Source organism: Chenopodium album, chromosome 1 (genome assembly GCF_948465745.1).
Source record: "Chenopodium album chromosome 1, dcCheAlbu1.1, whole genome shotgun sequence".
NCBI classification, from domain to species: Eukaryota; Viridiplantae; Streptophyta; class Magnoliopsida; order Caryophyllales; family Amaranthaceae; genus Chenopodium; species Chenopodium album.
This window is the reverse complement of record NC_137834.1, coordinates 79,774,230-79,846,318: the sequence shown is the minus strand read 5'-3', so window position 1 is coordinate 79,846,318 and position 72,089 is coordinate 79,774,230. Positions and strand designations below refer to the sequence as shown.

The following is a 72,089-nucleotide window of genomic DNA, read 5'->3' as shown; positions in this document are numbered from 1 at the left end:
TCTTAAAGACCGATAAAATGTGATTAAAGGAAGCCACCAACACCGAGTTTATAATGACCAGTTTAGCAGCAGCCGACAATTGTAGGGAAGCAAAAGTGGACAGACGGTTAGCAACCTTATCAATCAAGAACCTGAACTCCGAGACCTTACTTCTGTAATCCCCCGTATTTTTAAATATTTTATAAATGAAATTTTATTTTATTTATAATATTTATTTGTACTTTTCCGGAATTTAATTACAAAAGTTTCAAATTATTAATATTGGTCAAAAATTATTTTAGCACAAACTATTTTATGAACCTATGTTCTACAATTCATGATCATACAAACAAAGCCTAGTCCATTTCATTTACCTAATTGGCCCAATAATTTTATGAGGCCCAATCTTCTTACTTACCCTACAACATTCTCTCCTATAAATACCCCATTAATCCCCAAAATTTTCCCACACCAAAAGGTTAGTCTTATTTTCTCTCTCCTTTGTTTTATTAATTTGTATAATTATAATTATTGATTTATGGATTTTGATTTTATTGTTTGAAAGTAATTTAATTAGTATCAAGTTGTATTTTGATGACTAAACTTTATAATTTCAGATTTTATAAGTATAATAATTTTCAGATTTTGTAAATTTTATAACCTAGGGTTTTTAATTATTGAAAATCATGATTTTAGGGTTTTTATGAACAATTGATTTAGGGCTTTTATAGTAATGATGTTTTGAAATTTTGGTGATTATAACTAATGATTATTTTAACTTAATTCCAGATTATTTTGAACATGTAAATTCGTGTTTTAGTTTTTAGATTTTCGTTCGTTAATATTAATCCCGTTTTAATCCCGATCAGATTCTGAACTCATCCGATTTTGATGAAAAAATAGTGTTTTCCATGTGGAAACAACGTTTTAAGAAAGACTCACTACCTTTAGTAGTGAGAACCACCCTTTCGTGGCCAAATTCAGCCTCTAAATATGATTTTCGGGCAGTTTTTGATTTTAACGAAGTTTTTTTTTACTTAAAATATTATCCTTGAGTTTGATTAATAAAATTAATTATGTTTAAAGTTAATTAAACATAAATATATGTTTTTATTGAAGTTTTAAGTGTTGGAAATAGTTTCTAAGTACTACTTTTAATGTTTTATAAAGAGGGTTTAATCACCCATTAAAAAGGGAGATTTTTATGGGTTTTTATATAATTTTCAGATTTTTATTAGACTTTGAACTTGCTGTAATTTCATGTATAAGAGTGTATTTTAAGGTTTTTATGAAGAAAATTTAAAGAACTATATATAAGCCTTTAATTTTAACTAAAGGGAAGGTTTTAAAGTGTTGTTTGATTTGGATTTTGAAGGTTTTAAAGTAAGTTAGTATTGCTGTAAATTTGATTGATTGGGTATTGATTGAGATGTTATTATTTGGCTTAGGAGAGGAGTTTATTGAAGGTGATTTCTAGTTAGTAAAGTGGCATACCAATTCGTTTGCTCAAGGTACATACAAGTTATGAAACCTTTCTTTTAGGTGCATGTTTAAGGACGACGGATCGAGAACTTAGTATCATGTATAGGGATGACTGAGTTAAATGGTTTGGTTATACATTGTGAATTTCGTATAACGTGCACTATTTTATATTGCAAGTATTATTTGTGCTCTAATTATGCAAGGTGCGCTTAGAGGCAAAGGTATATTATTGGTGTAATGATTAATTTATTACTCATTCATGATTATGCAAGCAGGATGAGTAAAGGAAGAATTTAAGTCTTCTAAGACGAGGTTAAGGTTTTGGGGTGCCTTATGCACTCAAGGTGTTTATACACCGAGGTAGTAAAGGAATAAATAATAAATGTTGCTTGCCACTAATAAATCAAGAATTGAAATTGAAAAGTTGTTTTACTTGATTGAATTGATATTGGATTGATTGTATTGTTATGCATATGAGTCATCACCAAGTCTAAACCTGTAAATCACGTAAAGTGCAAGATGGATGAGCAATAAAACTCTGGATTGGTGCACTTCTGGAGTAATGACAATCAGGGGTTGGGGTACATGGGGTATTAGCCGTGTACTTTTCTCGAGGTCGTCTGATCTACGAGTCTCTTATTTAAAATATTTTTCAAAACTAGGAGTTAGGTGAGATCTCATACTAACTACGGTCACGGAGTCGCGCCCGTGGTCGTTGGATGTTTATTGATGTTTCCGAAAGGAGGCATGGGGTTTTTCTTTTATTGATGTTCCAAATGGAGCATGGGTTGGACAACCTTGTCTATTGCGTAATCCAATGAATAAAAATAATGATTTACCTATTATTAATTAATGGAGTCTTAGTAATATAAATAGTTGAGTCGTGTGTTGAGTCTATAATCTAATGATGCATGATGATTGATTATTAGTAGCATGTTATGGATTCCTTAATTTATTTTGCAGCTTGTATGTACTCAGCTTTGCTGATTGCGTGCTTTGTGTGTCTTTCTTTGGTCATGGCCTTCGCCTTTCAATGACCCTGTGACGATCCAATTTTTACACTTGTAATATTGGGGAGCAGAATTACCACAGGTTCTTACACATGCAGCATTCATCAGGGTTGTGGGATCTTGAGTAGAGAGTTGATTGTTTGCATTTTATTTCTTTTGCAAGTTTGAATTTATTTTAATTCGATTTTATTTGACACTAATTCTTTTGGGTTTGAATTTATTCGAACACTGGAATTAATCACTTACTACTTTTATTGGGTTTTGAATAAGGGCCTTAATGGTTCCAAGTTGTATGACTTAATTTGGTTTCATTCGTTGGTTTTGAAACTTATTTATAACTGATTTAGTTTTTCCGCTGCTATTTTCTGATAAAGCCTTAACGTTTGAACACGTGGCGGTAGCACGCCAATAATTCTCTTGAATGTTGTTCAGGGTCCTCACAAGTTTAAAGAGAGAATTATTGGGGTGTTACAACTTCGCCCTATATCAACCGGCAAGCCAAGATAAGTCCCAAGGGAATCCTTTGATTGAAGTCGAAGACTGCGGGACAAGAAATCCCGAAAGTCAGGGGGAGTATTCGGGCTGAACTTGACAAAGGATTTTGAAGATTAATCATCTGGCCTGAAGCAGAACAAAAATCAGAAAGGATAGCCAGTACATTATCACAAGCCTGCGGCGAAACCTGGAAAAACAACAGCGAGCCATCTGCAAAAAAGAGGTGGGAAACCGAAGGGCCACCTCTAGAAACACGGAGACCAGAAAACAATGACTGTTGTTCCGCCCGATGAAGAGAGGCTGATAGCACTTCCATACACAGAACAAACAGATATGGCGACAGTGGATCTCCTTGCCGAAGACCACACTGTGGACGAAAGGAAGGCGTAAGACTCCCATTCACCAGAACCTGATAAGAAACGGTTGTAACACATTGCTCAATAATATGAACCCAATACGGGGGAAAACCAAAGGCCCGTAAAACCTGACTCAAGAAGTCCCACCGCACTCTGTTATACGCCTTATTCATGTCTAATTTTAGGGCCGCATAAAACCGCTTCCGAGCCTTTGAATTATTCATAAAGGTGAGCAGCTCATGAGCTACCAGAGCGTTATCAGAGATCAGGCGGCCTGGAACAAAAGCATTTTGAAATCTGGAAACAAGAGAAGGGAGGACCACCCGCAGTCGTCCCGTGATACATTTGGCAATACATTTATACAAAACATTGCATAATCTAATCGGCCGAAACTGAGACACCAACTCCGGTTGAGAAATCTTAGGAAGAAGAACCAAGAAAGTTCTATTCCAATCCTTTAACATATAACCATGAGCAAAAAAGTACTGCACCGCCGAGATCACAAAATGTCTTGTATCCTCCCAGTGTGTCTTGAAAAAAGCCGAGGTAAAACCATCTGGCCCAGGGGATTTATCATTTGCGATGTGAAACAGTGCTGATTTAATTTCAGAAGCCGAGAAAGGAGCCATTAACAAATTCTTTTGAGACAAAGATAATATCGGAAGGTCAAGATTTTCCCACTGTAAAGGAAGACCGTTCCCAGATTGAGACACAGGAGTATACAGATCAGCGTAAAAAGTCTGAATAAGAGCACGAAGACCATCAGAATCAGATACCCAATGTCCAGCATCATCCTTCAAGCTAACTATCAAATTTCGGCGACGTCTAGCCTGTACAACCGAGAACAGTAGCCGGGAGTGAGATTCTCCAACTGCATCCCATTTAACCTTAGCCCGTTGTTTCCAGTAAAGAAAAGCTGTTGTGGCTTCCGCAACCCGTTCTTCCCTTGTGTTAAGGAAAAGGACTCGCGCCACCTGGGATTGCAACTGAGTAGAACAAGATGATAATACAGAACTTAAGGCCTTCCAGTTGATACCCCAAGATTTCCTGTGTTCAAGGCACCAGTCTTTTAGTTTCCCGCGAATAATACCAAGTCTACGGGATAAGGAAAACAACAGAGAGCCCGCAAATTGTTGAAGACATCCATCTTTAACAATCCCTAAAACATCCTGAGAAGATAAACACCAATTCTCAATCCTATAAGGTCTTCGAATTGTATCTCGACATACCGAGTCCGAGAAAATAATAGCAGCATGATCTGAAAATAAAATGGGTTGATGATGCACTCGTGAATCCGGAAAATCAACAAACCAATCATGAGATGCATATGCCCTGTCCAGGCGTTCAAAAGTGGGGTCCACTTCTATCCTATTATTTGTCCAAGTGTAAGTAGGACCTGAAAAAGGAACCTCCACTAATCCCAAACCCAAACGCCACTGAATAAAATCCAATCTACCCGGTATAAACGAAGACCCACCTAGTTTGTCTGAGAGATACTCAACTTGGTTAAAATCACCAATCAACAAAATATTCGGAAAGGTTTGGACAAAAGTAGTTATAGACGCCCACACCCCCATTCTATCAACCATATGAGGCGCACCATACACAAATATCACATATTTTATTGCTTCACCAACTGATATCTTACAAACTACAAAGTTTGGGGATATAAACAACGGGACTACACTAAAAGGAGCTAGCCAAAAGATAAACAAACCACCACTTAAGCCCATAGCATTCACACCACAACAACCCGAAAAAGGAATAGAAGCTAAACTATGAACAACATTATCTACAGAAACCATTGTTTCCATCAAAAACACAACATCCAAGTTCTGAGAGCGGACTAAAGAGCTAAGATACGGAACTTTAGGGGAGTCCGCTTGTCCAAGACCCCTACAGTTCCAAGCTGCAATCCTCATCTCGACCGTGGTGGCTCTAAGGGTGCCACCAAACCCGCAACAGAAATAGTCGAAGTAGAGACCGAACCTTCCTGACCCTTCCTCTTCTTGAAGGGTAAAAGGCATTGCAGATAACCAGACGAACCAGAACTAATAGTGGTAGAGAAAGTTTTACAAGTAACAACCACTCCTCTCAATCCCTTCCTCTTCTTTGAAGGAGTAAAGCAAGAGAAACACCTAGTTGAATTAATTGCAGGAGGCGCTGTCGTATCAGAAACTGATGCTCGACAATTTGAAGGGAATATTTCCTTAGCCCAATTCCAACCTATATCTTTATTACAAGCCAACTTGAGAAAAGGAGGTTTTGGTCGCTTAAGAGGATGAAATCGTTTATGTAACCTTGAGGATCGGGAAGATAGAGTAGATGGACTAGGCTTGGAGGGTGGTAATGGAAAGGAGCCATGACAATGCTGCTTCTTTTTTGGAACGCATAGAGGTATTTTGTGGAATGAGAAAGTGGGCTGGGTTTGTGTTTGGCTCGGATTATTTGGAACAAGGTTAATTGGTGTTCTAGGTTCTGATTGGAATTTTCTCTTTTTCAAAGGTGAGAGGGATGGAGTAACAAACTCTGGGGGTCTTTTGTTGGATTTAATGTTCTGGGGTTGGTATGGGTTGATACCTTTGAAAAGACTTCTGAGATTTACTGTAGTTGTTCTAAATTTTTCAGTTCTCTTTAAACCAATATTCATATTTGAGAGATTATGGGCAGGCAAAGAAGCAGACCTACTCAACCCACTCCTATCAACAAGACAAGGAGCAGTCATACAAGAATTCAAAGAGCAAGAATTCTGCTTATGGCCAATTTTATTACACTTAGAGCACAAAATAAAAAAATTCTCATATATGAAATTAATCCACTTAAACTTCGAATGTCCAAGGTTCAAGTAAAAACCAGAAAATAACGGCTCCAAAACATGAACTTGAATTTTTACTCTAACCAAACATCTTATTGAACCTGGAAGGGGTTCATCAATACTCAGAAAGTTTCCAACCAGATTAAGCATAGGATTAACGATGTTAATATCACATAAGTCCAGGGGAACCTCATCTAGATGAACCCAAATAGCAGCCTTGTCAAATTTTATATCTCTGATTGACTCACCCTGATTCCAAGGTTTAAAGATTAGAAGAGCACCTTGATATGCCGCAGAGCTCTGTTGTAGCAGAGCGTCTCTATCACGGACATCCTCACAAAGAAACAGGAAGAAGCAATCGAACTTCTGGACTTTAATTTCCCCAAATTTAATCCACTGGTTTACTACCCACTTTTGAATTCGGGCCTCTGAGAAATTTCTATAGTCTATAAACTTACCAAGAACAAGATGATGGTGAAAACAAGGGTTATCGCTAGAGGTTGTGCGTCTCCGGCCCGGATGAGCAAAATAATTAAATCCAGCCATCGCAATTGAAACAGGGGAAATAAATTAGGGATTTTTTTTTATTATTTTTTTTTAAAGTAGGATCACTAACTCACGAAGAGAACTAGAAATTTGAAGTTTAAAGTAGTATTAATGAACAAGAATTTTTTCATGAAGTAGTATTTGAGGTAGATGGATGACGGTGGAGGAAGGATGACGAAGAGGCTCTAGTTTTCCTAGAGAGATAAGCTCTCTGTTAAGAGAGAGAAAAAGATTGGCATATTTACACGAAATATGATTGTATCTCCCAATTTGTAAACAAATTTAACATTGTGATGGTTACCTTATAAAACTTACATAATCAAGATAATCAAGTAACTAACCAAATGTGGCATTAATTTGGGTTGGGTCACACTGTACCAACTTTTCAATGCTATACAGCCTAGTAAGGGCATTTTAGAGACAATGCGTTAAGCGGAACCATATTATAATTTATTAACCTTTATTTGCATTTATTAAAGTGAACAAAATAGGATCATAAGTTTCATAACCATTTACTTCCTCCCGAATATAAGTGATATTGGGATCAAATTTCATCACTCGCCCGTTTAGAACACTAGGTTAGTTTTTCAACCTTTATCAATTTTTTTTTTATTTTTTTTTTTAAATTTTATCTCAAATCAAGTTACTTAATTTATTTATTTATTTATTTATTTATTTTTTATCTTTTGAATACATAATATATTGCTTTCTTCTATTTTGAACCTTGATAGCATTTTCTTTTTTCCAAATAGGAAATTAATTACTACCTCAAAAAAGGGGTCTTTGTGAATTACTACCCCTAAAAAAAAAGTTGTGAATTACTACCTAAAAAAAAGTTGTGAATTACTACAAAAAAAAAAGTTGTTAATTATTACCCCTAAAAGTTTAAAACTGATTAATTCTAGTGATTGTTACCCTTTTCCCTAACCAGCCCCTAATTAGATGATTTAATATTTTAATGATATCATTATACGGCTAATTTGTAATTAGTTTCTTAGGTTAAGTTGAAATTACTACCCTAATTAGATGATTTAATCCAAATATGATAATTTTTCATTCACCAACTATGTTAAGTTGAAAAATATATATTCACGATTTTTTTTAACTATATATAAATAATCATTATACATTAAAAGTAATCACTAATTCTTATCAAAAAAATAAAATTAAAAAAATGATATGGTTAGATTTTTAAGTTAATAAATATACTATTATACGAATTTTTCCTAAATTTTGGAAGTAAATATTTTGCGTATATATTTTTTTATCAATTTTTTAAAAATATATATACTAAGTACACACCAGAAGATGACACGTGTCATTACTAGTGTGTCTTTTAGTATATTGTTATTGATATCAGTTATAATATGTAAAATCTTTGTATCACATGCGATATTATTAATATAAATAAAACTACAAAAGTTAAAATAATATAAACAAAAGAAAATTCTCGTCTACAATTAAATTTAGCGAACTTTGTAATTAGATGGAATAATTACACATATAAAAGGCTGGTATTTGTTTTCCTTAAGATTTTTAAAAGGTTGTTAAAAGAAAAGGTTTTGAAAACTAAAAAGTTTATTGTATTGTATTAAACTACTTTGCAATCAATATTTAGATTTTATTTTTTAAAAAAATATGAAAGGAAAAAAAAAAGTTTAGGCGGGAAAAAAAATGAAAGAAAGTTGACACGTGTACAATTTGAAAAAAAATGATGATGTCAGTGGTTGTTACTTTAGTAATATTTATAGAATAGATATAGATATATAGACGATAAAAGCCTCCTAACTATTTAAGTTTGCATCACTATATCCACAATTATCCAAAAAAATAAAAGTCGTGGTGATCGAGTAGGGATGTTGATCGGGATTAAGTAGGTCGTTGGTTCTACTAACCCTAATCAAATTAACAATTTATAATGCCTAAACTTACACTAAACTAGTTAGTGGCAAGTAAAGGGTCGAACCACTAAGGAAGCTCACTCGTCCAACATCAATATCTCTAATGCAAGAGTCAACAGGGGAAATGTTTTTGTTGATATATTGGATAAAAAGCACTAAAACTATGAATAAGCAAAGATAAAGACGAATAAAATCAAGAAAGAACAACGCTAGGGATACGGGGGTGTCAAACATGATTAGAAAAAAGGGGAATAATCGTAGTTATCATGAAGAACATGCCAAAGAACACAAGATCCTACCTAAACAATTCATTTTCATGCAATAGTCTAGGCAAATCAATGAAAGAGGTCTATGCTAATTAGGATCATTCTCATGCATCCCATTAGGCACAAGCTAACCAAGGAATAAAGGGGCACAATACATGGAACTCCATTTTTAACAACTCATTCTCATGCAATCATTAAAATAGAGGTGATCTAAATCTAGTTCAAATCATTTTCATGCATTTAAACTAGAAGGCAATCAAATAAAGTGCTACAATAGTCTCAAGTCAATAAAAATCATATCTTTCATCAATTTAAGGCATGTAATCAATCCACTATCATCATTCATCCAACATTCAACACATATTTTCCACCCCCTTCCCCTAGCTAAAAGGTTAGCCTAGAGAAAGGAGATTAAACATAATAGCAAAACCAAAAATATATTCAAGAAACACAAAACAAAACATGATTAAAAACAATGAAAACAATAATAACTAGATGAACTAAAAAGACTAACAAAAATAAGCAACAATAAAGCAAATAAATAAAGCTAAAGGAAAGGATTAGAGATTACTAGAGAGAGGATTAATGAAAGATGAAAACTTGAAGGAATTGCTTGATTGGAAATTAAACTTGACCAAAATTGATTACTTGGAAGAAAATTGAGCAATAATCTACTTTTTTCTCTCTAAAAACTATCTAATCTAACCCTAAGAGGGAGAAGCTCTCCTAAACTAACTAAGAAAATAGCATAATGGCCTCCCCTCTAATTACCCCCAAAAATGGGTATTTATACAAAGCTCATAAAACTAAGAAAAATAAAAGAAATAAAAGAATGAGAAAATTAAGGAAAAACAAAAGAAAAAATAAAATAGAAAGGAAATAAGAAAAGGAAAAGGAAAATATAAAAAGAATTAAGAAAATAAAATAAAATAAAAGAAAAAGAAATTAAAATAAACCCACAAATCCCCCAAATTCCCTCAGCCACGATTTCCCCTTCTCTTTCATTTGGCTGCTCTGATTTGCATCACCTTCATCACCATCACCACGCATCCCCTCATCTTCACCGTTCATCATCATCATCTTCATCAAGCATCATTAAAACACGGCCGTTGGATTTCATTAAAATCACGTGCAAAGCTCGTGATGTGGTTCAAATTGAACCCCGATCTACGCGCCCGCGAAGACACCGCGCAGAGGTCGCACAAATGCTACTGTATCATTCTGATTTTGGACTCCATTTGCGCGCCTTCTGACAGTGCTGCGCGGCCGCGAGTAGCTCCTCTCGAATTGGGGCTAAATTTGGGTAATTAATTACCAATTGCGAGGCTGCAAATTCCGATTGATGGGCGATTGATGCGAGGTGAGAACAGGGTGTGTGCGCGGCGGTGGCTGGTGCTGCTGGTTGTTGTTGTTGGGTTGCGCGTTGGTGGAGAAGAATTGGAGGTGGTTTGGTTGGAGTTGCGGGGTGGCTGTTGCTGTTGGTGTGTGTGTGTGGGATTGCGTGGGTATCGACTGGTGGCAGAGGTGTTTAGGCTGGGTGGCTGGCGCGGCTGTGGTCGCAGGTGGAAGCTGGTCTGGTTGGAGGTGCTGCATGGCTGGGATTGGTGGAGTTGCGTGGTGGTTTCGATGCGATTGGAGGTGGTTTGGTGGTGGCTGGTGCTGCGAATTATTGCGGTTTGGTGATGTTGGGTGGTTAGTGGTGAGCTGCGAATTGTTGTTGTTGGGGTTGTGAGGTTGTGTTGAGAAGGCAGGGAGCAGGGGAAGTGATGTTGTGTGTGTTGTTTGGGGTGGTGTAGGATAGGAGATGGGTGTGGTGTAGGTTAAGAGGGCAGCAGCAGGTTGGCTTGTGCATTATGCCTCGAACCTTGGACTTTGAACTCAAACATGACCTTGAAACCCGGAACACCTACAACCAAAAACACGAGGGTGAATTGGAAAATAAAATAAAATAAATAAAATAAAGTAAAATAAAATAAGATAAATAAAGTAAAATAAAATAAAATGCTAAAACTAAAAAAATAATAAAATAAAATTAAATAAAATAAAATACGAAACTAAAATAAATAAGAAAATGAGATAAAAAGAGAAATTATTAAAAATAAAAACTAACGACTTAAACTACAAACATTAAAAGAAAGAAAAATAAAATAAAACACGAAAATAAACTAAAAACTATAGAAAATTACAAAAATACTCAAAATAAAGATAAAAGACGAGAATAATAAAATAATAGAAATAAAGGATATAAAAGGTGAAATTATTGGAAAATAAGCCGGAATACGACTCAATAAACACCCTAAAAGTGACATAAAAGTCACTTATCAAACTCCCCCAAGCTTACCTTTTGCTCGTCCTCGAGCAAATTAACATGAAACACGAAAGAAGGAGAATGATTTATTCAAGCAAAGCTAACACACTAAAGGAGACAAGAATGTACACTAACTCACTTTCGTAGGAATCACGGTCACTTTTAGCAACTAATGACAAGCCCTTTAAACCCCTAGATCGCCCTAGAGGACGAGTGTGCTCTCGTGAGGGTGTCCTAAGAGTTTAACCCACAACTCTAAACAAAACCAAGGCAAAACAAAAAGAAAAAGAAAAGCAAAAACAAAAAGCAAGCACAACCACGACCAACATGACATGACAAGGCTTAAGAAAACCAAACAAGCTTTTAGATAGAAAATGCTCTATTCGGACTCAAAACATAGAGACATGCACCAAAGAATGCTCACCTTTCTTAATTAAATGAGGGAATACACGTTCCGAGATGCTCATGGTTGAAAGAGACAAACCTAAGCTAAGCATAGAGAACTAATGATTTCACTCTCCGCCCTAGCCCCATCCAAGACGGTCCACGTTCTCTCCACTAGCTTCAAATCATCCCTTAGTTAGCTCCTCATGATTCCTCGAGGTTCCGGAAAAAGAAATTTTTATGTGGAATCATAAGGTCATCCCGACATCTCAACTATGCATACTCTCTCCATAGGGTTGAAATCTATCTCCCTCCACCGGTCATTGACCTCACCCCTCTAAAGTCAAAGGGTCTTTACTAGGGTTGTAACGTAAGGCTAAGGGTCAAGGCGGGGCAAAAATTTGAAAATTTTGGTGATATTTCCTAAGTGAAGCAAAAGGGTGATCAAACCTCAAAAACAAACTCAAGAAATCACCAAACATCAAACAAAAATACCAATAATGCCACCTCCCCCAAGCTTATTCGACACCGACACTCAATAAAAACAAAAACGAAGTAACGCTCCCCCCCAAGCTTGAACAAAGCATTGTCCTCAATGCTTAAACTAGGGAAGAAAACGAAACCAAACTAATTTTAAATTTTTTTTTTTTATTTTATTTGTTGTCCTTGCCTTTTTTTACTTTAGACGGCTTTTTCTTAACATTTGCTTTATTTCACACAATATATACAATTTACTTTTCTTGCTTGGTACAAAAAACATAATACTTTCTCAATTTATTACAACACAAAACAAACTCTTAAACCGAAATGCTTCACAAACTAAGGGTTAGGGAAACGAAAGGTCATAAGGTTTGTAATGTGGCTCATAATCAAGAAAGGGAATAGGCTCAAAGGGTTGGCAAGAGGAGCAAATGCAAAATAAGAACAAAATAAGTAACAAAACAAAAAGAAGATAAAGAAAAAAAAAGAAAAATGGTGCCCTTTTCCTCCCCTAGAGTTGCTTGGTCACGATCTTGGGAGCTAGAGAACAACACAAGGATTAAGTTATGCATAGTTAAGGATCCTAAATGCCGCTCACAAGAATGATGAAGGCTAGAACAAATGACGCTCACACAGGATAAGAAATAAGCAAATACCAACCAAGGGAATCCTATTCACCATAGAGAGCAACACCATTTTACCACTTTCCCGTGAACTAGGGGTTCAAACGTCCTCAAGAGTTCTAAATCGGGCTACCTTAGCTTACAATGTGTCTAATTCAACCTGAAGCACTCTCAAACCGTGTAAACCCTCATCAACTAGGAAGATAAGCATTCAAAGACACATCATCATGAAAGGCACACAAATCCAAATGAATGAGCAATTCCAAATCAAAATAATTTCAACTCGTCATAGCCATGTTTGTCAGATAAAAAGGGAAAAACAACACAAAAACAAGAGGAAGAAATAAAAAGGTTCACAAATGAGGCATGTAATTCAAGTAAATCCCAATCGTCATACAAATGACCGTTGATAACAACATCAACGATCCCAGGTTCCTTAGAACCAATGCAAACACCCTCGAACCATTCAACTTCTTCCTAAACTAACCTTAAACTAAGCACTCAAAGAAAAATTAAAAGAGTGAAAACAAGAAAGGTCTCACCGAGAGGTTGGCTTAAAAGAATAATGGAGCATAAAATCGAGTTCACCAAATGTCACTCCGCTCCAAGCTTCCAAAATGCAACCTACAAGGCAAGACAAGACATAAAAGAAAACATTAAAAGAAAACAAAGAAAGAAAACAAAAAAGAAAAAGAAAGGAGGGGGAGAGAAAGGGGTAGAAATCCTCCGGGTTGCCTCCCGGGAAGCGCTTGTTTATGGTCTCTAGCTTGACCCTTCACCTCCTTCAAGGTGGAATAAAGAACATCACCCTCATCAACTTGAGGATTGAATCATAAATGCCCCCAAGCTTGAGGACTAGCATTCCTTGAGGTCTCAAATCACCACAAGGGAAAGGAGGGAATAAATCAAGAGCCAATGGTGGCTCATCTTTTCTTTTTCTCTTCTTCTTGTCGTTTCTTCTAAAAGGGCGATGAAGCTTGGAATCCTCGATATTAGGAAGGGAAACCTCACCTTCCTCAAGAGAGCCTTCAAACCAAGTAGGAACTTCAAGAAAGTCATCATACCTCATTGTCACCTTACCGTCACATGGAGGTAAGCTCTCATTATCCATCACACCATCGACCACATCAACTCTACATACGCTCACCGCCATAGGGCTCTTCAAAACAACATTCTCAACTAGCCTACAAGGGAAGGGAACCGGGCCTTCAAACTTGTTTGGTTCACTAAAATCTAATGGCTCCTCATTTTGTTCTTGAACCTTCTTCTCAACCACATCCTCCACAACCTTGTCTTCCTTACTTTCATCCTCCTTGCAAGTTTCGAGATGATAAGCATATGAAGGGTTAGTAGATGATTGTAAGGGGAGTTTTGCGGTTAAATGGAGAGAAGAAATGTTGGCTAGTTGGGAGTCAACAACTTCATTGTGAGATTTGATCTCTTGGAATTGTTGAGTGAGAATTTGGCGTTGTTGAAGAATTTGGGTTTGTGTGTGGTCGAGTGGGGATTGTTCTTCATACGCTTGAGGATTTTGGTCATGATGTTGACCTTGAAAGTTCCCCATTTGGATGGAAGGGTAAGAAAAATTTTCGGTTAGAGGATTGAAAAGAGGTTCATCTTGGAGGTAGGAGTTTTCTTGTTTTGGAGGTTGTTGAAGTTGTTGAGAATGAGCTTGGGTTACAAACTCTCCTTCCCTCAAAGTCAAAGCCTCACCTTGCTTGGGATTGAACTCTCTACAATACGATGCATCATGATCCGTCCCACCACAACAAGCACATGAGAAATCAATGATTTGTGACAGTTTTGAACCCAAACCAACACTTGAGTTCAACTTGGAAAGACCTTCATTCAAGAGTTCAACTATGTGCTTAAGTTGACCGACTTTCTCCAACTCATAAAGATCACCTTGCTTTCCTTGGGACCTTCTTTGACCTCCCCAAGAATAGCTAGTAGCCACCTCTTCAATTATAGCTTCAACTTGGCTTTGAGGGATCTTAATCAATTGGCCACCGGCACCCGCATCTAGATTGGTTCTTGAAATTGGCTCTAAGCCATCATAAAAGAATCTCATGAGAAAATTATGGTTGAATCCATGGTTAGGACATGCTCTAATCATATCCTTAAACCTTTCCCATGCTTCCCCAAGAGTTTCATCCGGTTCTTGCTCAAAAGAAGCTATCTTCCTCCTCATTTTTGCGGTTTGCTCATCGGAAATGAACCTCTTGAGAAAGGCCTTCGCAACATCTTTCCATGTGGTGAGAGAGTTGGGCTTCAAAAGCTTGAGCCATTTCTTTGCTCTTCCGGTGAGAGATTGCCGAAAGAGATGCATACGAATGTAATCTTGGCTCACTTCATTTGTTTGCATCATTGCACACAACTCAAGGAATCGGTCCAAATGCTCAATGGGGTCTTCACTTGCACTTCCGGAAAATTGCTCGACTTGTACCATCCTAGCATATTGTGGATGGATTGTGAAATTAGACTCTGTGGTTGGGAGAAGTATACCACTCGTGAGCTCATAGACTTCCGGATTTCCAAACTCCCTAAAAAGAAGGTCATCCTCTTGTCTTGCCATATCTCTCTTTGAATACAACAAAGCTAAGCACACGATTAGCAATGACAAGTAGGATTAAAAAAAAGGCAAAATAATAAAAAGAAAGCAAATAAAATGACTCTAACAATAGCAAAAACAAATGCTAAACAAGCCGCTTCCCCGGCAACGGCGCCAAAATTTGATCGGGATTAAGTAGGTCGTTGGTTCTACTAACCCTAATCAAATTAACAATTTATAATGCCTAAACTTACACTAAACTAGTTAGTGGCAAGTAAAGGGTCGAACCACTAAGGAAGCTCACTCGTCCAACATCAATATCTCTAATGCAAGAGTCAACAGGGGAAATGTTTTTGTTGATATATTGGATAAAAAGCACTAAAACTATGAATAAGCAAAGATAAAGACGAATAAAATCAAGAAAGAACAACGCTAGGGATACGGGGGTGTCAAACATGATTAGAAAAAAGGGGAATAATCGTAGTTATCATGAAGAACATGCCAAAGAACACAAGATCCTACCTAAACAATTCATTTTCATGCAATAGTCTAGGCAAATCAATGAAAGAGGTCTATGCTAATTAGGATCATTCTCATGCATCCCATTAGGCACAAGCTAACCAAGGAATAAAGGGGCACAATACATGGAACTCCATTTTTAACAACTCATTCTCATGCAATCATTAAAATAGAGGTGATCTAAATCTAGTTCAAATCATTTTCATGCATTTAAACTAGAAGGCAATCAAATAAAGTGCTACAATAGTCTCAAGTCAATAAAAATCATATCTTTCATCAATTTAAGGCATGTAATCAATCCACTATCATCATTCATCCAACATTCAACACATATTTTCCACCCCCTTCCCCTAGCTAAAAGGTTAGCCTAGAGAAAGGAGATTAAACATAATAGCAAAACCAAAAATATATTCAAGAAACACAAAACAAAACATGATTAAAAACAATGAAAACAATAATAACTAGATGAACTAAAAAGACTAACAAAAATAAGCAACAATAAAGCAAATAAATAAAGCTAAAGGAAAGGATTAGAGATTACTAGAGAGAGGATTAATGAAAGATGAAAACTTGAAGGAATTGCTTGATTGGAAATTAAACTTGACCAAAATTGATTACTTGGAAGAAAATTGAGCAATAATCTACTTTTTTCTCTCTAAAAACTATCTAATCTAACCCTAAGAGGGAGAAGCTCTCCTAAACTAACTAAGAAAATAGCATAATGGCCTCCCCTCTAATTACCCCCAAAAATGGGTATTTATACAAAGCTCATAAAACTAAGAAAAATAAAAGAAATAAAAGAATGAGAAAATTAAGGAAAAACAAAAGAAAAAATAAAATAGAAAGGAAATAAGAAAAGGAAAAGGAAAATATAAAAAGAATTAAGAAAATAAAATAAAATAAAAGAAAAAGAAATTAAAATAAACCCACAAATCCCCCAAATTCCCTCAGCCACGATTTCCCCTTCTCTTTCATTTGGCTGCTCTGATTTGCATCACCTTCATCACCATCACCACGCATCCCCTCATCTTCACCGTTCATCATCATCATCTTCATCAAGCATCATTAAAACACGGCCGTTGGATTTCATTAAAATCACGTGCAAAGCTCGTGATGTGGTTCAAATTGAACCCCGATCTACGCGCCCGCGAAGACACCGCGCAGAGGTCGCACAAATGCTACTGTATCATTCTGATTTTGGACTCCATTTGCGCGCCTTCTGACAGTGCTGCGCGGCCGCGAGTAGCTCCTCTCGAATTGGGGCTAAATTTGGGTAATTAATTACCAATTGCGAGGCTGCAAATTCCGATTGATGGGCGATTGATGCGAGGTGAGAACAGGGTGTGTGCGCGGCGGTGGCTGGTGCTGCTGGTTGTTGTTGTTGGGTTGCGCGTTGGTGGAGAAGAATTGGAGGTGGTTTGGTTGGAGTTGCGGGGTGGCTGTTGCTGTTGGTGTGTGTGTGTGGGATTGCGTGGGTATCGACTGGTGGCAGAGGTGTTTAGGCTGGGTGGCTGGCGCGGCTGTGGTCGCAGGTGGAAGCTGGTCTGGTTGGAGGTGCTGCATGGCTGGGATTGGTGGAGTTGCGTGGTGGTTTCGATGCGATTGGAGGTGGTTTGGTGGTGGCTGGTGCTGCGAATTATTGCGGTTTGGTGATGTTGGGTGGTTAGTGGTGAGCTGCGAATTGTTGTTGTTGGGGTTGTGAGGTTGTGTTGAGAAGGCAGGGAGCAGGGGAAGTGATGTTGTGTGTGTTGTTTGGGGTGGTGTAGGATAGGAGATGGGTGTGGTGTAGGTTAAGAGGGCAGCAGCAGGTTGGCTTGTGCATTATGCCTCGAACCTTGGACTTTGAACTCAAACATGACCTTGAAACCCGGAACACCTACAACCAAAAACACGAGGGTGAATTGGAAAATAAAATAAAATAAATAAAATAAAGTAAAATAAAATAAGATAAATAAAGTAAAATAAAATAAAATGCTAAAACTAAAAAAATAATAAAATAAAATTAAATAAAATAAAATACGAAACTAAAATAAATAAGAAAATGAGATAAAAAGAGAAATTATTAAAAATAAAAACTAACGACTTAAACTACAAACATTAAAAGAAAGAAAAATAAAATAAAACACGAAAATAAACTAAAAACTATAGAAAATTACAAAAATACTCAAAATAAAGATAAAAGACGAGAATAATAAAATAATAGAAATAAAGGATATAAAAGGTGAAATTATTGGAAAATAAGCCGGAATACGACTCAATAAACACCCTAAAAGTGACATAAAAGTCACTTATCAGATGTCAATAGGGCGGATGTTGATCTTCCCATCCCCATCCCCACATAATATTTTCATTCCTATCCCCATCCCCGCGGCGGATCCAAAATTCATCCTCATCCCCGCCACGGCGTGTACAACTCCAAAACCATCCCTGGCCCATCCCCACTTGGATATCCACCCCCACCTTATTCCCACCAAAGACCCGCCTAATCCCCACCCAAGACCCACTCAATCTCCGCCTCTCAAATGCACAATCCAACATAATTAATACGGATTACAATTAATTTTTTTTTTAATATTACACACGTTTTTGTTTATAATATAAGTATAATACAAAGTATTATAATTAATATTTTATTTCACGTAGTTATTCTATAAAATAGTATAAAAGTATATAATTTTGTTTTTACAGATATATAGACGTGATTATGAGGTGGGGATGAAGCTGGTACGAAGTGGGACCGGTGGGACGGGGCGGTGATGAGGCGGGTTCAACTTAAAATCCACCCCCGCCCATCACCCATGACGGGTATGATTTTTATCCTCATTCCTTTCCCACCATCTGCCAAACCGAAACCATGGGACGGAGATGGGGCGGGTCTCCTATTTAACCCGCCTCACTGACATCCGTGCTTGAGTCACAGACTAGTTTTCTACCAAAAAACGCACCCCAATTTTGTTTCTCACCCTAATTAGCATCGATTAATCACCAGGTTAGCTCTCCCCCTAATTTCATTCTTTATTCAAGTACCATTCTCATTCATTCATCAAACATGGCAATTGAAGTCCCACTCTCATTCATCTCTTCCAAACTCTCCCAACCAAAGATCTCAATCTGCAACTTCCACAATTTCCCCTCAAATGGCCAACTCAAATTCAACTCAAATTTCAAATACCCAATTGCTAAACTCTTCACCAAAAACCCCAAACCCCACCAAACCCTTAAACCCCAATCTCACAAAAATCAAATCAATTGCATGTTTACTGGCATTGTTGAAGAAATGGGCGAAGTTAAGCAACTGGGGCATGGCGTTAATGGAGGGTTTGACCTTAAAATTGGAGCTAAAGTTGTTCTTGAAGGTGTAAAACTTGGTGATAGCATTGCAGTTAATGGGACATGCCTTACTGTTACTGAATTTAATACAGAATTGTCAGAATTTACTGTTGGGTTAGCACCTGAGACGCTTAGGAAGACATCGTTGGTTGAGCTCGAACCTGGGTCTGTTGTTAATTTGGAGAGAGCTCTCCTGCCTTCTACTCGTATGGGTGGCCATTTTGTTCAAGTCAGTTTTCTTTCTTTTTCTATCCTATCATTTTTACTCCCTGTGAATTTATGAATATTATGTGATATAGGGATTGATGTAGTCGACCCTACTTATGGGATTAAGGTTTTGATTGATTGATTGTAATGCGAAGAGAAAAATTATATGGTGATTGTTTTGTCATGTTGAAAAGTATTCATGGTTTATTGTTATTGACACATTGTTTAAATATCTTGATTCAATTTTCAGGTTTAGTGATAGATTTATGTCAGATAACATGAATGTTGGCCTGTTGGGTACTTGGGTGGTGTGAATGATAGGCACTTAAAGTGCTGATTTTTATTTTCTTTGTATGTCAAGTGAGGTTGTTACTTGTGAGGACCTCTTAATAGAGTTTAAAGTTTTGTGTTAAAGCTTATGAGAGTAGGTGAGATGCTTATTTGTCCAATCTAGCGATCCTAGTTTGGTTTATTGTTTGGTTCGTTTGAGCAAATCGTTTAGATTAGATCCATTTGGCTCAACTTAAATACTGGACTTTGTGAAATCCAACATAGCAAAATTCAAGAAATGTCACCTTGCAACGCACGTCCACTTTGCTCTTTGAAAAACCATTTATTTTCACCTTGTTGTATTTTAGCTCTTGAAACAAGAAATGTCACCAGAATATGCTCCAAGAGTCCAAGACTCCAAGCTAAGCAGCTTGGTGTTAAATTACTACTATAACCAACTGCTAATACAAGAGCACCCAATAACAAAAGGTACCAAATCTATCTAAAGAAGATGCATGATATAGCTTGAAAGTAGGTTTCTGTTTTGAAGTCTGAGCGAACTTTGTATCCCTTACTTGCATCTGCATCCTCCTCTCCTCCTTTGGAGGGGATTCAATCTCTAATCTGGAACACATTGAATAGCTCCTTGATCACCAACCCCTGGCTTCCTTGCTTCGCCATCTACCAAGAAACTTAAAGAGAGTTTCAAGATACTCTTTGTTTTAACAGATTGTTTGGATAGAAGGGATAGGAGGGAAAAGAAAAGGTGTAGTATCCCTTATGAGTGAAATGGGAATGAGGGAAATGGAGGTAATTGCTTTCCTTCAGTCACTAAGAAATCAATCCAAAATTGGAATGGTTTGGAAGGAAAATAGGACTTAAGAGTTAATTGAAGGAAAATGATTGTTTTCCATCAAAAGTGACTATCTTTCCTCCACTGCCTCATTCGTTTTTCCTCCCATTGATTAATCAAACCATGATTCACTCAACTCAAAATTAGGGTGCTTTGAGATAATTATCATAAAATTAACAAAACCAAATAAAGATCAAGCCATGGTAGTTGGCCAAATCATGTTGGCGGCATTGATCACGACAAAGGCACTCTGTAAACTCGATGTGATTACATCGAGCTTCCCTTCTAGGCTAAAATCTTGTAGGACATATTTAAGGAGAGCCCTTTATACTTTTTTTCTTGTGCTTTAATGACCCTAACACAATATTTTACAAAGGCTACAAACTATTTTGGTGTCCACCTGCATGAGCTCAGGATCAAAGGATCAAACTACCACTGGCTATAAAGAAGTAAATTATGTACACCAAAGGGGTAATAGTAGAAAGCAGCAAAACATTAGAAGGCACCCAAACAAAACTGAATTAACCTCCACATTAGTGTCATCTGTACACATTGACTGACCAAAGCTCACTTCCTCCACATTAGTTTCTAGATGTACGCGTTGAGTCGTTGACTGACCAATGCTCACTTGTTAACCTCCACATTAGTGCCTACATCTACACATCGAAGCATTTAAGTTATAGGACAAGTCATTGTAGTTGTATTCAAGTTGTCAGCCAAGGTTTGTGAACAGATTATTTCTTCCACTCCAACCAGAGTGAAAGTTGTATAAGATGGAAAAGATGCTCCCTTTAAACCTTTAAGGGGCCGTTTGGTTGGGGGTAATCAGGAAAGAGAATGGGAATCAACTGGCCCCATTCCCTTTGTTGATGTTTGTTTAGCACTTTTAATCATTCCCATTACCCCAAATCCTTCCAACTCCATTCCCCACCCCCCTAGACTTTCCTATTCCCTTTCCCTACCCATCTTCACACCACCCCATCACCACCTTCACACCTACCAACACCATCGGAAAACCAGCCCGACCACCGCCACCCCTCCCCCAAGCCTCGCCGCCCTCCCCCCCACGCAAAAACCACCCCTAGCCCCGATCTCTCTCCCACCACCCGCGAAACCCTAGCCGCCCCTTCCCCTCCCCTCGCCGCCCACCGATAAACGGGCGCCGCTCAAAACCCCCTCCCTTCGCCGCCCAAAAACCCCTCCCCTACCTCGAAAAACCTCCGAAAACCCTAAGGGAGGTTTTTCGAGGGTGAGATTCGTCGTTTTGGGCCCAGCGAGTGGTGGGGGAGAGTTTGCGAAGGGCGCGCGAGGGGAGGGGGAGAGCCGGCGAGGGGAGGGGGAGGGCCGGCGAGGGGTTTCGTGGCTGGGAATGATGAAAACCATATGAATTGTGTGGTGGCTGTGGTGGTGGTGGTTGTGGTGGTGGGATTGATTCCCTTGTTTTAAAAACAAACAAAAAAAGCAAAAAAAAGGTATTTTCATTCCATTCTTCTCCTTTCCCTTTGTTCATTCCATTCCGATTCCCTCGTGCGAACCAAACGGCCCCTAATTATTAAAAGAAGGAATTAAGTAGCATGTAAAAGATGTATAAGAACGTGATTATTGTCACTCACCACTTTTAGCTTAGGTTAACTTTTCCTCCTCATTGGTGTGTTCTTTTAGCTCCCTTTTTGCTAATCAGTCATCCATGGTCATCACTCTCTTGTTAGGGCAATTAGTTTGGTAATCTTGGCACTTGAAACATTTCACAACCTCCGTCCCTTTAGATTCTCTCTGGATCTTAGATATTTTATACTTCCTCCGTTATTTTATTATTACACCATTTGCCTTTTTAGAAAGTTTCACAAATATTGCACCATTTCCTCTTTAGGAAAAAAATTATTTATGTTCACACTACAAATACTCAACATACCCTTGCTTTTCAGACTTACTTTTTAGTTTATAAATATGTCACATGGGCAATTTTGTATTTTTACCTTTCCCTTTCTTACTTTTTCCACTACCAAAATATTTGTACCCAACCCCTATGGTGCAATAATAAAAAACGGAGGAAGTATTTATATTGCTCTTGCTTCCCTTACTTTGATCCACCTTGCTATTGGAGAAGAAGTAATTTTTCACTCTTGTTAAAAGTGGATTGCCTTGAAGAAGATTTAGTTTGGCTCAATTTGTTGCTTCTTATGAGATATAATGCTATGTTGCTAAGTCAACCAGTCGCCTTTTGTTCCTCATCTTCCTTCAGTTTGCACAAAGTGGTCAATTTCTTGATTTATCACATAAATTGTCTAGCAAGGAATCAATCTTTTGATACACATATTGTTTTTAATCTTCCTTTGTACTCTGTATGTCCTAAGATTTTTTTTCCTTCTCTTTATGACTCTTTTGCGGCCGTTTTTTTAAAGTGTTATATTTCTTTTTTTTTGGAAACTTTCCCCATTAAATACTATATCTCTCCCCTCTCATAGTCCTCACTCAAACCCACTACTTTTTTATTTTTATTTTTATTTTTATTATTTTTTTTTTATTTCCTCCCTCTCACATCCTTATTTTTCAATAAAATATTAATCTTTCTATCTTCTTTTATGAATATTATTATATCTTTTTACATTCAAGTCAATTAATTTGCTTAAAGCTATGTGTTGGTTAAAATGTAAAAAATTTAAAAAACAGAGGTAGTAACATTTATTGTTTGCATACAAATTAAGGCAATTTGAGAGAGGTATTGATGCGGTGAGTGGATTTAAGAAAAATGTGGATAAAATAAGAGAGTGTAAAAGACGTAGGTGGGTGTAAAAAAAGGTGGATAAAGTAAGAGTAACTGAATGGTGTAAATATTGTGGGGTAAGATGAGTAAAATAGTAAAAGGAATTTGTTTAAAATGGAATAAAGTTTAAAGGTGAACTTTGAGAAATGGATTTAATAGTTTTGCACTCTCTAGATGTGGCTAATTTGATTGTTACATAGTAATTGTCATTCTTATTTTGCCTATATGAAGGATAAAACATGGCTAATAAAGCACAAATTGTTTGCTTTGCATAATTCTGACTATGCGTTATGTCTTAACAATGTGTTAACAATGTGTTATGTTTACTCTTGAAGCTGCAACCTGTAAATCCCAGACATCCTTGATAAATTGCATTTCCTCAAGGAATACTATACCATTTACAGAGTATTTGTTTACTAGTGGTTCATTTTTCACTCTGCAAGTCTGCATGACTGCATGTACTTGCTGAGTATGTAAATAATACTCTTTATTTAAGTTTTCTTTTTCTTTTTTTTTTTTGTAAATAATTTGAGTTCTGGAGTTACACTTATCTAACTTTGAAGTCAAGTACAGTTCAACTAATGCTTCATTATTGTTGATTTGATTTTGTTTTTTTATTTCAAATATAGGGACATGTTGATGGGACGGGGGAAATTGTATCACTTGATCCAGAGAACGATTCTTTGTGGGTGAAGGTAAAGACTAGTCCAGATTTATTGAAGTATATTGTTCCAAAAGGGTTTATAACCGTTGATGGTACAAGCTTGACAGTGGTGAATGTGTTTGATGATGAACAATGCTTCAACTTCATGTTGGTTTCTTACACTCAGCAAAATGTAGTGATACCATTGAAAAAAGTTGGGCAGAAAGTGAATCTGGAGGTGGATATACTGGGGAAATATGTGGAGAGGCTTCTCAGCAGTGGGTTTCTTGAATCTTTCAAATGACCTTAAGTATGGTGTATTATTCATCTTATGTTCCTATTCATCCACTTTATCCATTGCTGCATTTCGATCCTGAGAGTGACTGAAGTGGTCGATGTTGAAGCACTCGTCTTATTGATACTTCCCATAAAGATTTGTTGCTTTAAGTGGGTACAGGATTTCTTGCTGTCATTAGAACTTTAAAATATTACACAGGTAACCCATTTCATAAGTAGGTTTGGTTTGGATCAGTGATTTTCAACCCGTTAAATAAATGGGCAAGGTTTGGGTTAAGAGTTTATCAACCCGTTTAATATCGACACGAACATGAATATGACATGACCCGACCCGTTTGAAAGTGTTACTGATCCGCAAACCTTGCCCATTTATTTTAGGAAGTATCAACGAAAATTGCATGATATTTTAGACTAATCTTTTGATACTTCCTATTTTTTTTTTTTTTAAGTGTTGCACTTTTCTTTTGCCAATATTTTTAAAAAATGTTGCACTTACTTTTTTGGCAACTTTAGTTACAAGTTTACTAATTGGGTGGAGTTCTTTTTGATCGTTTGTGTTAGTCATAAATGACCCTAATAGTTTATACTCCGTACTTTAATTATTGTTAGGAAAATTTGTCAGAAAAAACCTTTAAATGCCTCATTTTGCAAGAAAAAAACCTTTTAAACGATTCTTTGCTAAAAAAAAACCACCACGATCACTTTTTTTGTTTAATGAAACCTCATCCCTCTTTTCCGGCATTGACTCCAAATTTCAGGCGTTGACTCCAAATTTTCCCTACTTACACCTAATTGTAATTATATTTGCACTCCCTCTTTGTTTTCCCTCTTACGTCTTTCCCCTGCATTCTCTTTCTCCTTTCTTCAATGAATGCTCTGCAACACGATACATCAAATTGGGTGGGTTTCTTTCTCTCTATCCACTGATGCGCCATTAATACTTCAACAACAACCTAAGGTAAGTGTAAATTCATCAATTCTTGACTCGAAATCGTAAAAAAATTGGGGCTTTTTTGCTGTTGTCAATGGCTAAAGGAGGAAGAAATGGAATTGTTGCTAGTTGTTTGGTGGTGGTGCTTAAATATAACACAAAACTTGCTTGGATTGTTGAATTTCTTCACTAGAATTGTTCAATTGTTGCCCTAATTTGTTGAATTTCTGCAATTTTGTTTGTGTTGGAGTGTTTCAGGTTTAATGGTAGAGTGAATTAGAGAAGACAAAGGAGAACTAGAGTGAGTGCTATAATGGTGAATTAAGCACTACAATTGTTGAACAAATTGTTGAAGAACCCTAATTTACCTATCAATTGGTATGATTTGGGGGAGATTTGCACTAATTTTTCGTTGGACTGATTTGGGGATATTATAGAGGGGAAATTAGGGAGAAAAACAAAAGAGGGAAAAACGCCTAAAAATGGCTGCAAGTAGGGAAAATTTGGAGACAACGCCTGAATTTTAGAGTCAATGTCGGAAAAGAGGGGTGAGGTTTCATTAAATAAAAAAAGTAATCGATGTGGTTTTTTTTAGCAAAGAATAGTTTAAAAGGTTTTTTCTTGCAAAATGAGGCATTTAAAAGGTTTTTTCTAACAAATTTTCCTTATTGTTATTGTGTAAATTATAGGGTTTTTCTAAGCTATACCCCTAAGGTAGTTGAGTTTCTAAGGTGTACCCATGCTTTTTCAAGTTTCTAAGCCGTACCCTTCAACTTCTTATCAATACTAAAATGTACCCTTATTAGTTATTTAAAAGTTAATTGAGAGTGTGATTTCGTGGCTTTAGTTTTCGTTATTCGGGATGTTGTGGTTAAAAAATTTTTCTCATATCATTTCCCTACATTTTATCATCTTTTTATTAAATTTATAGTTAACTATAGGTGACGTGGAAGTCCCAAGGAGGGTACCATTCATTAATGGTAGTGAGTTGAGGGGCACAACTTAGAAATTTGAAAAAGCATGGATACACTTTAGAAACTTGACTACTTTAGGGGCATAGCTTAGAAAAATCCCTAAAATTATATATATTGCAATTTTGAATCTTCACTACGCTTTCTAGCTAGTAAGACATGTATTGTAAATGTGCGAGAATTATCACAATACCCCATCCATCATTTCTCCCATGAATCAATAAATAAACAAATGTTGCTATATCTCTTGTAGATCCGCAATTGGTGATGTTTGTTACGACGTCAACAGCAAAAGTAATCAATAGATAACGAATTAACCTTAAGATGACAGCAACATAATTAACTTACCAATAATTAATGAGTTCAACATTTTGATGTACATTATCTATTTAACATTGCACCAAGCCACCAAACACACAAATATAGTAGCAATTACTCAATTAGAGATAATCTACACTCACTAATCACTACTTGTATTTACTACGTTCATTAACTATTATGTGCAACTTTTGAATTATAGTTAACAGGGTTAATCATTGAATTATGTCATACTATGTTTCTTTTATTGCAACAAAAATAGATAAATGACGCATTATAAATCAATTAAAGTATATAAATCTTGTTCCCGAATTGCTACAATTGTCATGATTACTTTCATTAGTAGTTAACTATTTACTCTATGTATTTTATTAATTGACCCATTTCTCCAAAAATAGAGTTTTAGAAGCAATATTAGAAAATATGAAGTACTTTCATTATTTATTTTTTATTTTTTTATTTAATTTTTTTCATACTTGCCGATACATTATTTTAATCGCTAAATTCTTTAATTACTAATGTATAAAAATTATTACATTTTTTTTCACCATATACCCCTAAGTTTTTTTTGTTTATTCACCATATACCCATAAAAATTTTCAATTCACTATATACCCTTGATTTGTTACAAAAATTTACCATATACTTCTAATGACAACAAGATGAGAGGAATTTGATTAATTATGCACCGAAACCACCTTAGATCTCTCCATCTATCCCAGATACCACTATTCTTCTTTGTCCACCTCCTGAAACCCACTCTAAGGGCTTGTTCTCATACGTTTATTTTTTGTTCAGTTCAGCTCAGCTCAGTTCAGTTTAGCTCCTAATTTCCTTCTCTTATAAAATATTCATTTCATTTAGTTCATTTCAGCTGATTTCAGTCTATTTGAACAGGCCATAACTCTCCGTAACCATATATGTATGATTGATTTTGAAGATAAGAAAAGAAAATCTGGGTGGTTTTGGGGTGGAAAAAGAAATATGGGTGATTTCAAAGCTAATGGAATGTATTTAGGGTGGTTTCGGGTTATAATTAACCCTAATGATTGATAAAGTTAACAATCAATAGTCATCAAGGGTATATGGTGAATTTTTGTAAAAACTCGGCGGTATACGATGAATTTAAAAAGTTCATGGGTATATAGTGAATAAACAAAAAAAAAAAAAAAAAAAAAAAATCAGGGTATATGGTGAAAAATCTGAAATTATTAACATTTGACATCAAAGTAATATAAATCAAGGTGAATCAAACACGATCCCACATGAATATATTTTTTCTTAGTTTTAAATCATCAATACTAGTCAAAGTGAAACAAATGGATAGAGTAAAAGTCAAACTATCGCAAGCATTAAAAAAAAAAAAAAAAAAAAAAACCCCACAGAAGAAATATATTTTATAATAATATAAGTAGGGCTGGTTAAAGAATTTTAAAAAAAAAAAATAAATAAAATCTAAAAAAGCAAAAGTGTGTATTAGTAGGACACAAGGAGAACATGAAGAACATTTAAATATGACGAGTGAACCACTGTTAGGATAAAAGTAATAAAATATGTTAAAAGTTTTCAAATAAGGATAAAAGTAATAAAATATGTTAAAAGTTTTCAAATAAGGAAATGAAGTAATTAATAAGATACGAAGGGAGTACTTAGTTACACATAGATCAACAAACATTTACGGAGTAAGTAACATCATCTAATTAAATATTGAGCTTTGATTACCACAAGTTTAAAATGGAAAGCAAGTTTATACTATTTTCGTAAACTTAAAAATCACAACTTCCATAAATCAGTAGATGAGATGTAACCATTTGAAGTGTACCTCTCCCCTTCTTCACCAACCTCCTAACCATTTTCTTACAAGTTCATCATTCCTTACTATATAAATTTCACCTTCATTCTTTTGGCATTTTACCTGAAGAAAAAAATGGCTAATCTAAGGTGTGTTTGCATGTTATATGGAATATTTCTTGCCGTAGCACTAGCAAAAGCCCAAGCACCAGCAGCATCACCAACAATTGCATCGCCAGCACCACCATTACCTACTTCAAACCCGCCAACTACAGCAACTCCATTACCCGTGTCCACTTCACCAGTGTCAAGTCCAACTGTCCCACCACCTCAAAGCTCACCACCTCCCACAGCTCCTCCCCCATCAGTACAAACACCATCACTACCACCTGCACCAGTAACCCAACCGCCGCCACCAGTACAACCACCAGCCCCTGTGTCACCTCCACCAGCAACATCACCTGCTCCAGCAAAGCCAGCTCCTGCACCAGCACCCACAAAGCCAGCTCCTGCACCAGCACCCACAAAGCCGGCTCCTGCACCAGCACCCACAAAGCCAGCTCCTGCACCAGCGCCGACACAGACGGCTCCTGCACCAGCGCCAGTGGCTATATCACCAAGCCTAGCACCAGTTAATAGTCCCTCAACAGCACCAGCACCAGCACCCTCTGAGGGGAAAAAGAAGAGGAAGCACAAGCATAAGCACAAGCATCACCATGCACCAGCTCCAGCCCCAATACCACCAAGCCCACCAGCACCTCCTACAGCAGTCACAGATACCTCAGACGATATGTCACCGGCTCCTTCTCCAGATTTGGTAAAATCTCAATTTAGAAAACCTTTTCTTTCTCACTTTTGTTTTCCTTGCAGACAAAATGTATATTAACTTGATGTCATGGAAACAGAATGCAGGTATATCTATCTATCAGCAAGGATACACATGGAGCAAGTGGATGACAGGACTCATAGCAGCTGCACTGCTTGTTGTTTTGTAATCTCAACCTTGATTTACATAAGCAATTGATTCTTTTTTTTTTTTTCATTCATTTTTTTGACTTTTTGTTATGAGATGAGAGTTCAAGAATTTTCAGTTAAAACAATGTGATTGAGTACTTACACATAATTATTTCTAATACATACAAAAATATTCAATTCTGATCAAAGGTAATGTTTGATCCAATCAGAGTTCATGAGTTTGGCCCTCAAGTAAAAAGACAATCCTAGCCAAAAGCATGGCCATCGAGTTTGTGGTCTAGCCATAAATCACTATTATTCTGATCTTTCCATATGAAAATCTTCTCAATGGTCAATAGATGTGAATATTTTGTCAGTATATATAAAAAGTACAGATCAAAGATCATAGGTAGTTGAAGTTACCTCCTAATTATGCATAACCTCAAGGATATGAACAAACCTGTAAAAGTTGAACTATGTTTCGAAATTAAATTTCTAATACAAAAACTAAGATTGTTTTTGTATGATTAAAAGAGAAACACTCGCCAAAAAGATATTAATTTCCTACTGATAGTAGTTAAGAAGTACAAAAATGTCCAAGTAAGCAAACAGGGGCATAAGTATTCCAAAAATTCATACTAATCTTCACCAGTATCATTCCGAAAGTCATATTCAACCACAAGACCCAGGTTGTCAACTAATTTGTGATGCTGGAGACACCCTGCGCACTGATGAAAACAGGACTAAATGATTACATTTGATGACATTATTCAGAGAAAATAAAAATGAAGTTGGATATCACAGCTTACATTAAGAAGCTTTCTGAAATATGTGAAATAATGCAACCTACTAGGTGGATCAAAGTCCTTATCATAGCCAGATGACAACATATCTACAGAGTATTTTATTATTGGCAAGCAAAATGCTTCTTGAGAAATGGACTATAATTTTTCACCAAAGTATCAAATAAAACATTTTGCCAAACCCCCATCTTGGCATTTAGCTGCTCATCAATAATAATTAAAAAAAGGGCATCAAGGATGATGATACGCAGCCAGCTTATAAAATTTGATCGTTTTCAGTGCAATGTGAAGAGTTCATCACATACCACAAGCAAGAAAAATAAAGAAAAACAGGTAGCTTTCTATCGAGGACTAAGCCATCAATTTCCATTTGTCAAGCAAATACCACATCATAAGAGTTAATTCTTACTTTTGCTCTCAGCATATTCAACAATATAGAAGCTGATAATAATACTGGAAGCTTTCCCAATTCTCAATACAATTGTTACTAGAATACAATATGTCATTAAACAAACTCAAAAGATGAGGGCACAACTGTCGCATACTTTCATATCCACAATGTCAATAAAATATGAATTTTTTTTAAAACATATTATGTTCACACACATATCCTCAACAAAATACACAGAATTCTCAGAGGACATTAGTTCAAAAATACCTGAACAAACACAGTTCCTCGTTCATAGGCTAATCTATTAATCAGCCGTTTTGTTCTTTCACCACAAGCATCACAAGTAAATTGCACGAGCAAGCTTCTCCTAGGAAGCTGTATGTTAATATTTGATTCCTACAGAGGTACAACAGATGACCTTAATCATATGTAGCAAAATATATCCAGTAATGGTTGGGATGAAACCCCATTATAATACTCATTCAAAGAAACATGACATCATGATGGTAAGACTACCATTAATGTTGCAATCGAATCAAATGTTCTATTTTTCCTTCCTGAACAATTCCATCTTATGGCCCAAAATGGATAGCTACAGTTGTAAAACAACCATCTTAAGGCCATTATATGCTGACAGATTTGAGCTTTTGGTATCACAAATTTCCATGTCAAACTATGTACATTTTTATTGCTTCGTGCTATAAACCTAACTCATCACTTGGTTTCCTATCAAGAAAGTGTCAAAACTTCTCCAGAGATGAAGTGCCATTAGCACACCCGCATATCTTATCCATAATTCCCGGAAGTTGCTAAAGCCTTAAATTTATGTTTCCAGTATATTTCATTAATTTTAACAGAAATAGTTTTGCAAATGATATGTTCTGCTCTTCTCTGACAAGGGAGAATGACACCCACACGGATAGTACTCAAATTAAAATAACATAACATCTAGGAAAGGCTTTCGTATCATACAGTAGATGTTAAAACTAACATTGATTTCAAAGGTTTGAAGAGAATTATAAAATTGTACTTAATTAAATTTATCACTCGAACAGTTGGACTTGTCACTTATGCATCATATGGGAAAGGTAGTACCTAACTAGTGCATCAAACAAGAAGTATAAAAGACTCTTGTACCTAGCACAACTGAATAGGATTGTTGTAGCTAAAACTTTGGCGCATTTGGCTATAAAGAACAGCTATGCTTTACTTAATGATCGAACTTATACATTGTATGGTATAGCTAATGTAGATGTATTAAGTGCCAATAAGTTAGCATGTCTCATATTTTAGGTAGTTCTCAATTCTCATTAATATCTTCCATAGCGATTATTAGATGGTACACCGGGGTACACAATGCTAATTTCTAGTTTCCATTATCAAATTCAAATGTGTCAACTAACTCCAAGTTATTTCTCTAATGCAAACCATGACTAAATTAGTTTCATGATACTAAACACCGTAAGGTTCATTCTCATTCGCAACGATTCGACTAATCCCTGTTGCACCAAGAGATTGTTATATAGGGTACACCACTACACCCAGGTATTTTGTACTCATTTTGATGATTGTTTTTCACTTAATCATCAAATGAAGAGCAAAAACTAACTTTGAGTTAGTTGGGTATACGGTACATCTGGGTGTATATAACAAATTCTACGTTAGACCACCGTGATAAAAACCAAGACTATTAATGTTACATAAGTTAAAATTGCAAAAAATTAAGAGCAACAAAATGATGTACATACCTTAGAAGAGGAATCATGAGCTATATCAGGGTTAATATCGGCATTACCACTGCAACAACAAGGTACCCATTTAAGTTGCTTCTTGGATGAAATTGTAGCTCCATAGGAAATTCTTAATCTGCAACAAAACAAGAAATTAAAAATTAAGCACTCAAATTAATAATTGGATGAAAATCAAAGCTAGTATTGACGAAATAATTTGAAATTGACAGACCTAGGGTTTGATTTGGGGGTGAAATTGAGGGGAGAGAAAGAAGGGCGTAAATTGGGTGTGTAATGGAGTTTGGTTGGGTGGTAGGATGAGGAAGAAAAGTGGAGAGAGAAAATGGCGGGAAGGGTAGTTATTGTCATTGAGATTTGAGAGAGAATTTCTCAGAATCTGAATTATGGACTGAATTTCTCAATTATCAGGCGTTGTTGTAAATGTAAACTTCTAATTGTTGTTCTAAATTCGGAGGTAATTAGCTGAGCTCTATTTTGTGGAAAGGTGATTAGCTGAGCTCACCAAACATCTTCTAAGTAGTCCTACGACATCTACAATAAGAGCCAGCCCCGGCTAATAAGCCATATTAACAATCTTTGTTAATATGATGACATATTATGAGCGATTCTTTATACTCTATCACTTCCCCTCACATGAAAGGCCCTTTGGGCTTGAAATGTGGAAGCAACACAGCCCCACCCATACCTGGGACGAATAAATTCCACTTTGAAGGAGGGGCGAATGAGATTCGAACCCGTGACCTTTGTGTCACGCTGGCTCTGATACCATGTTAGTGGATCATCTCAACCAAAAGCTTAAACTGGTGGTTGAGGCCCAAGAATATATTTTATACTCTATCACATGACATTACCAATCAATCAATAAATTATTTAATTGTAAACAAATCCAATTTACAACAACAATAATGGGAAGAATCAATCCGAAAAACTGTAAATAATGTCGTAAATTAAAGAAACGACAATGTACCGCCGCTTCCGTAGTTTGAAAACACAGACACCAATTTAGATCGACATAGAAAATTAAGGGTAACTTCAATTCGATATGAGACTCAGTGGAATTATAAAGAACATGCTCTCCACCTGCAGTATCTTTTGGAGGAGAGCCAGACCATTCAGGAGAACGAAACACCAATTGGTTTAGCAACGGAAAATAGTTATGGAACGGGACTGTAAACAAACGAGGAGACGCCTGTTTTAAACGTTAGAGATCCTACCCGCATGTTTACAATTTTGCCCTTACTAAAAAGGTGGAAATGACTGGTGTGCCCTCATATAAACGAGTCTTGTTAATATTGCATATTAACCAGTATTTTCTTCTATAATAATCTTACACATCTGTAAACCAAATATTTAGAGAAAATAATATAAATTTTACAATCTAAACAATAATAATTTGAGAGTGAGGGATAGCTCAAGTGAGTACAGTTTTCCTCCATATTTTAGATAATCTATAATCGATTTTCACTCTGCTTTTGTGGCTCTCTAAACAACACCACCAAAAAAAAAAAAAAAAAAAAAAAAAAAAAAAAAACCCTTTGATGTATTCACATCTTTCTAAGTTGCAAATCACAAAGGAGAGAGAAGAGAGATAATCCACAATGATTGTATATAAGTCATTGCTTGTAATTTTTAAATAAGGAAAATTTAACACTAATAATCCAACCTTTACCCCATTCTCCTATAATAATCCAACCTTTTGATTAATAATCCTAAGTTTACTACTTATTATCTTATACCAAGCCTATATGACCAGTTACCTGAACTTCAAGTAAGAAAAATCCCCCCTTAATTTTTTCCCCTTCTTCCTTCTTCCCTCCTCAACTCCATTTCAACCTTCTAGCCATTAACAATGGCTCCTTCACCTCCCTGAAACTTCCCGCCACCACCTCACCTCACCTCACCATCAACCTACCCCATTTCCCCATCAACCAGCCCACTACCTTTTCCTCTCCCTGACAATTAGCTTGCTTCGTGCCACCCCCTTATAATCAGCCTGCAACTCAGCCATCCACCACCACAACCACTTACCCCACACCCCACTCTTACCCAGATTCGAAACCACCAACCTCACCTAGCCAAAACCACCAATCCCACCCCCACGGCCTCATCCATACCCCGAAACCACCAACCCATCTTCACCCATGCCCCGAAACGGCGAAACCCCAACTCCACCAACCCAGAACCCAAATCCCAACCTCCACCATATTCATTCTCTTCCCTCTTTATCAATTAAATTTGATGCTGAATTGGGGGTGGTCGTACATCGAAGATGTTAGTTGTGTGTGTTGTCTGCATTGTTGTGGGTTGGTTGTTGTGTTGAGTGGTGATGTTGGTGGTGTTCACGTGGTGGCCCCGTGTATTGTGATGAGTGGTTTTGGTGGCTGATAATGGAGGAAAGGAAAAGGAGTGAAAAACAAGCAGGATGGGGAAGAGAGAATTTTTTTTATTTTAATTTCAATTAAAAAAAATTGACCAATAAGAAAATGCCACTTTGAAGGTAACCTGTTACAAAGGGTAAGGTGACCTGATAGGGTTGTTGGAAGAAAATAAGTAGTAAACTTAGGATTATTCAGGATTAATCGAAAGGTTGGATTATTTTGGAAGAATTCAACAAAGGTTGGATTATTCTTGTTAAATTTTCCTTTAAATAATTGGAGCTAGTAGCTCATCATTATAGAGCTACAAGGGTTATAGCTTTGGTGAAACTACTTAGCTTTATAATTGTACCTCACCCAAAGGCCCCAAACACATGTGGTATCCATTTTAAATGAATAAGTAGTTGTGATTTCTTTTTTTTTTTTTTTTTTTTTTTTTTTTTTTGGGCATTTATTTCTTTTATTATTATTATTATTTTTTATCTTGCAAAATTTTGTAGTTTGCCATCATGGAGATTGTAGCTTAAATAATGTAATTTGGAAATTAATGATATGACAACCCAGAGTTACAACTTACAAGGAATTAGCTAGAGTGAAGAGGGGAGCGGCTTGGATACTGTTTTGGATTAATTTTTGCCAAAGGTTTATCATCTCGATACTCCGTGATTTTTCTGTAAAAAAATAAAAATAAAATGGTGAAGGCGTGAAGCAAAAGGGCAACCCCAATATTTGTTTTTATTTTGTACTACCCTTGTTTCTTATTAGTTACAACAAAATAATTTTTATGTGTCACAAGTATTGAGAAATAGGTAAAGACTAGAATAGACCCGGTCTGGAATAACTTATTGTTGACCCAACCTTCTAGTATACCATACGAATGTGATTATATCCTACAAAATGTGATTATATTATTACAAAAGTAATTATATCATCCTGAAACTGTTATGTAAATGTATCACTTAAAAAGTGAATTTATCATTATAAAAAGTATCAAATAGTAAATTACATCATTCAAAAGATGATTTTTAAATTTTATCATCCTAAAGATAATTATATAGTCTCACACAAAGTCTTATATGTGGCTGGCCACACAATGTGACCAGCCACTATAGAAATTAATTCGCTAGGGTAATGGGGGTTACTTGATCGGTGTTAAAGTGGTTAATTCGTCATTGTTATAGAATTACTCAGTCGGTGTTATAGGGGTTACTCGATTGGTATTACATGGATTACTTTAAGTGGTCATACGGTGTGGCCGGCCTCACACAAGACTAGCTGATAATCTCGTTAAATGGTTTAATATGAGATTATATAATTCAAAATATGACTCACAAAAAGATAATTATATCGTCTAAAAAAGTGATTATATCATCCAGAATGTGATTATATTATTTGAAAGTGTCAAATTTTGGGTCTACAATAATTATTGTAGACCGGGTCCATACAAGACCAATTGTGAAAAATAAATCATGTATAAGTGGACTTATGTAGTTATATTCACGTTAATTTTATTATAAGACGATTAATTTAAAGGTAACTTTAATCCCTTGGATGACCTTTGAGCTTGTAATGAGTTTGATTATATTTTAAATGTGTAATTTCTAATGGAAATATGCTATAAGTTTTTAAAAATTGTATATGTACTTTTTATTTATTTAATTAAACCTTGTGGTTTGCACTTATATAATTTTTTTTTTTTTTTTACATATTAATAACATAGTTGATGATTGACTTAAATGGTTAAATCTCAATCCAAGCCTATTCGATTTAAAGTTCGGATCCGATTTCGATTTTAATCCAAATCATGGACACCCTATAAACAATTTATTTTAGTTTAGTTCAGTTCAGTTCAGTTCAATCTAATAGAGATAGTATTTGTTTTATGAAAGGTAAACCTACAATTGAAGTTACCCAACCAGCCAACTTTCTTCCCTAATTTGAATTGATGGAGGGAAAAGCCATGTTTGGTGTGGAGGAACTTGTCAAATTTTCAAGGAGACAGCGAATGAATAATCAGAGCTTCAATATCAAATCTAAGCCATCAATGGTATTACCATTATTCTTTCCAAGCTCCTAACTTTAATTTTATTATTGTAAATTATGCAAATCGTTGATATGACTGTTCTTGTTTCAGGTTACATCATCGTCAATTTAGGATTCTTCTGAACCAAAAGACATTGGCAAGAATATATCCTTCAATTTAATGGGTAACATATTCTAATCAAACTTTTTCAGTATTTTTAACATGAACATTACACATTTACACATGTAAAGCACCCCTTTAATTTTTAACCATGGAGTATATATTAATTTATAATAACCAACTAGTGAGTAGCCCGGGCATTAGCCCCGGATTGTTATTATTGTAGACGTGCAATCGATAATTTTTTTAAAGGCTTTTTAAAATTGTAATTGTCATAGGCAAACTAAAATTGAGTTTTTTTAAGTGTATTTTTTTTTAATTGAACTTTGTGGTTTACATTTCTATACTTTTTTTTAACTTATTAATATCATACTTGATAATTAGCTTAGATGGTGAAATAGTTATTCTTGTTATAAAAGGTTGAGGGTTTCGATCATCCTTAACCTTTTAATATATAGTATAGATGCAATTTTAAATAATGTTTTATTATTTGTCAATCGGTTGTTGGTTCATATGTCTTGCTTCATTAGTTGATAGCTTTACTTATACAATTCTTTACATTAGTAGCATAAATACGGTACATAGGTGTTTAGTTAAATTACATGTTGGTGGTTATTAATTTGTGTGCTTAATAGGTAAATTTTAGTCTAAACTACCAAAAGACGATGATAAACAATGGTGGAGTAATTTTTAGTGGGCCTTTACAATTTGTATGGTACTATTGCCGTTTATTTCACAAGTACTTGTGTCGGATCCTTGACACTCAGACATATACAGGACACTTAGACATGCATAGGACACTTAGACACTTCTATCTAGGCCAAAATCATGAAAAATTATCACAAAACAGCTGTGTCAGACACCTAGACATGTACTCAACTCATGTTAGACATGGGTTTTCGAGTCTGAGTAACATTTTGACCATAGGAACCAAAACTTAAAACACAACCAAAAAGTGTACCAAGTGAAGCATAAATTTTACTGAATAGGTTAAATGCCTCATGTTATGAAACAAAGGAGGTATATGTATGTTGGGGCTATATATTCATGCAGTCTAGGAAACATGTAATTCTGTGGTTTTAGATATTCTTAGCTTAGCTTTAAAGTCCTTGAAAAATAAAATTTGATTCAAGCCACTCAGTCAGCACCTATTGGTGTTTAATCAAGTAGAACCGCGAATAATAAATCAAATCCGATTCACACATCTGCTGCAGTGGGATACAGCTGCTGCTGATAAAGATCTGAACTGTCAAATTGACAATTATGTGACTAGCCTTTCTTGGATTGATTGCATTTGGCATCTTAGTGATACAATCTCTGAGACAATAAGATAAGCCCAGGAGTAGAATTATTGTAACCAGACTTTAGGCCGGGTTTTGTGGGAGTGTAAATTGCATAATGGAACCAAGAATATAGCATCAGTTCCTGAATCATATGTCCTTTATTTATGTATTAGCACCTTCAGATTTTGCCTGCCAAACCACCTGAAGATTCCGATTGTGCCATGCTTACACGAGTAACACGACTACATGGATTAGGGCATTAATGCTTGAAAAACTCCAAATTTATTGAAGTCCCTAAATACCATTGTGATTTGCAAATGTTATAATTAGGCAACTCTCTCGTTAAGATACACGAGTTTAATTTTCATTAACAAAATCCGAAGAATCAATTTATGCACATTTATGAAGTATTTTCCTAGGAATATACTTGATTATGGGAACAAAAGAACTTAGTTGATGCTTTGTGGCATTCACGTCCTGTAAGTGCAGTGTGAACAAACATTAGGACCTGAAACCACCATCCTCTGGCTTCAGAACTGTATTCCTTTCATTCCAGTCATTGCTGTCGCCTCGAAAAAAATATTATCATTCTTCCTCATCCACTTCATGAAAAGGGAGTGGTACCTGTTTAACTGCTCTAAATTTGCCGGCATTATTTAGATGCTCATTCTCTAATCTGAAAAGATGAGAATATATACTATTAGTACCTTGAAAGTTCACTAGTCAGTCACTTTTTCATGAACTGACAATGATGGGATTTGAGTTTTTACCTATAGAAATTCCATTGTCCTCTTCTGATCACTTCAAGGGCAGCTAAAAATAGCCCAATTACTCTGTAATCAACATTCCCAAAATTCGGGTGGAGAACTGTTTGTAACCAAGCCAACCTTAATATCAGGTTCAATACCTGCAAAGATTTACCATTATTTGTTTGTCAAAATTAAACTATTTGAATCTCGTATAGTATGAAAGTTACTCGTTCTTCAGGGGATTAGTTTGTGGCTATGGTACGTTTATTCGAGAATTTAGCCTACTAAAGATAATGATAGATTTGTTGATAGTATGTATACCATGGAGAAATAGTAAATGAACTTCTTGCGGAGCATTAACTCATTCCTTAACCAAGGATTTTTGGAATGAAATTGTAGCAATCCCCAATCCTTTACATAGTCCCAGTACAATTGGTACATAGTGGCACCACTTGACAAGGCTACAACTAGGCACAAGTATCCTGTCGACTTCTCTTTTTCGTATGCCAGCTTAGCTCCCGCTGCCAGCATAGCTGACACATATTTACCTAGATTCACTAGGTGTGTAGCCTGCCCTTCGTCGAACCACCTTCTTGCACACTGAAAAATAATTTTATGTACTAATCATTGGCCTTATTTTCATTCAGGTAAAATTTATTTGTTCTTTTGGTATAAGGAAGTGTATTTTATCTTGTTTTACCTGCATTGCTCTCCAGTAGTATGGTAGAAAGGAGACGGCATATGCGAGATCTCTGTAATGTGAAGTCCTCACACAGTATCCATAATCCTGAGTCTTGTAACTACCTGTGATGTAGTAGCAAGCTACATACTCGAGATTTCTGAGCAGAGGAACCTGTTGAAGTTGTCACTTCTATTGTTAGTCATTTGATGATAATAAGCATATTATACTTGAAGTTGATTGGTAATTTTGAGGATTAATTACCTGGCTACAGAGTTGGTCAGCCATGAAGAAGTCTAGCATAACAACCTATAAATGAATCACCAACAGACCACATTAGATACCGAAAAGTGCCTTGTTTTTGTATTAGTATAAAATTAGTTAAGTTGAGAGATTTAAGTACCTTATATAGAGGTGAAAAAATTATATTCCTTATAGCTTGAAGGAATCTGTACCGAGTTGATCGATACACAATGTTGAAAGGGCAAAACAACAATAGCACGAAAAACTGCCAAATAAAAAAGAAACCACAAAAAAATGTTAATATAAATTACCTTAAAACACCAATATGGTGATACTTGTAATGATATATGTGTGATTTTGTAAGAAAAATGATTCATGTCAATGTCTAATGTTTAATTATAAATCATTATCATTATCATCATTTATTAACGGGCAGTTAAATTTTGTAAATTACCAATAAGAGAAAGCCTGGGATGGTCTGAGCTAGGGTAGAGGAGTATCCTTTGGATGCAAGTGATAGGTGAATGAATAAGACCCCTAGAATAGCAGTCATTGATGCAGTACTGATTAAAAACGCTTCTCTAAATTTGAGTTCCTTAGTCGGAGCTAGCTCCAAGATGAAGCTGTAATTTATTCGCGCCTTTTTCCAGGTGAAGATATTGCACCCGTACAAGAAGATGTGCAAGAACAACAAACTGAACATACTGAAAACACAGTAAATGAAATTGTAACAGTTAGTGAATTTTGCTCGAAAAATCGAGGTTTCGAAATATTATTAGACTTGAAAGGATGGAGAGTGTCTTGCCTTAAGACAGGATATACAGTTTCCATGTAAACAGTGTCAGTTGATTGCTTAGAGTACATTCCCATTAGATGAGCCATGATGACATAACCAGCTAGAAGTGCAATAAAGCATCCTGTAAACAGACCTGGATTTGCACAATATAAATAAGTGCTGTTAATGCATTATCTTTAAAATCTTATTAAATCTAAAATTAAGACTTCTAATTGGGTCAAGCCATTCTTCAAACTTTCAATTTTTACTCTAAAGAAGTAATATATTTGCCTTTAATTATTATTATTATTATTATTATGGGGGGGGGGGGGGGGGGGGCGGGGGGCGAGGAAGCGGGAAGATTTTATTGGATTATATAAAATCTACATGACTTTAATAATTACTTTATGTAAAAAATGAAAGTTATTATATAAAACATAATTAATACGGGGTAGAATAATAAACACTAAACTAATATGAAGTACGAAGTACATCTTTAGCCTCAATCATAGAGTCGAGTGGAATTAGATCTTGAGATTTGATTGAATCAAACTCGAGTAACCTATAAGCATGCTTAACTATGTATTCTTTCCATAATCCATCTAACATAATGACAACTTTAAAAATCTTTGAATACAAATCTACAGTACTAAAATTGGCAAATTATAAGTCCAATCAAAAAGATTTTCCATTTCTTCATGGAATTCACAAAGTATGGTGGAAGTCCAACATGCATCCAATAGACAACCGTTATGAGCATGTTTTAACATCAAAATAAAACACTAGGTTGGCATATTACACAAATCAATCAAATTTGAACCTTTTTTTTTTTGGTGGTGTATTGGTTGTTATTGGGCCTTTTTTAATCAGGGCTTAGACCAAGCAAGATCATGTTTTTGTCCTTAAGTTATAGTGGCCTACGTTTTGCTTACCTTTTCCTTTAATTACACCCATATAAAGTGGCCCAAGTACGGCCCTTTTGATCATGCTTTAGTGGTCTAATGGGCCCGCGTTGTTTATTTTCTTTACGTTCTCTAAAATTATACTTCCTCTGTTCACTTTTAGTTGTTACATGGTATATAATTCATTATGTTCATTTAACTTTACTTAAAACATCTATACACTCGTTTTGCAATCATAAGGAATTGAGGGAGTAGTTAAAAAATACTTAACTAACAAGTAGTTTTCAACATAAAGGTGGTCAAAAAGAAGATAGATTTTATAAGTCATTTATGAGTTTAATATGTTATCTTTCATGCTTTACTAAATTATTGATGAGAACTTTGGTTGAAAACAGAAAAAAACATGCACAAACAGAAATTAAAGAAAATTCACCTATGAAAAAGGTTACTGCATGGGATTCTTTGCGATGATTTGGCTTGAGGTATTTCATGGCTTTTCTCTTATCATCTTTGGCAAAATGCTTAACAAATAGCTCTTCAACTTCATCGGATAATCGCATAACCTGTTTAAAAAATAAATAAAAATAAATAATGATTATAGTTAATGATAAATGTTTCTCCTCAAAATTTTTGATGTTGCATTAACATTTTAACATAGACAATTTTGTGTTAGTAGAATTAATATCGAGGTTTTAAAAGAACATGAGGATTTTGTTTCTCATGTTGTAAAGAAGTTCTTTATGAGAGGGTAACATTGTCACGTGGTGTTAGAAGAGTGCATGGTACGATAAGTGGAAAATCTATATGTTGATTTGTAAGGTCATTTCTATCTAATGTCATACCAACGTATCTTTTCGTTATGCATAAAAATCTAAGGCTAAATTCTTGTGTGTGGTGTTTCACTATTATGCTAGATGTCCACTTGAAAATGTCTCTTGAAAGACTTGAGATTTATTTGCTGCCTCAGAAGATAAAAATGTTTCATCAATCAGTCAAATTTATGCGGGGACAAAACAATGCGAAGCCTAGATTAATGCAAAGTCTACTAGTCTATCAGGAATTTTTTGTTTTTCAAATGAAATATTTTCCTTTACAATTACTGCGTCACATATGTGATTCACGACCTCGTAAAAAATGGCTTTTGGAAGAGTTGATTAAATAACTTTATTCTATGTTAGATCGAAAGTTTATTGGTTATACCACGTAAGATATATAGTAAAACACACAATAAACGTATTTGCGAAAGAGTTAGACTTTTACCAAGTCAGAGGTGTTGAAATAGGAGTTTTCTACCACTTTGAGGTAAATTGGTAGTACTTCTTTGTTAGTTACCTGAAATAACAGAACGTCCAAGGTTATTCATACGTACAAACAAACAATTTGCTTTGATAAAAAAAAAAAAAAAAAAAAAAAAGATCTTTAAAAAGAAAAATCACTTACTTTGTCAAACTTTTTCAAGATTTTGACAAATGCAAGCATGTTTAAGTTCCTGCAAAACACAATTATCTCGGAATATTAGTTCATCTTCTTCACGTATGCATGTTGCATGTGTAACAAATCATGAATATTACGTGAGATAATTAGGTGATCTGATATGATTTTCCATGTGAAGGAGTTAATTTTACCTGTAAGTTTTAAGGTAATTCAAACCCTTATATAACTCAAGAAACGCGCCGCGAATCATCTTTTCTGCGTGGTGTAGGTTACTTTTGTTGATGTGAATTCCTCTTGGATTGGCTTTCTTTGTAGAATTGTGATTTAAAACGTCTTCCCAAACTAAGGAACCTATAGCTGAGAAGGTTCGAGATGGCGTCGTTAGTGGAATGTTAATGGTTAAGTTCTTCCCTTGGCAGTTAAAAACCCTACTAGAGAAGCTCCTTGAACCACTGTCATCTCTTTTGATTCGTCGCAATGATTTTTCTGTCTCTTCGGATTTTGGGGATTCATTGTCATTTTTCTCATTTTCATCAATGGAGGAAGTTTCTTGGCCCTGTTCTTGCTCTGTTTCCTCTGCTTTCTCAATTAACTCTATCTCTGTTGTATTAATAAAAATAAATGTATATCATTAGTCATTCATGATTAATTTGATTCCTTAGAAGACTCATTATTATGCATTTTAAAAAAGACAGAAAAACTTTATTTCGTGTAGATTAGCACTTGAAAATCCTTAAATTATGAGTTGGGTTAGGGTACAAGTTAAATGTTTCTAATAACAGTAGTGTGAATTAATACTGTCCAAACTAATAATAACTTCTTTTAAAATGTAAAGACTAACTGTGGCGTATTGAAAATAACAACTCGTTGTAAAATGTGGCCTATTATTTAGAAGCCGTAGAAACATTATATTGTCTAATGCCTTTTTTTGCGTTTGTTGATCTACGAAGTATTTGTGGCACATGATTAATATCTCTTCTTTCATTGAGATGAGAGTAGGGGATTGGTGCTTACCAGAGGAAAGTTGGCTTGAAATGGAGGGATCATCATTGGAATCCTGAGAAGAAGCTTCCTTCTTCCTCTTGAGTTCGCTTTTCGCCTGAATCAAGAAATCAAGCTGCTTCTTAGCTGAATTTCCTTTCTCAACAAAGTCTTTCTCCTTAACCCTATAAAACTGGTTCACTTTGTTGAGTTGGCGATCCAAACAAGTGAAAAATTCAGCAGCAGCCTCAACATCGGCGAATTGCTCCAGCAATTCAGTCTCATACATATCTCCCCTACTCGTCGAAGATGCTAGCTTCCTATGAACCTGCACCTCATCAAAATTTCACGTCATTACTCTTAGTAATCACAACATAACAAACGTAACATACTCGAAAACAGAGGAAAAACAGGGGAAGTACATGAATTGTGGCATGATCTCTATGTTTCTGACCAAATGAGGAGAACTTCCCTAGGGAAGAAATCAAGGAAGAGGCAAAAGAAGCCTTATTTTGTTGTTTAGAAGAGTTTTTATCAGAGTTTAAGAACTGAATCTTCTTAAGCTCCTTCTTTAGCTGCTCATAATCGACGAAAGCATCTTTCCACTCCGGCACACGTTGTGCCTCAAACTGCTTAGAGAACTTCACCATCTTTTCGCCTTAACTCAGTATTCGTGAGAGAATGTGTAAGAGGGAGTGGGTTTGAAAGAAGAACACAATCCGAGTATTTAACAGCGCGAAAGGAAGTGATTCTCTAGAGGCACATTCTAAGATATTCTATGTTCTTTGTTCCACTAGATTGCTAGTAGTTTAGGGAAGGAGGAGAGAGAAAGAGAGAATAGAGGGGTGTGGCAAAGGTACGCCGGAAAAATGCCCTTGGCCACTCCCAATATATAACTGATATGGTGACCCTCTTCCCTGCTATATGCTCTTATATTGAGATTTGGCAGAGATAAAAGGTGAAATCGATGGTCATAATATTGGGACCCTACCTAATTTTAAAATATGTTACCTTATTATAAAGTTTTCCCCTTTAATTCATGTTGATTATTTAAAAAAAGTTTTTTTTTTTTTTTTTTTTTTATTTTTTTTTTTTTATTTATTTTTTTTAACTAGAGAATTTGCATGTACAAAGCAATATTTATAAAAAGAATGATTTTTACATGGATTACTAAATACATGGGGTAACATGTACTCCATCTGTCCCTTTATTACATGTTTATTTCTCATTTTGCACGAGAATTAAGAAAGTTAAAGATTCCTTAAAGCTAATAATTGGGAGTATAAATATGCATATGGGTTTAGAGAGAGATAGAGAAAAAGAAAAGGTGGTTGGGAATTAAGATAGAGAAAGTATTGAGAATTGATGTGTAACGTTTGCACTATACTCTTTAACCAAATATTAAGCTTACGTAAAAAGAAAAAAATTTACAGTTATATGAGGTCTTGCTAGACTCGTATTGAGATATACTTTTACAATATGATTTTATTTTATTTTTTAATAAAATCTTTCCGAAAATCTAAAGTTTAAAACTGTGCTTTGAGAAGTAACCTCCCCATATTGCTCTATTAAAGGAATAAAGGAAGTATTTATAGTAATGAAGCAGCAGAACACATGATATATAGAGCCCTAAACAAGTTTTCTTTTTTGTTTCCTTTGCAATTTACACTATTGGTCTAATAATTCTATAAATATTTAAATTAATAGCTATTAGCGAGTTCCACATTAAGCACACCTCCTAATCATGCATATGGTGCTAGTAGCATAATTAGTTTAATATGTTAGTTACCAATGAGGGCTTGAACCTTGAATGCAATTTAGCAAACATGAGAGCAGTGTGATGATTTTGGTTTGTTTTCCAACTAAATTTCTAAAAATACCCCTTATTATCGATGTACTAATGAGCTCCAGGCCACATAGAGGCTGTTACGTTATGAACGTTACATCTAAATACACGCAATGTATACTTTTGTTTTTCAAAAAAATGTATATGATAATTTTTTATAATAGAGATCTTAAACTTGCCTTTTCCATTCAAAAAACTGCTATGCATCTTTATTACGTACTTTTAAGACTTGCTGTGATTCAAGAACAGAGAAGATAGTGTAGACTGTAGAGTGCATGAGCAATTTGGTGAAATGGTGAGCATGCAAATTCCTAGTGGTGGCGTTTGGGCGTATGTTTTGAGACCTCATTGCTCTTCTAATTAGACTAGCCTAATCTCAGCTCCACTAGATTTTCAAGAAGAAGACTTCTATATTTATAAATACAACGGACCCAATTAATTATCCATTGGGAACCTTTATATATAATTGTATTTATTTTACAACCTTCGATTTTTTTAGTTGCAGCTTTGAAATATTTTATATCTCACAAATAATACCCCAAATTACAACTTTAAAAAAAAAAAATCGGAGGCAGTATTTGACTTATGTTGTATGATTTGTTTGATATAAATACCATAGTATACGTAGTACTTTGTTTCCGTGGTAAAACACGGGGTCTTGATTATAGTGTGAGCATCTAAGGGTCTTGGCTCTAGATCGTGGATGGATCTACAAGATGAACAATCAGTGGCCCATGTAAGTGTTTGTACGGTACATAGTGAAAGGAACACACTATTAAAATGTAATGAACATATACATAGAGTTAAAAGAACATACTATTAATGAAATGAGTATATACTAGAGTGAAGAAAACATATTTGTACTAAAAAAGAGTGAGAAGAACATATGTCCATGTTATTTGATTGTCAGTGTAATGTACTTTTATTTGTGACATATTGCTCATTGGTTATTGTGAAATGTTGTTTGAATTTTGTCTTTAAATTATAGTGGGTATATATAAATAAAGTTCATTGCATAAAATTATCATGTTCTTTATTTATATTACAGATGTTTTTTAGATACACCCTAAGTCCTGGGGTGGTCCTCAAGGCAGAGCCTTCGATGTCCAAGTTAATTAATGCCCAAACAATGTATAATTTGAGAGTAATTAGGGGATAGTGTACTTAATTGACTTCTATAGGCATTATAAATTTATGACGCTGCAACTCATGGGGCTTATGCAAGCCTAATCACTATAGGCTAGATGGATATATCCATTCGACTATTCAAACTATATGTTAATAATGTATCAAATGTAAGTATTATAAATTAAACAATTTATTATCAACCTCAAAAAATTGGTAGTTTCGAGGGGTTGTAACTTGTGAGATGGTTGCACAATACTCTGTAATTTTGTCTAACGGTATGTTTTCATTGATTGAAATGAGTTGAACTGAACTGAACTAAAATGAACTGAACTGAAATGAATTAAAATGAACTGAACTGAACTGAACTTATTAGAACTGAACTGAACTGAACTGAACTGAAATGAGCTGAAATGAATATTTTATGAGAGAAGGAAATTAGGAGCTGAACTGAAATGAAATGAACTGAACTGAACTTATTAGAGTTGAACTGAACCAAACCGAACTGAAAATAATCCGATGAAAACAAGGCCTAAGTGTGCAAGTGGTGATGCAAGTATGTTGACATAAGCTAAGGTTGATGGCCTCCTTTTTTTTTTTTTTTTTTTTTTTTTTTTTTTTTGTTTTTCCCACCTGCGCAGACATTGGCACTTCTACTTATGGTCCATTTATGATATATGCATTAGTCTTTCAAACTTTGCTTAAAGTTTAATTATTTGTCTTAATTTGGAAATTTTAGTCAAATTATCAATAACTTCAGTTTTTTTTGGCACTTTACTCCTTATTTTTCCTAACCCCACCCTCTTTTCTTTACTATTTTAAGGTCATAGTTGGATATAATCAGTTAATTACCAGAATATCTCTAACTTCACTTAGAGTAAGGAAATCCAAATGTAACACTAACAGATTTCCAACTAAAAGTAATTATTGGATCGTAATTTGTAGCCTTTATATTAGGTATACATGCTTGTTATTCAAGTATACATTGGGTAATTCCCTTTTTAACACTAGGACCACTTATTATAATCAAACATGACTTAATTGAATGAATGAAGTTACAAAGTGCATGAAGAAAATGAGTTTGCAAGAGTTTGTAGGACGTACTAGATAGAGGTGAATGGAGGAAAGTGATCTTCATGTATGGTCACATGATATATTTTTGGTTCATGTAAGAAATATCATTCTTTTGGGAACGCAATCAGTCTTTGATTACGTTGTTGTTGTCCATCTCGTTCTATATAGAAAATTTTAATGAGAATAATGACGATGCCTAATTAGGTTTTAACGAACAAGGATCATTATTCAAAATCCCAAAATTCGTAATTAAAACTAACTAGGAACTGAATGACTCCAAAGCCGAATGGAAATTGACTTTACTTGGACTTGAAACTTGAAAGTACTCCCTTTGATTAACTTATTCAATACTAGAACTTGAGCTAGAGTAGATAACAAGTTTAAAAAATTCAAGTTGTTATAAGGTGTGAAAACATGCATATTTAGGCAAATGAAAATGATGTTTGGTTCATGAAATGGGGTAGGGAGCTGAGATTGTTGCCTAATTTTAGGCCTCAGGTGATTATGAAATTCATAGCTCAGTTTTCAAATCCATAAGCTTACATATTGGAGTAACAATTACACCCTTTATCCCTAAATTTTGCTCAATTTGACTATGCACAGTTTTCAAGACGCGTCTTTAAATGTCTAATTCTTTTTTTCATACTCGTAAAAATTATAATAATGTGATAGTAATAACGTATACAATTCGAGAAACCTAACAAGACCACTCATGACTATATTATCTATTATAGATTAACGGTAATTTATGGTCAAAGTTTTCAAATTTTGAACCAAAAATGGCAATGAGACAAAAAAAAGGGATAGAGGGAGTACTCCGTTTCATTTTTTTTTATATATACTAAAAATATTTCTAATTATCAAGTTGCTAATCAACAATGATAAATAACACATTAAAATTGTATGTCCAAGGAAAAGAAGAAGGGAAAAAAAAAAACATTACATCCTGCATATACTACAAGAAAACCCATTTATTGCAATTGCAACGACTAATTTTTAGTTGTTGCAATACATGGTTTTTGCTTATTTCAAATGAAAAAAAAAACATGGTTTTCGCTACAACAAAATAAGGTCGTTGCACAAAAATCCAAAAAAAACCCCAAAACCAGATCAATTGGGGCTGCCATGAATGGAAATATTCATGGTACGCCCCAAATCCCCTCTTTAGTCTTTAGTTGATTTCAGTAGAGAAGTTAGTGGAAAAATATGTTTCTGATGTGAAATCTGTTCTTTGTAGTCTTTACTTGATTTCTGTAAGTGTCGTTTGACTTGTTTAATTTATGCTATTTCTATGATTTTCCCTCAAATGAAAATAAAAATAAAAATAAGGTCGCTGCAAATATTGTTGCTATACATTATAATTTGTTGCTATATACGGAGTATTAAAATTTCACTTCCCTCCTCCAAATATGAGTTTGGGACACTCCCAATACTAATTTTAATTTGGGGGACATGTTGCACCCTCAAACACCCTAACAGCCTAACTAGAGCAAACATATTCAAAGCATTTACTAATTAAATACGTACGTTGTACTATCTCCGTTTCTTTTTAGTTGACACGTATTCTTTTTTAGGAAGTTTTTTTTAGTTAATACGTTTCCTTTTGGGGTAACTTTTTTACCTTATATTTACAAGTTACCCCACTTGTTTTTTCATTCTCTCTCACTTTTTCTCCTCTCCTTAATATATGTGCCTAAATCAAACGCGTCAGCTAAATAAAAACGGAGGAAGTATAACATTATAGAGCATCAAATCGGATGTCATATTTAGGAGTATAGGACAGACACAAACTTAGGAGTTGATTTTTAATTCCAGAAAGTATTGTCAAGGAATCCCTCTCCCAAGTAATGTAATAGATGATACTTGATACTCTTGTGTGGGGATGAACCTAATCGGAAACTTTACAATTAATTAAGCTATGTGATTAGCTTATAATCTAAACCTTAATGATAACAATTGGCCTCACCGTTGGACTTGAAAAGTGGACATTCCTCCGAAATTGCAAATCTTTTGTTGTAAATTTTCCATGATAGCATAAGAGTTTGTGATATACTTTAATTTGTAAGAGAAATATATTTCCTTTACTTCAAAAAAAAAAAAAATATATATATATATATTTCCTTTCAGTTGATGCATTTATTGTAGCCAACAAAATGAGTCGGGGAGAGAAATAAATTTGGAACATGCATCTTGTCACAAGATGGCTAGACTTACAATTTGTTTCATTGATCTAAGGAAGCCTTTCTGAATTATCTAAGATAACGTAATTATACACGTTCTAAGAATGTGGAAAAAGTGAAAGTTAACTATTTATCGCTAAGAATCTTCGAAGAACTATAGAGTTACCATCGAGTGCAATTTGCGCTCAATGAATGGCGTAATAGAATTCTCATCGTTACATTTCACCCTATGGGAATAGTGGGATCTCCATATTCATCACACAACAAACTCTATCTTGGTTGCCTAAGAGACACCACCTATTTAAACTCAATTTCAACGGTTCAATTCAACATTATTCAGCAACAACGATAATCGTTATTTGTGACACCAATGACATCCTTCAAATTGTGCACTTTGAACCTAGCAACATTAAAGTTTTCATAGTTGAGTCATCCGGTTCGTTTCTACAAGGGCATCCTACTTGCAATTGAACAAGGCATCAAAATCGTCCATATTAAAGGTGACAATCTCATGGTTATCAACTCAGTTTACAGTTTTATGGGTGGTGATCATATCATTACATGTATGCAACTTCTTCTCAACGGTTCCAACGTTTGGATTGGAGCATTCGACATATATATTGTGAAGCAATCAAGCAGCTGACTGGATAGCCAATGCTGGTAATTTTATAAGCTATAGTATGGACATTATACCTTGTAATAACTCTAGTTTATGCTATTGTCAAAAAAAAAAAAAAAAAAAAAAAAAAAACTCTAGTTTATATTCTATTCTTGTACAGTAGATGCAATAGGAGTTCCCCTAGTGAGAACGGTGTCGCGCGTGTTGTTCTTTCTTTTTCAGAACTTTATAAGAAAAAATTAATAAACTAACATGAAAATTTGTCATACGCACTAAAACTAACAAAGTATATGTATAATTTATGTAGATAGCCTTAGAATTGGGTTTCAGAAAAAAAATTAAACCTTTTAGAAAATTAAAGGCATAAGAATCCCCATGATAGCAACTGATAATATATAATCTACAATTTGAGGTACTTAAAATTAATACTCATCTAAATGGTTTGTAATTAACAATTTAATGAGGCTTATAATACGTATCCAAATTTGTGAAAAGGGTTAATAAATTAGGGATATTCCAAGCATTAGAGCAAATTCTAAGGAGCCACTGAGAAGCCAGACATATGATGTTATGAGTCGGATGGCATTTTATATATGTGATGCCCCTAGCTACTTGCATTCCACATCTTCCCTGATCTCCTTCCCAAAATCAGTTTATTTATTTATATGTATTATTTCAAAAATTCTACTATGGTCATCTTTATTAATTATTATGACCATGAGTATGCTTAGAGGGCCGGGGACCTTTCACCGGGGCCATTCGGGGCCAGGCCCCCCGTAAATTATTATAATTAATTAGTTAATGACCTTAAATACCTTATATGTAGTGAACATTTTGAACAAGTAGTAAAATATTGGAGTATAGTGATCAATTATGAATAGGAAGTAAATTATTAAAATCCTGGCCCCTATAATATTTTAGGCCAAGATCCGCCACTGAAAATGCTTAATTATGATTGGCTATTTTTTATTTATTTTTAAACCTTGGTCAAACCTTATTTTTAGTATTTTCCTTTTTTAATTCAATTTTTATTTTCCAAAAATCAATTACTTAATTTCCGAAAATCATTTTTTTAATTTTCGAAATTTATTTAATAAAATCATTTTTTAATTCCCTAGCTTTCTTTAATAATATTTGTACATCAGTACATGCTAATAAACTAGGACTTATATTTGAAAATTTGGATTAAAATTGATATAAATTCCAATGGATCACTTAGGAAAATAAAATGTGGTTTAGTTTTTTTTAAAAAAAACTTTTTTTTGAGGAAGAGGTTAATCTTCCCTAATGCCTATATATTGATGTAAATATAATATATATAAAACACTATTGATGTTAATATTAGATTAAGTAAAGGTTCAAACAAGCCACAAGCCATAGAAATAGAAAAAATAAAATCATTATTTTTTTGTTATTTTAATTCTTCATATATAAAAGAATTTTCATATTGTCATAATTATGTCTAAACTAATATTGTTATATTGTCGAAAAAAGTATACTCCCTCCGTCCCTTTATTAGAAGCCTATTTCTAGTATTTATTACTCACATAATAAAAAAGAAATAGACTTCTAATTTAAAGACGGAGGAAGTATTAATTTTAAATTAAAACTATTGAACTTTGTATTTTGAGTTTGTAGCAAGGAGCATTTAAAGGTCGAATGACTACAATTTCGAGTTGTAATTAATATAGGAGGTAGCTCATCCAAATTCTTATGTATACAAATACTTATACTTCCTCCGTTTTCAATCAGTTAAGTTGGACCTTTAAATCAATAACCTACTAGAGCCATTTCAAGAATTGTTATTTTTATTGTGGTCGATAAGTTATTATTACCTACAAAATTTATTGTGGTCAGTAATATAAGTCTCTATAAACACCAATTCTTATTTTGAGGAATAATAATGCAAAAAAGAATCACTAAAAATTTAAGGGCATGTACGTAGAAACATAGAGTAGGCCAATGGAATTTGAAAGGGCGTCTAAAAGGGCACATTCATGTATGTATGTATGATCATGGTAATTGAACCACACAGAAAGCCAATTTTGAGGGAAAAAAGGTAAAGGTCCTACGTAAAGATAAAAGGACGTACATTTATCTTCTTTTCTTGCCTCATCTCACTTGGTGAAACTCTACTTATTATTAGCTTGTGTGTTTGCCCCTACTTGGAACTTCTTCATAATATATTATCACATTTGCAATAAAAAATAGTAACAATTATAAAATTTTGTTTTTAAGATTGATGAAAGAATTGAACATTATTATGGTATTTAATTTCAAGATCAAATTAAACTTACTGTAAATAAGTTTAAACAAGTTACGATTGAATATGTAAAGCTTAAACAGGCCTAAAATATTTGTATTTATTTGTTTGTTTAACGAGTTGAGCTAAAAACGTGCTCATCTCTATGAATAGTTTACAAGTGTAAAGCAATAAACTTTGTCACGTCATTGGTCTTCTTAGTAGACGAATCATCGTATGACTTTCCAATAAAATGGATCCTAATAAGAATAATCGAACGTTGATGCCAAATCAATTCAATTTATCCAAAGTATATAGGAAATAATATAGCTCTTAAGAATGTGATTCTAGATTACGATTCCTCTAAGAGATATAAATAAGTGTTACTGATAAATTGAAATCACTTAAATAAACCAGAATATCCATTTTTAATTGGATAAAACCCATACATTGTCTCATTGCAAGGTAATTGACTTGTAACTATCAATTAATTATGCTTGGCATATCCTGATTTAGTACAAAAAGTGTTATATGCTAATTCATTATTTTAAATCATACTCATATACTACGTATAATCGTATATATTTCATTATTATGTTCCATCGATTCTCGCTACTTGCATTGCTAGTACAATATAAGACAATTATGTACATGAAAAGGATTTTGCCTAAGGATATGCCCTAACTTTGCATCTAACATCAGCCTACCAATAATTTAACATAGATTTAATTTGGATTATCAGTAAGTAAACGGGTTTAGATTCTTTAAATTAAAAAAAACATAAGTTAGGCGTATATAATTCTATATAATATAAATTAAGTGTAAGCATGAAATAATTCCATGGTCATTAATTCGATCTATAATAATTAGTTTACCAATTCACCATATACAGTACAATTCTAAACTTATAGATTGTGATATAATCAAGGAACAAACAATACATAATCCTAGATTCCTGGTTTCTTCTTGTTAAGTCTCATCAGTGACATTCGATAAACCTAAAATGAAAAGAGTAGGTAACGCGAATGATTCTTGTACAATAAGTTACTAATTGAATTATGTAGGGATGAAACCGTTTAAAATTATGTTTTATCATAGAATCCCTAAAAATTAATTCGCATCTTTGTTTGTTTTCTAGAATGTTTGAGAAGGAGCTTGAAATTAAAATGAAAAAGATTAGCATAAATGCATAATTAAGGTATAGACATGAAATATTAGGGAAACAAATTGGTTTTATGAGATGAGTGGGGGTACTGATGCATGCATGCACAATAATGGTAAAATATTCCCAATCTTCGATCTCTTCAATCTCTACTAAGATGAGGAGAATAAGAGATCAAAAGAACATACGTGGTTGATAAGATGTATATATAGTGAATTTTTATTGCAGAACATTTTCTTAAACCATTACTATCTCTTTTGACCTTGTCTTTATTAAGAGATTTGCAATGAATTAAAAGTGGTGTTGCACCCTCTTGTTCTTATGCACGTGTAATGTAAATTCTCTGATATTGTCATATTGAAGAAGAGAATAAATATTTACCGGTTAACTATTATATACACCGGGTGCACATAGTTGTAAGTGTACCATGGGGCCAAGCTAAGGGTACTTATTTTGCTCCTTTTGATATTTTTAAAAGAGCAAATAATATTAAGGAAAAATTGACAAAAATAATCCCATCCAACTTTTGGTTGTTCGCTCAAAATAATCCCAATTATCGATTATTTTTAAACAATCCAAACAATCACGTGGTGACACGTGTCCTATAACCTATTATAATAGGTTGGATGATCGGTTGAGTCTTTTAAAAGCGAATGACCCCCAAAGTTCGGATTATTTAAAAATATTTCATAGTTGGGATTATTTTGAGTGAATGGACGAAAGTTGGGATTATTTTTGTCAATTTTTCCTAATACGAAGTATTAAATGAAGAAAAAAAAAACATCTTGTGTGCATTTTGTTCAGGTGTATTTAAAAAATTTCAAGAATATTGAGGAGCTACTTCTTCAATGATTTTGGGTGAAATGAATTTAATGTAAATTATAATTACCGTATTGTTTTAGTACTTTACCATTTGAAATTATACGATGTATGTAACCACAAACTCGAACGTGCTATAAAGCCCTGTTCATTTTACCTTATTTTTACTAAACTGAAATTATTTTTACTAGTCTGAAATTATTTACAGTGATGTCATTTAATAAACAGATTTTGTTTATTAAGGCAATAAACTTGTATGTTCTCTTAAAAAACAAAAAAAAATGAGTACAAAATCTCATCAAACAGGCTAATAAAAGTATATATTGTACCTAACCATTAAGATTGTTTGATCAAATGATTTGACAATCTTTAGTGTTTTTTGTTATTTTCTAGTAAGAAGAAACCTTGACAATTAAGTTGGTGGAATCAAGGTGATCTTAACATACACGTTAAGGGTGAAATTTGTGTTAGGATTGGTGTGGAGAAAATGTCAATCCCTTGCTTGAAAATATGATGCGCGGCGCGCAATTGCAAGTGCGGCATTTGAATTCTACATTTCTCGGGTTTTCCACGATAACAAACTTTGTCTCAATATCTTACGTATTTAAATTCCTTCTTTGATTGGTTGCTTGCTTTGCTTAGCTTGTTCTTGAATTGTGAAGTGCGTGAAATTGATGAATTGCAAACTTGTTTCACATCTAAAGCAATTCAATTCGATCTCAGGACAATCTGGACTCATAAAGGAGACACTAACCAACTGAGCTATTTATTTTCCTCACATGCAATTTGACAATCTTTTATTAGATTGAAAATCTCAAATAATGGAATAACATATAGGAGTACTACTTTCAACCAAAATAGTATCATTTTCATTAAAAAGATATTATTACTCCTATCATCCTTTATCTAATGTCCATATAAAGAAAGAACGAAGAAGCAATTAGAAAATAACAATTAAACAAAGACTTAATTAAGCAATAAATTAATAAGCTCTGCCTATCGAAGTTGGCAAACAGATTTTATAAAGCAACGTATGTATTAGTTGATGCATTTTCGACGTGTAAGGCGATGAGTATATACTCTGTATGAATTTATATAATTATATATAAATTACTAGGAAAAAATTTAAATAGAACATGACATAATATTGCTACGTTAAAGATGAGTTGGTGACATCACATGAGAGTGTTATCCATGCATGAAATGCAATATATATAGATTGCAATACATGCATACTAGTTAGTATACAAATATTGGCACTTAAAGCCTAAATATAAGGATAATGGTTGAAATGCACTAATTAGATTGCTTTCTTAACATTGTTAACACTAAGTTTAAGAGCTAACTTTAGTAATTTATGCTTGAAATTTGTAATTTATTTGGTTCTCGATACGGAATAATAATGGAAAATCTGACCCTTTTTGGAACTTTCGATCTTTAGTAGTTTAATTGCTATCTTTCGAATTTTTTTTTACAAATTTTACTTTTCAATTGAAAGGGTTTTCTTTGTTTAAAGTGATTATTAGAATTTATTTCCTTATTTTAATCTTGTTACTAGTTTTGTGCCCGTGCGATGCCCGGGTTGTTTATTAAATTTAAAGATATATTTTAATCTATATGTCAAATTTTAAAACATATCATTGATACAAAATTAGTTAGGAATTGACGTGTTTTTGTGACGATTTAAACTTGTAGACATGTAATGACAAATAATAATAATATTGGTGAAAAATATTTTTTTGACCCTATCTGAAATGACTCGTGACCTGACCTGATTGACAGGTCTACACACAGTAATAAAATTATATTAGATTGTGAAGTATATTATTTTAATTGATTAGAATATATTATAAACCATGGATGTGGTACATTTTGAACTAATTCCTTCGCTCCAAAAAAATATTATGATACAAAAAATAAATTTATATGATAATTTATGAGAGTTATAATCTATTTTTTTTTTGAATAAAATTATAATTCAATTTGTACATATGAAATATTGGTACTTTATAAAAAATAAAACTCTAAATTAACAATTTTATCCTAAAATTCTATCCAAATTTGATTGAAAATATAATTCTAAACTACCTTTTTTATCCTACAAATTGAATTCTATATAACTCTATCCTACTTGGCACGACACTTGGCGAAAAGTTGAAACGCCAAGTGTCGCTGTCTCGTCGCCTGGCTAAAAGTTTAGCTTTATATATTAGTTATTATATGATATGATATGATTTATTTTGTTTAGTTTTGAGTTAAGGGATTAAGTTTAGATTTTTTTTTAAAAATTATCTTTTGAGTATGCTTAGGAATTTGGTAGCTAATTTGTTCAGGCCGGACTTATAATGCAATTAGGAATTTCAGTGCTTATTCATATAGCATATATAATATAATGACATTTATGCTCTTAATAACAATCACTTTTTGTCGCTTTGAAATTTATAATGTTGTACATAAGTTTGTTCTTATGTATTCGTGGCCTATTTTAGGTTTTAAGCTCGTATTGTTTAGCATTTTTTGACCGGTATGGTATAGTACGGTACGTCTTGAGATCATAATTTCCGTTCTCATTACTTGTTTTTGCTTAATTTAGTTGTCATATATTTGATTTAATTAATTTATATTATTGAATAGCTATGAAGTTTGAATGGAAGAAGTACCGCGTATTATTATAATAAATAATCATAAAAGAGTTGTTTCTCACGAAATTTTGCATATAGAGCTCTATTTGTCGCTAACAACATACATGATATATAAAACATCCGCATATTAACTTGACTTGAATTGAAACCGCAATCTATGGTCTTGTTTGGCCTCGTTTTTTATTTTCAGTTTTCAGATTTTTTGAAAACAAAAAACCAAAAACAGGAAACAAGAAAAAGATGTTTCCACTTTTCTATTGTCAGTTTTCAAAATTATCATGTTCTTAATAAATTTGACTAATTTTTTTTCATTATATTACATATATCATATGATTTTGGAAAACAAAAAACCAAAAAACAGAAAACCACAGTGATGCCAAACGAACCCTATACTACCTGTTTTCTACCTTTATGCATCGGGTTTCCAATATTATCTATTTACATATTCACATAACCACATACACATACACACTCTCTACATATGCGCGCAATCGCACATTCAATGCAAGATGATCAACAAGTAGTGTAATAAGAGAATTATCATTTCCAAGTTGATCATACAGTCTTTGCAAGTATAAATTTAGCTAGCTGGCCTGGTGATGAACATAAATTGAGTTTACTCCACTGAAATCCAAGTTGTCATAACTATTACTCTACAAAGCTTTGACTCAAATAATTGGATTCAAAAGTTTCATCTATATGATACAAATTAACAGTTAAAACTTTGCTAGGATTGATTTCTTTTAACGTGCAACTTTATATTTTTTCCCTACTTTGAATTGATTTGAACTATATATTGATAGGACCAAATTTCAACAACTTTGAGATTATAGCCATATTTTTTGACGAAATTATTGCTTTATAAAGTAGGGTTATAATTAGACATGGCCTATAATTGCAAAAATAAAATGAACATAAGATGTAAAGTATAGATGTAGATGATCGCATCTTAGCCATTTGCTTTTGATATTTTGCTACACACCAAAAATGCAGTCAAGCATCATAAAATATACGAAGTATCAAATAAAACATTCTCAGATAATATCATTAACCTATTTTTTTACTTTTGTTTTTGGCCTTGAGAGGCTTACTTTTTCTCCTTTATAAGAAAGTTAAAGGCTTAAAAAAAATGTTTCAATTCCAAAAATGCTACATCCCATCATACAAACATTATTATTAGTAACAAGTAGTTCAACTAACTGTTTCTTATAAGTTGACACATTTTAATCACGTTATCGTTGTATATGTTTTTTTTAAGGTAAGAAGAAATAACATTAGGACACCCTCATCATGAGGAGAATTCCTAAGGTGTACGTACTCGCGCTATCAATGCATATACTTAAACTACTAATAGTATACGAAGTATTTGATCATTGTTATCAAACAAGAAGTATGATAAAAAGTTGAAATCATATTATTTTTTCATTATGTATGAATGACAAAGGGCAATAAAGGATAACATGCGAAATTGCGAATAATGTTGAAGTCAAAACATTATGTCAATTTAAAAGAAAAAAACATAATTAACTAAGTTTTTTAATTGCCAATTTGTATTATGAAAAAAAAAAATTCTTTCTAACATTTTAGAGCCTTCAAAACTTATGGCCTATTCATTATAGAAAGTATTATAGTATGTTACTTAAACCAAGTATTTTGATTGTCAATATATTATACGTAGTACTTTCTATGAATTCTACCTACAACAGATTGAATATAATTATATAAAGTAATTTTAACAAAATTTGATAAGATAACTTAATGTTCCCTCCATTCTTTATTAATGTGTTGAATAATCATGTGAGCGGTTGATCTGAGATATACATGTGCAATATTGATTGGTTAAAAATATGCCATGCAATAATTTACTTAATTTTTCTCAAAATCTTAAGGTATCGATTTAAAGTGCAAGCCAAAATTACCCAATAAATTTCATTGACAATGAAATTTTGGTCCCGGAAATTAAGCTGGAAATTAGTGAATCAGTGATGCTCTCAAACTGAAAGAAACTCGTGTCAAAGTGCAAGACTTGTGGAAAGTTCATTTGCGATGTATATGAGTATGTACCAAGAATGAACTTTTGACCCATTTTTATACTACATCTTGAGAAATAATTATGTTATTAATTAGTAGAACTTACTAATTGCAACAAAAATATTTGTTTAAATAATAATAGCTAACTAATATATTTGATGGCCTATAAAAGATCGATGTATGATACAATGGTTGTGGATAAAGAAATTTAAACGGCTTGTCTAAGGTTACAAAAGAATGTTCATAACTTGTAATATATGCAAGATTTTTATTTTATTTATTATTATTTTTTTTTTGACAGCTAGTACAAAGGGTCTCAAACCCCATAATTAAGAGTACCTACAGACAAACAATGAAAATTAGGCAATAGAGTATTAATTTTATGAAGCATCACTTTATCTTCCCGGCATCCTGCAAAATGGCCTTGCAGCCACTTAGCAACCTGCTTCTCCTGGCAACAGATATGTAAATGCCAGAAATTTTCCTTCAGAGCAGCCAAAAGTCCTCTGTTAATAGCTGCAAGCAGACTGCTAGAACCATGTCCCTGGTAAGAATCATAACCCTGGTAAGAAAACACTTCCCACTCTTCCAGTACTTTATCATCAGTCTTCAAAACCCAGTACCATCTTCTCTGCTTCCCTTTCCATCTTCCTTTATGCACTTCCAGCTTGACAGTTCTGCAAGTTCCTGTTCCAGCAATCAGAATCTAACCATGATTATGCTCACCATGATTATGCTGCTGAGTGTTCCTGCAGAAAGAGTTAAAACCCGGGGGGCCATCATAATGCTGAGAAACTGAGGTGACACTACAATCCTCACTGGCAGCCAGCTTCTTGAGAGGCATGACTACTCTACTCTCCATTCTCTTGATAACAGACCATGGATTAGGCTTCGTGTTCTTGAAAATTCTCTGATTTCTAGCTTCCCAAATGCTTTCCAAACCTGCTAAGAAAAGTAAGTAGCTTCTCTCCATATATGCTCTCATCCTTTCTACTAAGCATTCTTTGCCAATTTTGAATCCATTCAGCAATCAGGATACTCTGCTAGAAAGCTACATCAATCCCTAGTTGGCAGCCTTTCCAAACATGACTGGCAAAAGGACAGTCCCTAAACAAATGTTCAAGAGTTTCAATATGTGAACAATTCTAATCTTCACTGTCACAACACAACAGACAGTGGTGCTTATCACCCAAACCTCTCTTTTTCCTTTCACTCCCAACAGGTAAGGCATTTTTAAAAAATTTCCACATGAAAGTTTTCTGTTTTAGAGTGCCCATATGCTTCCAGAATTGTTTCCAATTTAGGTTGTTCAAATTCCCTGAGTGCTGACTCGAGACTAGGGTGTGCTTTGAGTCAAAAAGCATTCTATAACCACTCTTGACAGTGTAATAGCCCCTCTTGTTTCCTTTCCAAGTAATCATGTCTTCACAACCAAGATCCATTAAAGGGATGTTCTGAACTTCCTTAACAGTCTCATTAGTGAAAAGTAGAGTAAACTTAGCTAAATCCCAATTTCCATATCCTTCTCTAAGACTGCTAACACCTTCAGTTGAGAGGGTGTCTTGATTCTTCCAAACAGGTGGCAATCCATTTATCCAGGGATGGTGAATTTTTGCATGGCACCCATCACCTATAGACCACACACACCCATGTTTAAGAAGCTGTAACCCCCATTTCACTCAATTCCAACCCCAAGACCCAACTTTCCTATTTTCCCAAGCACCATCAAAGAGAGTAGTCCTATTGATTCCATACTTTGGGCTAAACACCTTGCTAATCATAGAGTTATTTTCATGGATGATGCGCCACCCTTGCTTTGCAAGGAGAGCTTGGTTGAAAAACCGAGCATCCAAAATACCTAGGCCCCCTTTTTCTCTAATCTGAGTTAGATGAGCCCATTTCTTCCAATATACTCCTTTACCGGTTCTATTCCCCAACCACCAGAACTTGGCAACTATACCATTTATCTTTTTAAGAATACCAACAGGGCACTTGAAAACAGAAAGCACATAAGTACCCAAGCTAGATAGAACAAACTTTATGAGAGTAAGCCTGCCAGCATGGGAGAGAAAGAGAAAGTTCCAGGCATTTAATCTCTCTTTCACTCTATCCACTAAGCTACCAAATATTTGTTGGTTATTAACCTCAAAATCTGCTGGAATGCCAAGATATATTCCAAACTTGCTGCTGTTTTTAATTCCAAGGATATCACTATATTTATTTGATTCAATTTCATCCATGTTAGGGCTAGATATAAGCACAGACTTATCTTGGTTAATAACCTGGCCTGAGGCCCTGCAGTAGCTATCAAGCACTTCTCTCAAAGTCATAACACTGCTATCCTTACCTTGCAAGAAGAAAACAGAATCATCTGCAAAAAATAGATGACTGATCTTTGGAGTTTTATGAGCCACATTAATCCCAACAATGTTTCCTTTTTCTTCCTGTAAATTAAGAAAACCAGACAGACCCTCCATGCAAAGGATAAATAAGTACGAGGAAAGGGGATCCCCTTGACGTAGACCACATTTGGGATTAAATTTTTCCTGTGGTGAGCCATTGATAATAACAAAAAAAGTAGCCGAGCTCACACAGTTTATAATTGTTCTAATCATAAGATCCGGCAAGCCAAATTTATGTAAGACTTCCTCAAGGAAATCCCACCTTATTCTATCATAAGCCTTACTCATATCTGTTTTAATGGCTAGTTTGCCTTTAACACCCTTCTTGGTCTTTCTAATATTTTCTAGCAGTTCATGCACAATAAGGATGTTATCAGAAATAACTCTACCCGGAATGAAAGCATTTTGGAAGTTGCCAACCAAATCATTTAAAACTCTCCTAATTAATCTGTTGGTAATGTATTTTGAGATAATTTTGTATGTGACATTGCAAATTCCAATCGGTCTCAACTTATCCATAGTTTCAGGGCTATCACACATAGGAATCAAAGCTATATTAGTGTGATTAAATTCCTTCAAAATATTACCTGACTTAAGAGCTGATTGAACAGCTTCAATCACATCATCTTCCATCCAATTCCAGTTCTTTTTATAGAACCCATCTGGAATTCCATCCGGTCCCGGCGCTTTCCATGGTTTCATGGCAAAAAGAGCATTTTTTATTTCCCTTCTCGTGTATGGCTGTGAGAGTAGGTCACGCTGATCCTTTGAAAGCCTTCTGGTGATGCCTTTCGTCCCCTGATCAATTCAGCCTTTCTGCCAATTTGTGAGCTCACCTCACCCCCCTCCATAAATCCCCTTGAAATATGCTGTTGCAATTCCTGCAATATCCTTTTCCTCAAAAACCCAATTGTCTTGCTCATCTTTGATTGCATCCAATTTATTCCTTGCTTTCCTTCCTTTTACAAAATTGAAGAAAAATCTAGAGCAGGTATCTCTAGAATAATTCCAATTAATTTTCGCCCTCTGTCTCCAATAGACATCAATGTTCTTTGAGAATTCTTCCAACCGGCTGCCGATTTTTTTGAACTCCTCATCATCCCCTTCGTTTTCTAAAATTAGTTGTGCTTCTAATAAATCCCTTTCAAATTTGTCCCAATCCCCATTCCACTCCTCTCTTTTGTCAAGTGTCCATCTTTTAATTTCTAATTTTGCCTTTTGAGCTTTTCTTGCCAATCTATACATGGGGGAACCTCTCTGATCAGAGCACCAACCAATTTGCGCAGCACTTATATAGTCATTATACTCAAGGCTCCATTGATCTAGTTTATAATTCCTTCTCTTTTTCTTTTTTGCAGGCTTGGTTTGGAATATAATTGGGGCATGGTCAGAAATTTGTATGGGTTTGTGAATGATATGCGCGTGAGGAAACTTTGTTAACCAAGTTGGGTTTGCGTACCCTTTGTCAAGTCGTTCTAAAACTAGAGCGTCACCTTCCCTACCGTTTGACCAAGTGAATCTTGGTCCCTCGTAGACTAAGTCGTGCAAGTTGTTTAAACCTTTCCATTCATTGAAAGAATTTGCATCCCGTATGGGAGTAGATTTATCACCTAATTTATCTAGTTGGGAATCGATTTAATTAAAGTCCCCTACTAGGGTAATTGGTAAGTTGAGCTCCGGATTTTTCCATTGATTGAGACAATTTCAAACTTCTTTTCTATGAGAAGTACTAGGTTCACCATACACCAAAATCAATCTCCACATTCCATTAATACGATCATTGATATCAACTACAAGATTTTATATAATGTGGAGTATTTATTTATTTTTTAGATAGAGATAGAGGATCGTTTGATTTTATAACATTTAACCACAACTCTCTAAAACTTCATTACTCATTATGAATTCTACCCAATTCATTTGAAAAAAAAAACATTTTAAGTCAAACTTTTTATATACATAAATGTCAAATGTAGTATCAATGTACTACCTCCATTCAGATTTTGTACTCTGTATGTTTTAGTCTTTTACTTTAGATACGCAATTTAAGAAATTGTTGAAATACATGAGTGGGTTATGTCACGGTCCAGGAGTTTGGACCCCGAAACGTGCGGCGCACTCTAGTCTTTTGGCGGCAAGAACGCTAACCTTGTGCGGAACAGGGGCTTGTGAGCACAAAGCAACACAAGCGGGCAATTAAATCACATAAGCACTCCGTCGACAAGTAAAAGGGAAATTGTAAAACAATAGCTTTGTGTAAGAAAAAGGTGAATAAATTAAGAGAGAGAATATGAAACAGTGTAATTATTGTGGGGTTAAAAGGGTAAAATGTTAAAAGGGATACAACCATAAAGGCATAAACAGAGTGAAACAAGGTGAGTAAAACATAAAAGAACGACCTAAAATAGAAAGTGAGTAAAACAAAAAAAGGAGAGTACCCCTTTGTCTACTTCCTCCGTTAATGGTTAATTGCAACAAAGGAATATTTTATATCTCACAAATAATACCCCTTTGTTGCAATTATCCATTAACGGAGGAAGTATTAACTATCTAGCATTGTCTATCATGGCAAAGGACAACATTATTCTAGTTTTGGAAAATAAGGAAGTGCTCATAAAACCAATTCTATTGCCACTCAACTCTAGACTATGAAGTTTTAAGCAACTTTTGCAATATTGCCGCAAAAGCATCTAATCCCCAAAAAAGACAATTAAATATTGAGCATACATTAAAAGTTATGTAAGCTTTCATAAAGATTTGTCTAAGAATTAGAGGTATAGCCTAATTAACTTGTCAATGCACAAAATAAAGAAAATGCACTCATCTTAATAATTGGCACTAGTCAATTTAACCTATGATTAATATAAACAATCTTCACACAATGTGATCAACCAAAATACATTGCACTTAAAAATCAACTAAAATACAAAATTACAAATGCATTTTTATTTTTTCAGTAATTCAATCAATTCAATTTGGCGTAATATCGAAATAAGATTAGAAAATTTTCGGTATCTATACCATTTTTAGACTTTGTTTTGTTCCTTTACGTATACCTTGGAAATGTGTAGCTTTAATCATTAAAGTTATGCATTAACCAAGCTAAATTTTGGATCATGTCTATTTATTTATTTTGGGGTTAACTAAAGAAACTGTGATTAAAATAAAAAGGGTAATGATATATGTAGCCCTTAGTGCTATATATAAGCATTAAATATATATCTAAAATGGAAATAAGTTGGGAGTTCATGACAAAATCACGAGCAAATCGGTGTAATTAATGTTAATTTATCCTCAATATTTCCTCTTTAAGCTTCTTATACATAGCCCTTAGGGCTATGTTTATCATTTTCCAAAGTGTAGGGTAATGATATATGTAGCCCTTAGGGCTATATATAAGCATTAAATATATACCTAAAATGGAAATAAGTTGGGAATTCATGACAAAATCACGAGCAAAGCGGTGTAAAATATTTTGACTTTTTTTTTTTTTGTTGCATTATTAACGTAATTCACTTTGAGTAATGTTAGTGATTCAATAAAGTCCTGTATGTACTTTTTGAAATCATTTAATTTTCATTTGGATAATTTTGTCTATTTAATAATTAAAGATATTATAATTAAAAAAAAATATTGACAATTGTACACATGAAAAACATCTCAATTAAAAAATAACAAAAAAAAAAAAAAGAAAAAAAGAAGAAGAAATATATATGCCTTCCGCTTCATTTTCTATTACTCCTTTCGTTTTTAAATACTTGTTCCATTTCTCAATGCGTGGAGTTTAGGAGAAATTAGAGAAAGTAATAAAATATAAAGATAGAGGGGTTAGTGGAATGTAAATGAACGATTTCCCTAGAAATTGTTTAAATCAAAATTAATTCCCAATTTGCGTCGTTTAAAAAACTTATTCCCTGAATAGTGTCCACGTAGGATCGGGTATTAGCTTTGTATTTTTTTATTTATCTATTTTTTTTTTGGGTTCAGTTTAAAACTGCAATTGGTGATAGCGGTTTTACATTTGCAAAACCGCAATTGTTAGCAACTTCTTTCTGCAAAATTGTTTGAAGTTCTTGAGGTTGATGTTGAGATATTTCCCTAAAATCAAAACATGAAGTAAAAATAAAATATGGGAATTCATAATTGTATGAAATTGCCCAGAAAATAGTGATATTAATTCACAGCAATTTCAATGGCATCCAAGCTCTCAACTTCATCCATGAATTCCGTCGTCTTCTACTCTACTCAAGTTCAACATCATCTTCATCTTCAATTTCATCATAAGTAGGCTTTGGTTTCAGCATCTTTATACTCTTAATAAACTTGTGTTTCAAATAGTATGATTAAATCAAAACAAAATTACCCAAAAAATTGTGAGATTATATCAAAATAAAATCACCCAAAATTTTTAATTATACGAAATTACTAAGAAAATCAATACAAAATTACAATTTTTTTTTTAAGACAATACAAAATTACAAATAAAAATTGGTGTTTTAGAGAGAGAAAGAAGAGTGAGAAGATCTAAGAAGAAAGAAAAGGTTTGAAATGAAAAAACAAAACAACAGTGAAACTTGAGGAGAGAGAAATGGGAAGAGTGGAAGACAGGGGAGATGTCAGATGTGGTAAAATGCGTGTGTAAGAACTACTTTGTATAACCGCTATCATTGATTGCGGTTTTACCCTTAAAAAAAATACAAAGCTAATACCCGATCTTACGTGGACACTATTCAGGGAATAAGTTTTTTAAACGACGCAAATTGGGAATTAATTTTGATTTAAACAATTTCTAGGGAAATCGTTCGAATGTAAATTAGAGGAGAGAATCTAAAAGTAATAAAATTTGGTCCCACTACTTGAGAGAAATGAATTAAATATTATAAAAGCTTTCTAAATAAGGAAATTGAGCAAGTATTTAAAAACAGCCGCAAAAGAAAAGTAAAGCAAGTATTTAATAATGGGAGAGTAGTGGAGAGTATAATCAATTACATTATACTAAAGGCGAAACTTAGAGAACACTTGGCAAAATATTATAAAAAGTTTTCCCTCCAAAACTACTTACTAAAAAAAAAACTTATTGTAATTGTAATTAAATTATGACTTTTAGTTTGTATAAAATCTAAAATCAATGTCCTTAAATATCAAATTGCCCATTATAACTATTACATGTTTAATTAATTTCTTTCACAATATTTCATACTTTTTACTACTAAGTCTATTTATAATATTTATATCCATTATTTTTGGTAAAATTTATTGTCATTAGAATTATTTACAGCCGTGCATTGTACGGGATTTAATCTAGTTTTAAATATTTCTATATGACTATATATATATATATATATATATATATATATATATATATATATATATATATATATATATATATATATATATATATATATATATATATATATATATATATATATATAGGGTCGGGATCCAGTGAGAACCACCCTTTATGTGAGAACCCACACCTTATGTGAGAACAAATCTCAGCTGCTAGATTAGATGAAATCCAACCGCTGAAATTATAAGCCTGCCTAACAAACTAACTTTCAGCATCTAATTTATCTCTCTCCTCTATTCTGTCTGCAAATCAAAGCTCATCAATGGCGATTTACTTATCAATGGCGAATCACTGAGTATGCTCTTCTTTCGGCAAATTTCAACGGTTTCTTTTTGCAAATTTCAACGGTCGCAATTTCATCCGTCATTGAGGTTTGTTCGTAATTTTAATTTTGAATTGCATGTTAATCTGAATGTTCAAAATATTTTTATTTTACATCTCTGAAAAATTTGGAATTGCATGTTAATTTTTGAATTGAATTGCATGTTAATTTTCGAATTGAATTACATGTTAATTTTCGAATTACATTAATCGAATTGAATGTTTAATTGCATCAATTATTTGATTAAATTGAATCAATTATTTAGGTTTGATTAATTTGATAGAGAATTTAATAATATCATATTAAACTTGATAGTGATTGAATCAATTATTTATGTTGTTAGTAGGCTTTTATTTTCAATTGAATGCTGTTATTATGTTCTTATTTTCAATCAAATTCAAAATGAGCAAATAAATTAAAATGAGCAAACCTAAATATATATAATAGAACATTTAAAATGAGGTAACTACAATTAAAATGAGCAAATATTAATGACATTCATAAGTAATTCAAGGATCTATAAGTACTCAGTGTTTCGGGTAAAAACACTAAGTATACAGAATTGTGTATGTATGTGTGTGTGTGTGTGTGTGTGTGAGAGAGAGAGTGAGTGAGTGTAACAGTGTGTCTGTGTGTGAGTGTGAGTGTGATTGAGTGTAAGAGTTTATATATGTGGGCATTGAATTGCATGTTCATTTGACAAATGAGCAAACCTATCCCCCCTGCCCCCTCCTCTTTCTGCTTGCAATTCTGATTTCAGAAACTGATTTTAGTTTTAATTATAGATTATGAAATTATTGTGTGTGTGTGTGTGTGTGTGTGTGTGTGTGTGTGTGTAAGCAAGTGTGTATCTATGTCTGTGTGTGTGTAAGTTTGTTTAAGAATCTGATTTCAGTTCTAATTATTGAGAGTGTATGTGTGTGTGTGTTTAAAAAGGTGCATATTCACAAATGACGAGCAACAACGAACAAGTTGAGAGTCAATCAAGTACCATCACAAATGTGCCAACTACTCCTACAATAGTAGTTTCTCCTAAAGTAGCACCTTTGATCACTCCTGGAGGAACAAAAGAATGGCAATCAATATGCCCCAATGAGTTGAAACCAGCTATAGGGATGAAGTTTAATAATCTTGAAGAGGGCCTTGAATTTTATAAAGGCTATGCATTTGCTTCTGGTTTCAATACAAGGAAGTCTACGACTAAAAGACAAAGAAGAAGCAAAGAATTGAAATATCAGTATATCTTGTGCAATAAGGAAGGATACAAAGAGAAAAGAAAGACTACTGTAGAAAAAGATTTAAATAACAAGGAAGGGGAAAACAATGAAGAAAAAGCTTCAATCAAAAGGAAGAGACTCGTTACTCGTGTTGGGTGCAAGACACATATTGTCCTAAAGCATTGTGATGATAACACATTCATAGTGACAAAATTTCATGAGGGACATACTCATGCACTTTATACACCTAGCTGCAATATATTCCAAAAAGAAGGAAGGAAAATTTTTATATTTAATAATATATTATTAATTTTGTACTAATCATAGTTTAATGCTTTGCAATATTGTTGAATTGAAAATAGAACATATTCAAATGAGTGACTAAATATTTGTTCATTTCTCAAATGAGCAATAATTCCTTGCTCATTTATCAAATGAGCAAATAGTTAACTACTCATTTTGTCAAATGAGCAAATAATTATTTGCTCATTTGGCAAGTGAGCAAATTAGCTATTATATGAACTTGGAACAATTGCACTCCTGTTTCATCTCCCAGTCCAAAATCAGCTCTCCTCGGGTCAACTGAGAAAACATATCTTTTCTCAATCATCAAATGAGCAAGTAATTCCTTGCTCATTTAGCAAATAATCAAAAAGGTAAAAGCTCATTTCTTAAATGAGCAAAAATAGTTGCTCATTTGTGAAATGAGCAAACATTTCTTTACTCATTTATCAAATGAGCAAGAATTCATTGATCTATCATTTAATGAGCAAACATCTGTTTGCTCATTTAACAAATGAACGAATATTTCAAATGAACACTGGCTGTATATAACAAGGTATGTGAAGTAAAAACAAATAAAAGATTGAATTTTAATTCAAATATAATCATCACTATAGTAAAAAAAGGTAGGTTGGTAAAATCTGTTTATAAATCAGTTTTACATCATTCAAAGACTACTTAAAAGTAGATAAAATCTTAATTTACCCAATTCCCTAAACCAAAAAAGACAAATCATCACTACTAACTATTTAATTCCCTAACATTCAGCTTTCTTCAGCCTTTTGCTCTTTCTTCCTTGAACTTTTTCTTCTTCAGGCTCTTCTTTTTCAGCATTTTCATCTTTGTCAGCAATAGAAACTTTACTTTGCTTTTTCTTCTTCTGAGCAATTTCTTTAACAGATTGAATAGTGTCACTTCACTTGTAATTATTCCCAGGGTGTACTTTTCACGAAGTTTAGCCAAGATTATCAGCTGCAAATAGCACTGTCAAACGGTTTGACAGTTCGGGTTTGGTTCGGTTTGAAATCGGTTCGGTATTAAATCGGGTCGGTTTGAAATCGGTTTAAGTGTCTCGCGGGTCGGTTTCAGTTCGGTTTAAATATTTATCGGTTCGATTCGGTTTCGGTTTAATCTTGATCGGTTTTAATTCGGTTCGGGTTGTAAACAGTCCGGGTAGTAAACGGTTCGATGCAAACGGGTTGCGGTTTGTTAATGGTTCGGTGTAAACAGTTTTTATCCCGGTTCAAACAGTTTCGGGTTGGAAGCGGTTTCGGGTTGGAAACAGTTCGGTTCTTTTTTGGTTCGGTTTATAACTGGTTCGGTTTTTTTCGGTTCAGTTTATAACTGATCCGGTTCTTTTTGGGTTCAATTTATAACTAGTTCGGTTCTTCTGCGGTTTAATTAACGTTATTCGGATCGGTTCCATTCCGAGTTTACTAAATTACGATTCGGGTCGGTTTTCGGTTTCAAAAAATCGATTGTTTATCGAGTCGTTTGGATTTGGGCAGTTAAATGGTTTTGGTTTGAAATTTGATAGTATTTGCTAACCTTTTGCTGGTTAACAAGTTTTATATAAAGTCGAGACTTCATCATTTCATATTTAGGCATCATATTATAAACAAATTCACATTGATTTTATAAATATATATATCATGTTCTGTTTCAAGTTTAGTCATACTGATCTTACTAGTGTATTACGAAGTAGATTATAAAAGTTAGTGAATTAATGTATTATTGTTTTACAACTAGGTTGTTATATATTTCTTATTTAATCATTTAAATACTAGTGTCATAGTCATGATTTGATGAGTTCTTATTAAATGAAAATTTGCAATTTGGTAATTCGATACTTGATTAATCAACAAGACTGATAATTATGGCTCATTTATCTTTATATATTTTCATGAAATTATGAAGATATTACAAAGTAGTTTGATTTGTGTAATGAAAGAAAACATTAATGATTTATTAACAAGGTAATATTGATTAGTTCAATCGATCGTATGTACACATTAACGCATAGCATCTAACCATCTCATAGTTAAATACTTCGTATGTATTAGTACAAAGTTATAAATTAGTGAACATTATTTTGATTGGATCAATAACTTGAGCTGTTGTTTTAAATTAAATTAGGATCATTGTTCGTGTAGTTTAAGTATAATGATCTACACCATCTCTAACTATTATTTTAATACTCCATCCGTCCCTTTATTTTGTCCCTTTGTCATTTTTGGGGTCAAACTTTGAAAATATTGACCATAAATTACCACTAATCTATAAAACAGTAAAACTTAATTTTGTCACGAGACTCATGAGTCATGACTCATGACTTCATGAGTGATCTTTTTAAATTTGTATCATTATATATTTTATTAATATAACGTTTTTATAATTTATACTTGTATGAAAATAAAGATATACTACGTAGATGTTTTAATACGCATCTTGGAGACTGATCCCGATCAAATGAATACACAACACACAAAACATCATCTAATCAGTCTCAACCATAGATCAAAATAAACAATCTACGGTTAATTTTTTTCTCCCACAACACACACGGATCACCACTCTCAACCATAGATTAAAAACAATCTATGGTTAGCTTCTTTTCCCCACAACACACACAGATCACCATTCTCAACCATAGATTAAAAAATCAATGGTTAGATTTACATCTCAACCATTTTGATACCCTAATTCCACTTTCACTTTCACGCTTCCTAGTTCTTTCTCTCTCTCATCTCCTCTCAGATCTCACTCATTCATTCACGGTGCCTCTTCGTTTGTCGTCTCTCTCATTCATTTTCAATTCTCCCTAATTCATTCACGGCGCCTTTCGTTCGTTGTTGCTGCTCATCGGTGTTGTTGCTGCTCTAATCCTCGCTTATCAGTGTTGTTGCTGCTCTAAACCTCTCTTTTTTTGTCCAGGTATGATATCTCTCTTCCTCGTACTTCTTGCAACTGATTTAATCTGATTTATGAAGTAGAATAATTAAAGTTGTAGTTGATTTAATGAGTATATAATTGTATAATTGTAATTTAGTGGTTTACTGTATAACTCTGATTAGTGGTCTATCTTAAGTTAGTTAGTCTTTGACGGTTGTATTTCTTGACTGCTTTGCATTATTGTTTGCATATCAATCAAAATGAATCAAGATTAAAGAATTGAACAGGAAAGAGTGAAAGACCAATAATCAAATTTGACATTAAAATTTAG

The 72,089-nt window shown here is 34.0% G+C and overlaps 5 protein-coding genes and 1 non-coding gene across 6 annotated transcripts; 3 read left to right on the top strand and 3 right to left on the bottom strand.

The window, feature by feature from the left end:
- Window positions 1-14,732: 14,732 nt before the first annotated feature.
- On the top strand, window positions 14,733-14,839 carry LOC145564572 (small nucleolar RNA R71). The gene has a single exon (XR_014094859.1). It is a non-coding gene; the product is annotated as a small nucleolar RNA R71 (small nucleolar RNA).
- A 3,837-nt stretch (window positions 14,840-18,676) lies between these two features.
- LOC145609179 (riboflavin synthase-like) lies at window positions 18,677-24,538 on the top strand. The gene is made up of 2 exons (XM_081664759.1): window positions 18,677-19,274; window positions 23,769-24,538. Exons 1-2 carry the CDS (start codon window positions 18,765-18,767, stop codon window positions 24,084-24,086), a joined length of 828 nt encoding a protein of 275 aa, XP_081520885.1. The 5' UTR covers window positions 18,677-18,764; the 3' UTR covers window positions 24,087-24,538.
- A 3,430-nt stretch (window positions 24,539-27,968) lies between these two features.
- LOC145558254 (uncharacterized) lies at window positions 27,969-29,364 on the top strand. The gene is made up of 2 exons (XM_081619434.1): window positions 27,969-28,907; window positions 28,996-29,364. Exons 1-2 carry the CDS (start codon window positions 28,227-28,229, stop codon window positions 29,083-29,085), a joined length of 771 nt encoding a protein of 256 aa, XP_081475560.1. The 5' UTR covers window positions 27,969-28,226; the 3' UTR covers window positions 29,086-29,364.
- Window positions 29,365-29,507: 143 nt separating this feature from the next.
- Window positions 29,508-32,445, bottom strand: LOC145558258 (uncharacterized). The gene is made up of 4 exons (XM_081619447.1): window positions 32,201-32,445; window positions 31,987-32,104; window positions 30,506-30,634; window positions 29,508-29,772 (listed from the first exon to the last, which is right to left on the bottom strand). Exons 1-4 carry the CDS (start codon window positions 32,335-32,337, stop codon window positions 29,683-29,685), a joined length of 474 nt encoding a protein of 157 aa, XP_081475573.1. The 5' UTR covers window positions 32,338-32,445; the 3' UTR covers window positions 29,508-29,682.
- Window positions 32,446-37,730: 5,285 nt separating this feature from the next.
- On the bottom strand, window positions 37,731-44,345 carry LOC145609070 (phosphate transporter PHO1 homolog 1-like). Its single transcript, XM_081664666.1, has 14 exons — window positions 43,976-44,345; window positions 43,587-43,881; window positions 42,764-43,172; window positions 42,579-42,627; window positions 42,399-42,470; window positions 41,572-41,701; window positions 40,267-40,390; window positions 39,916-40,165; window positions 39,622-39,726; window positions 39,483-39,527; window positions 39,240-39,392; window positions 38,861-39,139; window positions 38,561-38,697; window positions 37,731-38,466 (listed from the first exon to the last, which is right to left on the bottom strand). Exons 1-14 carry the CDS (start codon window positions 44,201-44,203, stop codon window positions 38,376-38,378), a joined length of 2,367 nt encoding a protein of 788 aa, XP_081520792.1. The 5' UTR covers window positions 44,204-44,345; the 3' UTR covers window positions 37,731-38,375.
- Window positions 44,346-62,532: 18,187 nt separating this feature from the next.
- LOC145636245 (uncharacterized) lies at window positions 62,533-65,999 on the bottom strand. The gene is made up of 3 exons (XM_081687757.1): window positions 65,941-65,999; window positions 65,726-65,793; window positions 62,533-63,254 (listed from the first exon to the last, which is right to left on the bottom strand). The coding sequence occupies exons 1-3, from the start codon at window positions 65,997-65,999 to the stop codon at window positions 62,533-62,535; spliced, it is 849 nt and encodes a 282-aa protein (XP_081543883.1).
- Between the last annotated feature and the right edge of the window lie 6,090 nt (window positions 66,000-72,089).

Excerpts from the sequence above, each read along its gene's own strand:
- LOC145609179 (XM_081664759.1), top strand. The coding sequence starts at position 18,765 with ATGGCAATTGAAGTCCCACTCTCATTCATCTCTTCCAAACTCTCCCAA. Across the intron at positions 19,275-23,768 it reads TGGGTGGCCATTTTGTTCAA|GGACATGTTGATGGGACGGG; the intron begins GTCAGTTTTCTT and ends TTTCAAATATAG.
- LOC145558254 (XM_081619434.1), top strand. The coding sequence starts at position 28,227 with ATGGCTAATCTAAGGTGTGTTTGCATGTTATATGGAATATTTCTTGCC. Across the intron at positions 28,908-28,995 it reads CGGCTCCTTCTCCAGATTTG|AATGCAGGTATATCTATCTA; the intron begins GTAAAATCTCAA and ends TCATGGAAACAG.
- LOC145558258 (XM_081619447.1), bottom strand. The coding sequence starts at position 32,337 with ATGACAATAACTACCCTTCCCGCCATTTTCTCTCTCCACTTTTCTTCC. Across the intron at positions 32,105-32,200 it reads ACCCCCAAATCAAACCCTAG|ATTAAGAATTTCCTATGGAG; the intron begins GTCTGTCAATTT and ends GTTTTGTTGCAG. Across the intron at positions 29,773-30,505 it reads GAGGAACTGTGTTTGTTCAG|TGCGCAGGGTGTCTCCAGCA; the intron begins GTATTTTTGAAC and ends TGTTTTCATCAG.
- LOC145609070 (XM_081664666.1), bottom strand. The coding sequence starts at position 44,203 with ATGGTGAAGTTCTCTAAGCAGTTTGAGGCACAACGTGTGCCGGAGTGG. Across the intron at positions 43,882-43,975 it reads GAGATCATGCCACAATTCAT|GTTCATAGGAAGCTAGCATC; the intron begins GTACTTCCCCTG and ends GATGAGGTGCAG. Across the intron at positions 38,698-38,860 it reads TCATTTACTATTTCTCCATG|GTATTGAACCTGATATTAAG; the intron begins GTATACATACTA and ends AAATCTTTGCAG.
- LOC145636245 (XM_081687757.1), bottom strand. The coding sequence starts at position 65,999 with ATGCTGAAACCAAAGCCTACTTATGATGAAATTGAAGATGAAGATGAT. Across the intron at positions 65,794-65,940 it reads GAAGATGATGTTGAACTTGA|GGAAATATCTCAACATCAAC; the intron begins GTAGAGTAGAAG and ends TTTTGATTTTAG. Across the intron at positions 63,255-65,725 it reads AGAAGTTGCTAACAATTGCG|GTTTAAACAACTTGCACGAC; the intron begins GTTTTGCAAATG and ends ATGAATGGAAAG.